General features: G+C 34.4%; 2 protein-coding genes and 1 long non-coding RNA gene across 3 annotated transcripts; all 3 read right to left on the bottom strand.

Moving 5' to 3' along the window:
* Positions 1-12,397: 12,397 nt before the first annotated feature.
* LOC145601116 (uncharacterized) lies at positions 12,398-40,980 on the bottom strand. The gene is made up of 27 exons (XM_081657058.1): positions 40,755-40,980; positions 40,524-40,589; positions 38,214-38,300; positions 37,604-37,660; positions 37,445-37,509; positions 37,152-37,321; positions 35,691-35,752; positions 35,300-35,383; positions 34,887-35,046; positions 33,989-34,104; positions 31,391-31,519; positions 28,952-29,023; positions 28,387-28,482; positions 25,718-25,795; positions 24,740-24,868; positions 24,234-24,404; positions 19,775-19,978; positions 19,573-19,686; positions 19,223-19,470; positions 17,397-17,469; positions 17,070-17,318; positions 15,633-15,863; positions 15,053-15,144; positions 14,095-14,323; positions 13,299-13,655; positions 13,125-13,198; positions 12,398-13,010 (listed from the first exon to the last, which is right to left on the bottom strand). The coding sequence occupies exons 1-27, from the start codon at positions 40,932-40,934 to the stop codon at positions 12,914-12,916; spliced, it is 3,690 nt and encodes a 1,229-aa protein (XP_081513184.1). The 5' UTR covers positions 40,935-40,980; the 3' UTR covers positions 12,398-12,913.
* A 9,603-nt stretch (positions 40,981-50,583) lies between these two features.
* On the bottom strand, positions 50,584-55,398 carry LOC145602383 (uncharacterized). Its single transcript, XM_081658577.1, has 4 exons — positions 54,750-55,398; positions 51,182-51,902; positions 51,007-51,098; positions 50,584-50,901 (listed from the first exon to the last, which is right to left on the bottom strand). Exons 1-4 carry the CDS (start codon positions 55,274-55,276, stop codon positions 50,769-50,771), a joined length of 1,473 nt encoding a protein of 490 aa, XP_081514703.1. The 5' UTR covers positions 55,277-55,398; the 3' UTR covers positions 50,584-50,768.
* A 3,765-nt stretch (positions 55,399-59,163) lies between these two features.
* LOC145602824 (uncharacterized) lies at positions 59,164-61,399 on the bottom strand. The gene is made up of 3 exons (XR_014104623.1): positions 61,128-61,399; positions 60,551-60,607; positions 59,164-59,469 (listed from the first exon to the last, which is right to left on the bottom strand). It is a non-coding gene; the product is annotated as an uncharacterized LOC145602824 (long non-coding RNA).
* Positions 61,400-70,972: the final 9,573 nt, after the last annotated feature.

The raw sequence follows: 70,972 nt of genomic DNA, 5'->3' as shown, positions 1-70,972 counted from the left end.
ATCATACGCTGACACGTGGCTAGGTGACCTGCTACATCAGGTTAGATGACCTGTTGGGTGCAACGAAAATTAATACCCCCTAAAGTTGGGTGCAATAGATAATAAATGAAAGTTGGGATTATTTTCGGCGGACGAGGCAAAGTTCAGATTAATGGGAGCAATTTTTCCTATTAACTTTTGTGAAAAGCTAGGTAGCTGTTGAATTTTCTTCTATTTTTTTAGAATTTTACACCTAACAGCTACTTTACCAAACACTCATACTGAATTATTTATTTTCACAGCTAATAGCTAGTTGACAGCTAACAGCTACACATACAGCTAACAGCCACCATCACAGCTAACAGCTACCTCTATAGCTACATTTTGCCGAACACGCCCATAGTATCAACCGTTACCTTGACAGCTAACCTTTACCCACTACTAATTGACCGCTACTCGCTACCTTAACAGCTACCCGCTACTCGATCGCTAAAAAAGCCACCCGGTACCGCTACTTTTGCGAAACAGGACCTATATTATGTGGGTTTTGGGTATGGGTTTTTATACTTTAGCTCGACTTGATTCAGCTGATTGTATTTGATATCACCTCTACTCCTCCAAGTCAAATTAAGAAACTTTACCGCATTCTAGTACTTATATTATGAAGAAGACATAATTTATTACTCCCTTCGTTATTAAATACTTGCTCCACTTTTTTTTTTCCAGCAGTTTTTAAATACTTGCTATATTTTCTTATTTGGAAAGTTTTAATAAAATTTAATTAGTTTCTCTCACCTAATAGACCCAACATAAATCATATTCTTTCTCATCCAATCATCTCAACTACTTTTGCTTTATACAATTTTTAATCTTCCATCCACCCCACTACCTCCATTACTTTCTCTATTTTTTCTTAAAACTCCATGCATGGAGAAATGGAGCAAGTATTTAAAAACAGAGGTAGTACATGAAACTTGTTAGATTCATTCCAATGTGTTGTATATACATCTTAATTTCAACTTTTCATAATCTCTATCAACACAAGATTAAAGAATACTTTATTAAACAAGTGAATTCAAAATTGTACAAAATGCAAGTGAGATAGGCACAAAAAAGAAAGGATGGAATCATGCATGGAAGTACTGTGTATGGTTCTATTCACCTGATTTTCACTTATCTGAACTTATCTTAACTTACCTGAACTTTTTAAAACTTATTTTAGATATAATTTGTACTTGGATAACCCTTATTAGATGTTATTCTTCCTAAACTAAACTTATCTGAACTTATTATACTTGAAATAAGTGAAAATAAGGTAAATAGAAAAAACCCTTAATTAGTTAACCAAATCAATATATAAAGTTAAGTTTGTAATGTGTCAAAAATAAAATTAATTTAATTATAATATGCTTCTAAATAAATCTATATGCCACATGAAACTCTTTAAACAATTTTTGAGTAATTACTTCGTATAAGATAACATGTCATCTTGTCATATATAATCTGGTAGACTGGTAGTATGTTTGTTAGTTTATAATCTTTTCACCGAATAATTTATAACTTAATGGAGAAAATATGAGGGGAAAAAAAATAAAGGAATACTCAAAATACAAATTATACATAACACGTTAAAAAATAATAAAGGAAAATTCTACGTAGTAATAACTCTGACCTCTAATATTGTGTTTTCCATGTTATGCCCCCTCTTTTTTAAAGTTACGCATGTAAGATCCCGTTTACTTCACCTTATTTTTGCTGAAATGAAATTATTTTTATTGAAATAAATTATATTTGCTGAACTTAAATAATTTTTACTGAACTTAAATTAATTTTACTGAATTAAAATTATTTTTGCTGAACTGAAATTATTTTTTACTGATTTTCTATTATAATTCTTCTTTAAAAAAACCGAATTTTACTTAACTGAACTTATTTTTATTCAACTGAAATTATTTTTACTGAACTAAACTTAATTTTACTGAACTGAACTTATTTTTACTAAACTGAAATTACTTTTACTTAATATAATTTTTTTAAGGTGAAGAGAACAGGACCTAACTCTTATATATAATTAGTAACCATATAGCGACCTTGCTGTTATCCGATCTTGTAGTTAACATATTTCGTTTTGTTTATTCCATCACTATTAGTTGGGCCCGCTCTCCACCTATTAATGTTATTATCTCGATTCACATGTTGGAAAATGTTCCGTTAAAAGACTTGGGGGTCATTAAGACTCTTATGAGTCTAAAATGAGCTCGGATGATGTGACAAAAAAATAGAGTAAATACTTCATTTTGCATATCAAGAAATGTCTCAAATTGCATGTCATTATATTTTGGCCGCAGAAATTATTCAAGTAAGGTCTTAATAACTCCAATGAAAATTTGTTCAGCTTATTTTAGGCTTCGAGGCAAATTTGAATCAGTTCAATTTGGGTATTGGGTTTACTTTGGGTCAGGTATGCATGGCTAGTTGGGTCACTATGAGTATCGTGTGATAATCGGGTTAACTCCACTTATATCTGAATAGATTTCAGGTTTCAATTCAAGTTCGGGTCATTATTTCGGATCCAATTTGGGTCTGCTTGGGTCATTTGGGTCAAATAATCAAATACAAATCAGGATTGCCAGTTCTATGTCCAAATATGGAAGTGACGTGCTTAAGGAAATGGCCAATTTGGAAGAATTATACTCATACAAAGTAGAGGGAGTATTAATTTAAGATTCTAGCATGACTACTCTCAAGAATTTCCTAAGTTAGTTTACCCTAGGAAAAAAAGAAAAAGAAAAGAAGGGAGTAATAGTTAGTTTTGGAATTTTATGGTCTCTAATCTCTAAACTAAACAAGACTCTATTTTGTGGACTTGTAGTGCAACGTGTCAACAATTTGCATGGATGATCGATAATTTCGAAATTTCGAGTAACAGCAAAAAATGTCATTATCTGCAAATTTCTGGTCAATAAAAAAAATAAAGAATGGGCAACAGGCTCAAGCAAACCTAGTGGATGGTAGTTGAGTTTGTACTGTTGATAAGGACCCATGTGTTTCTCTTTAGTTGTTTGAGAGTTGAGTGATTAGTTACTCACTTATATATTCTTAATTACGCATTATTACTTAGATAAGTATGAAATTTGGAACACATTATGGAATTTTAATTCATTTTTTATAGAATGCATGAAATTTGGAACAAATAATGGAATCTCATACCATTCTTTAATTATAAATTTAGAATGCATGAAATTGGAACAAATAATTGAATCTTATATTATTTTTTAATTAGAAAGCAATTTTACGATTTTTTTTTTTTTTTTTTGGTACTACTTTTTGTTGTTCCATGAATTCATGCACATTTCAAAAAAGTAGGTCATTTTTTTGGCCAATCATGAGTTATTGAGTTACTGATTCTTAAAAGTAATGTGGACATGTGGTCATATTCTCTTCACTCAATGCCAATGAAATTGATTTAGCTTTAACAACATATTTTAAAAATTAGTTACTGTTATTGGTTAAAAATTAAAAATTGTATAATTTGGATTGGACAAAAGTGTCAAAAGTTAATGCTACCTAGTTAATTAAGAAATACTCCCTTTATCCAAAATCAAAGTACTCTGTATGATCAAAGAGTAATGCTATATATAGTCTTTAAGGCTAAGGGCCTGTTCAAATTTACTGAATTGAGCTGAACTGAACTAAAATGATTGGAATTGAACTGAACTGAACTGATTGGAGCTGAAGTGAACTGAATTGAGCTGAAATGAATATTTTATGAGAGAGGGAAATTAGGAGTTGAACTGAACTGATTGGAGCTGAACTGATCTGAATTTAAGTAAATGTGAACTGAACTGATTGCGATAAATACATTAATTGATGAGTTAGTAGCTGGTTAGGTTGAATATAATTGGGATGGGTTGGTAATAACTTAGGTGGAATTTGCGTTTCAACGAGTAAAATTGGATTTGCATCATTCTCGAGTTTGGGTTGGGTTCGATCTAGATCAATAATTTGTGAGTCATATTTGAGCAGTTCAACTCTGGGTTGGGTCATGTTAATGCCCATTCCTTATTAATCTAGGTTACATCGGGTGGAGTTGATTGGGTTATATCATTGGGTTTATATATGTCGAATCATAATTGGGTTCAAATATTTAGGTCGGGTTTGCTTTTGACAATTCTTTCCCCTACCAAGTACCAACCATTGTTCAGGGGTGTCAGTTCGGATAATCGGATCGGGTCTGATATGGCCGGGTCAGGTCGGATAAATTTTTAAAGTTGAGTTATACTAAATTATTATGTCCACGTGAGTCCAAATCAAAATCGGATGTTTTTCGGGTCGGTTTCGGATCAGGTCGGGACGGGTGTGCTTTTGACACATCTACCCTTGTTAGCACTCATTTTTCCTCGAACCTATCTTATAGAAGCTTATTGGAAATATTGACCCTTATTTTATTTTTATTTAATTTTTCTAAATAAGTAAAATTAAGTTAAATAAAAGAGGGCCTTAGTTTAATTTTACTTTTCCATTTAAATGTAAAATTATTTTAATTGTGTCAAATCACAATTTAAGTAAAAAGGAAAAAAAAATGTGTGTATCATTTTTTCCTAAAATAAATAAATAAATAAGTGTATCATTTTTTGAGAAAATTATACTTCGTTCTGTGTCTCTTTTTGTTTGCACTGTATGACTCATAAAGCTCTCACAAAAAGTGAGTCCATGACTCCATAGAGAAATAAAAAGGGAATTGAGGGAGTATGTAATTTTATATTTCCCAAGTAGACATAATAATATTTTGCCAAAATTTGAAACGTCAAAGACAAAAGTTTCAACTTTAATATCATGGTCTCCAAGGCTTTAATCCTTTCAATTTCGCTTTTTATAACGGCATCTCTTCACCACATTTCATCATCCATCCATTCACCACATGCATTTGGGACACTTGTATTATTTCTAGCATAAAAATACAACAAAGAAGACACTTCTTTTGTCTTCTATATCTCAACCTTTAGTATGTGCGACCCACCCCTAATGTTTGCAATAAGTCATGTACACTTTTGTTAGCACACGTCTTTTTTCTAGGAAATTACTCACTTCATCCCACTTAATAAGAGTAATTATGTAATATATATACTTCTTAAAATAGAATTAAGTTGAGAGTATTTGACAAATTTTCACACAAAAATTGTGTAAGTACTTATCAGTTTTTAATATTTAGGCCCTGTTCTCTTCACCTTAAAAAAATAATAGTAAGTAAAAATAATTTCAGTTCAGTAAAAATAAGTTCAGTTTAGTAAAAATAAGTTAAGTTCAGTAAAATTCAGTTTTCTTAAAGAAGAATTATAATAGAAAATCAGCAAAAATAATTTCGGTTCAGCAAAAATAATTTCAGTTCAGTAATATTAATTTAAATTCAGTAAAAATAATTTAAGTTCAGCAAAATTAAGGTGAAGAGAACGGGCCTTATTTTTTAACATCTTATACATAATCTTTATTATTTTTTTATTTAATAATTTAGATACGATTTGCCTAGAGTTATACATACATACATATATATATATATATATATATATATATATATATATATATATATATATATATATATATATATATCTATATATACATATATGTACATATACATATACATATATATACATATACATATATATACATATATATATACATATATATATATATATATTTATATATATATATATATATATATATATATATATATATATATATATATATATATATATATATATATTTCAACTGCAATAAAAATCATGCTCCACTCTTATGGTGCAATATTTACAGAATATAGGAAGTATATAATCAGGATTGTCCCAATCTTTTTTGAGGCCCTGTTCAATTGAGATAAAATTCTGCCCTCTCTTCAATTAACGGAAATCTCAAAAATCATTATTGCTAGACATTCAAAAAAAAATTGCTTACTCTTTATTGAAAAATGATTATAAAAAGTTCATTACAAAAAAAAAAAAAAAAAAAAAAATTATAAAAAGTGTTATTAAATAATCAAATGTTCTGAGGAAAACTTGAATATATAGTTGAATGAGAAAAACAAAATTCAATAAGAAAACATTAAAAAAAAAAAAAAAAAGTAGATATTGGGAACTGAAGAATTAATACAAAGCAGTTATAACATTACTATTCCATAACATTTACTAGTTCTATGACTCGTATTTAGAAAAAAAAAAAAAAAACAAACATTCACTAGTTGTATGAACCTCCTTCTTTTTTTTTTCACATTTAATAATTTAGAGACAGTTTGCCTAGAGTTATACATGAATATATGATAAAATATACTCGTATATGATCATCTTTCATACTTCGTAATATCTAAATAAAAAAAACATAAAAGAAAAAAAAGAACAGATGAGTAATAGTAAAAGCATATTAGTATAATTTTTTTTTCTCTTTTTTTTTTATAATCACATAGACGGTACAATTTTGCATGTACTTCGTACTTTTTTCCTTTCTCTCGCTCCTTTTTTCTACTACAATAAAAATCATGCTATGCTCTTATGGTGCAATATTAAAAAAATATAAGAACAAAATATATATAATTTAAATTATACTTTGTATGCAATTACTCTGTACCTTATAATTTATTTCAATTTTCGTACCATTGCCTTATACTTTTAACATCTAGTGAGGGATACCTGACGTGGTTAATGCTTCCTTCCCAATTTCAGGTGATTTTAGGATCGATTCTCATCACTCGTTATTGTGGGCTTGTGACTCTTTAAACACCAAAAATATATAAATAAAATAAATAAATAAATAAAAACTTATACTTGTAACAAATCCTTACCTTTTTAAAAATATGAGAAAACACTTATAAATAGTATGAGGACGACAATTATATTCTTAAAAATGATTGTTTACCTATATGCCTCTATGATATGATGTTAATTGACTCTTTTCAAAAAAAAAAAAAAAAATGATGTTAATTGACTCTAAATTTTTTGTTGTGTGAATTAATGACTTAATTAACCCATATAAATAATAGTGTTTGGATAATTACATAATCTCAAATGTTTATTTACTTTTTTTTTAAAAAAAAAAATGTTTATTTACTTAATTTCTCTCAATAACGTTGGTTAATTTACACAGTTAAATTTTTTTTTCTCTCTCTAGTTTTTAGAGAGAGATAGTTCCCTTTAGGATTTTCTTTTGGGAGGGTTTTTTCTAGCCTCTTTTCCTAGGGTTTCTTTGTTTTTTCTTCAATCCTTCCCTAATTCTCTTCATCTCCTTCATTCTTGAATTTTATTTGCGAATTTCGTAGGGGCTTCCACTGGCTTTTACCGGTGGAAAGCCCCAAAATCTCTTTAATTGCTTTCAATAAAAAGATATCATCCTTAAGATAGTGTTCATGGTAGGGATTTTAATTACTTGTTTATTGAAGAACGAAGATCGAAGTTTTTGCAATTTCTATCGGAGTTTAGAAGATCACAGAAGTATATTCATCCAAAAAATTATGCATCTGCAGATCTTATGCCGAATTAGAGCGAACTCACAGATTGTATTGCTTCGGATGAAGTTTTTTTGTTAAGGCTATTATCATTCGATTGCGCGATGTTATTTTTAGGATTTTATATATTTTTGTTGGAATTTTAAATTTCTCAAAAATTGATTGTAAGTGCCGTTTGGCTATTTCATAAATGAAATCTTTAATATTCCTGTCAAAAAAAAAAAAAAAAAAAAAAAAAAAACGTTAATTGCCTTTATCAAACCCTCATTAGGGTGCAAACATACATATCTCTACCATTTAAAAAGTATGAGAAAACACTTACGAATAGTGTGAGAACAATTTACCTATATGCCGCTATTCATATGATGCTAAATATTCTCTAAGATTTTCCTTGTGTGATTTAATGATTTAATTAACTCTTATGTATAGTATTTGGACACTTATAGTCTCTAAATTGTTCATTTACTTACTTGACTTCATTAATGTTAATTGACTTTTTTAAAACTCTAAAAAAAAAAAAAATAGTGTGCTGATATCTTTATCCTTAAAAAAAGTTGTTTACATATTTTCCTTTATTATGTTGCCAACAACTGAAAGATCTCTCTGGAAATGGCTAACTATGGTGCCGCATTGTGCACGCATTAGCTATAGTTTCATCAAAAATTTTGTTAGTCGGACCCACATCTAACAATTTGTAACCTAATTAAACTTATTTACACTCATTTTATCACATTAAAACATCTTACTATACTAAATTTTGATACTTTAAACCATAAATTAAAGCTAAATTTTTTAAAAATAATTGCTCCCAATTTAAAGTTTGATTTTGCCTTATTTAAAACCCCAATGTAGATTTTGTTTTCGGAGATTTCTTGGAAAATTACAATAAAATATGCAATAGAGAGCTCGAAACAACTTTAAAACAATGTATATTCCAGTAATATTGCCTAGAGAGTGAAAGTAGGGAGAAGTAAGAGATCTTGGTTACTTTGCCTTGAATGTTGTAATGAATGTAATTTGTCCCATCAATAAATGATTGAAGTATTAATAATGTTTCGGAGTGCATGCCCCCATGGTTTTGTGATAGGCCATCGTCGAGCCTACCAAGATAAATGTATCTTGGTCTCACTAACTAATAGCAAGGGTAAGAAAGGGTCGAACCCAAGAGAGGCATTGAATCATTCACAAAAATGCTACCGTTTAAATAAGCAAAATCAAGTCAAATTTGTTTGGTTATAATTAAGTAACTTCTATTGGTTCAATTCAATTAAAGACTAAAAGGAGATTAACAATATTAAGAGGGATTTAAGGCTCAGGTTATACAACTCAACCTCATCACAAAACACAATTAGCATGCAACAATCAAGGTGAATTACCGGATAAAATAGGAGAAGTAATCTAAGACACCCAACTACTCTCTCAAGCTAGAGGGATTACTTGAATCATGAATACAAGCTACTCTCATGGTTACAAATAATAAAACAAAAGCATAATCACAATGACATAAACATTACTTGGCTAGAAATTCCTATTCTCATGGCATTTCAAGTCAATTAAGCATAAGAGAGCTAACTCAAGTTCATCTCTTGATCCTTCATTGAGAAAGTTTGGATTTATAGTCCTAACATTGGCCAAATGCAAGAACCAACAAAGAAACCACTTAAGCTCAGCTAATTAACACCTCGAAATCACCAAATTATCACATGCAACAAGTTATTAGTGACTACATTGAGGGTTTTGCCTAAACCCTAGAAATTAGACTACTCATAATCCATGAAAATTAAAGCATTTAAAGATTTCAACCAATTCATGAACAAATTAAAACTAAGTATTAAACTAATTAACAATCTATGCATACAAGAATTAGCAGGTAATTAACAGCCAAGTAGAGAGAAGATAGAAGAAAATAGTAAGAAATAATTACTAAGAAGCTTCAAAGTGAGTAACAATGGTGAAACTTGTCTTCTATAATGATTTGGATTGAGATTTTCAAGCTAAGAATCTCAATCTAACTAATGATTTGCATTGAAGAGTTTTTTTGGAGTTCTAAGACTGTAAACTAAGAGAAAAGCTATAAAAACTTGGATGTCCGTACAAAAGAACCCTCGAAACTATTTATACTGCCTTAACTACATATTAAGCTTAGCTTCACAAAAGAAAAGTCATAGGATTTATCGGGCGCGGCCGTGGCAAGGCCTGGAGAGGTCGTGCCTTGCTGAGTCAAGTTAAAAAGGGGATGGAACTCAAGTTTTGGGGTGGAGAGGGCTCTCCAAATAGGTGGAGTGGTTGCGCCCCAAATGGAGCGGCCGCGCAACTATGTTGGAGATGCCTCTATGTTCTTCTCCAATTCTGCCAAGGGGAGGAAGGAACTTCAACAGTACAGGAAGGGGGAGAGTGCTCTCCAAATAGGTGGAGAAGGCGTGCCAGGTGGAGCGGACGCACACCTATGTTGGAGAGGTCGAACCTCGCTATTCTCTTGAACCTACAAAAGGAAGGTAGTATCTGCAGCTAGCTAGGGTGTGCAGAAATGGACCTGGACTAGAAAATCGACCGGGATCGGATCGGAATTGGACCGGACCGGACTAGGAGATTTCGGGTTGGTCTTCGGTCCTCACAATTTGGCAATTTTGGGTTTCCGGTTCGGTCCAGGTAAAAACCGAAATATTCCGGATCGGAAAGTGTATTTTTGTATTTTTTGGGTGAATATTTTGAATTTTATATTTAAATTTTAAAAAAATTTAGGTACAAAACTTGTAATTTATAAATTCTAGGTGTAAAATAGGAAAGCACGCAAATAAAAACAAGACGTTAAAAATGTATGTATATAATTATGATACTAAAATGCAAAAAAAAAAAAGATATAACCGGTCCATTCCAGTCCAAAACCGGACTGGATCGGAATAAACAGGTCTGGACCGAAACCTGGACCGGTTGATTACGGTCCGGTCCCGGTCCCCAAAAAAAGTCGATTCTAGGTTCCGATCCCGGTCCGGTTTTGGACCGGTGCACAACCCTATCTGCAGCAACAAGGCGGAGAGGCTTATTCGCTGACATGGAGTGGTCGCGCCATGTGGAGAAGCCGCGCCTCAATCAGGAGAGATCGCACCTTAATCAGGAGACATCGCTCCTCCTAATTTCTTCACTTTGCAAAATTGAGGCATGAACTTCTGGCTGGGCTTGGAGAGGCCTCTCCACTGACCAAAAGAGGTCGCGCTACTACTATCTCCAATTTATCTTCATTTCAATTCCTTTGCCTTGGCTTTGCCCTATCCTAATCTTGCTTCCAACTTCGGTTTAGCATCCATTGGCTTCAATTGGTCGTCTTTAGACCTAAAATCCCAACAAAAACACTAACAACCCGTGAAGCATATGGTATACAAAATTGTATTAAAATAGAGTAAAAGTGAACCAAAATACCAATTTATCAAGTAATCATTGTTCAATAACACCCAAAAATCATAATAAATAACAAGTTATCATTTTATGGCCTCAAAACGTGCGTAGTGATTGGCTGCCCTTGTGAGTGACATGTGTCTCGGGGTGTGATGTTATACGAGGTTGTTTCGTGATTGTGAGCTTTTGAGAATTTCATCATCATGTCCTATTGACATGTGTCATATTTGAATGATCACTTATGACTGAGTTGGTCACCACATGTCAACATGAGACTGGGCCACTTGTTGTCTTTATATTCATCCACATGGTTTGGGTAATTTACCCTAATCAACTTTAAAAATATTAATTCCCTCAACAAATTTACTTTTCACCGCAACTTAAGAAATTGAAAATTTCTCAAAGATATACATGAATCATTTACTATTTCAACTTGGCTAATTTACACATATTACTATAATAGGGTTTTATCAGCAGCAAATCGTAAGGCTTTAAATTTTGGGCTTAATTAATAAACTCGAACATGCATAAGTATGCTACTTCCTCCGTTCCAATAATATTATAGCAGTTACAATATTAGAAATTAGCACAACTATTGCAACATTTTCCAATTTGTACATATTTTCTTTCTATCTCTCTTCTCATTACACGGGCCCCTATTTTATGTCACTTTCCTTATCTTAAAGTTTTTGTCTCCCCCCATTATTGCAATATTTCTAGAACGGACAATAGTTGTTTTAATTTTTTACACCCTTTTTAAATATGTACTACCTCCGATTTTTTTTAATAGTTGATACATTTCTTTTATTACATTTGCCTTTTTTTTTTTTTCGCGGTGAGAAAGAGGGCCCTACCTATTCTTTCATTACGCGACATTTGCTAACACTCAATTTAAATTATTGTTTTGAAGATGGCACTAAGAACATTTACATTTAGACAATCCAAACAGGATCTCATGTGCCTATATTTTATCGTAGCTATAGATCACATTCGTTAGTTAAAGTGTAGCTTAGATATAATGCAAAAGTCAAAGGGTGACAACTAAAAAAAGAGAGGAATTATAAGCTTATAAAATAATTTTTTTTTTCATTCTCTCTCTATTTTATTTATTTATTTGAATGAAAATCAATTCCATGATCCCATGGTTCGGAGGTACCAGGTAAGGACTCCAGCCTCAAGAAGGCGCCTTTGCTCGGACCGAGAAGGAAGCTCTAACCAATTGAGTTGTCCTCCGCTCTCTACTTTTCAATTCTAAATTAAGGCTTTAATTTAAAGGTTAATTATTGAAATCATTATATATAAGCCACTTAGACGGAAAATTAGACAAAACTAAAGTTATTAGTACCAAGATCATATTCTGACTTTTATTCGGAGAATATCCAACAACTGATAGAAACAAAGTAATATTAGGTGTTTAGAGAGAAAAATAAACACAAAAAATTGGTTCCTTGACCCACCTACATGATAGAAAGGGTATACTGTGATTTATGAGAAAGGTAAGGTACAAAAATAAAAATAAAAAAAATCCCAACTACGAAGGGCAAGTGAAGTATCTTCCTTTATTCCTCCTGTTATCACAAACAATATGAGAATAAATCAAACACGATTAATCCATTCATGGTACCATAAAACAAGCAATGAATTTTTTATGTACTTTTTTTTGGGTTGGCTCAACCATCAATTACACTATGGCTACAGCCCGGGCGGCTAGGTACAGAATCATCTAACCTCTACGGTCCCTTGTTGGTAAAATGGCTTGGGAAATTAGTTATGTTACAAAAAATGTCTACAGAATCTAACAGAACTAATTCTATAAATATATTGAAACAAAATCCATGTTTTTGGCAGGTCCCAAGCTTTTATATTTTCCCTTTGAGGTCTTCGGCTACTTAGCCGCAACTGAGTACCTGAGTACTTCTCTGAGTTCATTCTTTCGAAGAACTTGTCTGCTCATCCGTCTTCTTACCCAAGGCAACTCTTCATCAAACCAGGTTGTCATAATTCTTTATACGTATATTGCAGTTGCTTTTCAAGGATAAGGAGAAAGAGTTATCAAAATGTCTTCTTTCGCACAACTGGCTTCCTTACTTCTTTCTTTGCAGTTGAAGTGGATCCCGGCATGGATATTCCAGAGACTAAATCCTTTATTCTGTAGAGTACCAGGAAATAAAAAAAAGTTACTAAAGATGGAATCTCAGGACAATGAGTCTCTAAGGAGTGAAGGGAGAGGAATTTGGGAGGGACACCCAGTGGATAGCACTACCTTGGTATACTCATGAAAAGAAGTATCACCGAAACTCCAACAACAAGAGGGAAAACTGGGGCTGCCGTTAATTCCTGTGAGAAAAAAGTACCAAGTAAATTGTAAAAACAAACATTAGTTCCCAGACATGAAACAGAGCTACAGTCTCAAGAGTCCATTAAGCTTGGCACCAACCTGTATTTGAATATCCTCTTTTATTCTGTATTGGAGAGGGCCAACATGTATATGTCTATGCTTCTCTATGTCGACCTCAATAACGTCTGATATAAATTTGTGGGTGCTTAAAGGGAGAGCAGATCGAAGCTGCAGCAAGTGCTTACCCTTGGGCAAGTCTTTAACCTGGAAGAAGCGTGATAGTGGCAGGGGAAAGGAAGACTTGACTTTTGATGGCTCACCAGCTGACTTGACCTCCACCCAAAGATGAGAATCTAATTCAGCATTTCTTTCACCCTCAACATGGCAACTCAAAATGCTTCTCTCAGGCTCTTCAAAAACTACAAAGTCCAACTCCTTGATGTCCTCAAAGCCAACCTAAGATCAAATCAGTGGAAAGCAAATCGATACATCAATGAATGTAAGAACAAATATACTAAGTATATTAGATAAAGTCCCAAGGAAAGCTTATTAGTATGAAACACGTGCTCTCTTTACGATTTCAGAATGGAAATTCACTTGTGCTATACTATAGGGTCATAGGCAAATAAAATTTCAACAAGAAACCCAAGATAGTATATCTGTTGTTAGGAGGAGGTGAAGTCAACACTAAAGCTGTAAGAGGATCATAAATTTCAAATCCCAGTTTAAACCATAGCAGCATATACTCAAGTCAACAAGAACGAATAGCACTTTGAATAACCATAATCAATAATAAAGTGTTCATTAGTTTTATAACCACACAAGAGAGGTGGGGTAGGTGTTTCATCCATAACTAAGGGCTCGACTTTACAGTTGCAAATGATATAAGACATACCTTCACAGTGATAGATTCTGGAGATGCGCGCTCAATTCCAGCCCCGGGTAAATCATTCTTTTTAGCTACCTTGATTATATAGGTCGTGTCTGGTAGAAGTCCTCGTAATCGATAGAATCCGAATGAATCAGTAGTTGTTTCCTCATAATAGCCTTTTGATTCTGCTCGTGCCTCAATTGAGATACCTTCTCTAGGTTGGCCGGACAACAAAGTAATCACGCCCATAGCACTACAGGAAGCAAACTTTTAGATTCAAGGGAATGTAGGTACTAAAAATAGAAATGAGATAGGATTTTAAGGAATGCAAAACCAAAAAAAGTAAAACGCAAATCGAATTGCCTAGTAGAGGCAACCTCATCATCTTAATAAAGAAAAATTAGGTTATTCTCATAGGTGTTACGAAAAATTGCTAACCAATGTCCTAGTTCAGACCATATTAAAGAAAAACTATCATCGGAAAGAAGCATAGAAAGACCAATATTGAGATTCTTGCACTCGCTATGAAAACCTTCAGACTGCCCTTTTCTGTCCTCCAGAACAAAGGATATGAAATAGGTTATAGCTTCCTTTGTGTCTAGTTGTCTACCCATCACGCAGGCATGCTGATCCGTATGCAGCACATACAAAGAGCTCTGCCACTTCAGAAGGTTTTCACTGGTTATGTAAGATCTTCTAGCGCTCATCATTCTATTTTATTCAGTCTCCAATGATCATCAAATTCTTCCGTTTCAAAATTATCATATTTATGTCCAAGTTTCCATTTTATGATTAGAACCAACAGGTCATTTAGTTTGAGCTTGTGAGACACACACTAGTGTTTTGCTTTCATTAATGTCATTGGTGCTAGAAATATATATTTACATGGACTGAAGGGAAATTTACCATGAATAATAAGCACCCCCTCTATCAAAGTGTTACCTAAACATATGATGCAAATCCACCAAAGATAATGTCAAACCTGTAAGCAACACGAGTGGCTTCAAAAACAACTTCTTTAGACTCTCCTGATCCAAGTTCAATTGGCTGTGCACGTGGAGAGAAAGCATATTCCTGCAAGTGACTTATTTTTTAGTGACAGGGGCAGAAGGTTGCATAAACATAAGCCTCAAAGAGCAATGCATACAAATCAAGAAACCAGCAGCCAATTGTCAAGTTAGGGACAGCCGATGCAATAAATTATCATTCCTATAATGACTACGTCATTGGTTTTCAAGCATAAACCATAATTCAATAGAACCCAATGACCCCATCCCACCCCCTCGAGATGAAGTTACTCAACAAAAACAAGTAAAGGAAATAATCTCAATCTGAGAAGCTCAAGTCCTGACTAGAAAGACTCTCAGACTAAAGCATATTTAAAATATGCCACAAATTAGATAAGAGTAATAACAATAAAAAAAAATATTTTATAAAAAAAGAAAAGAAAAAGATCTTATCAGATCATTTAAGTTTTTAACTGTAACCACTACAAAGACTTACTTATAAGATCAAATGACAGATTATTGCCTGTAATAGGTCAATGAGCTTCGAGGATGTACCTTTAGCAAAGGACGAAGATAGAAACTTCCAGGGAACAAGTTCTCAAAAGCAAAATGGCCACCAACTCCTGTTATGGAGTTGTTCCTGTAGCCATCATCACCACTTAGTGATAATAAAGCTGAAGGAAATGGCTCCTCGGTGACTTCTTTAGAGTATGTATGCACAGATATTTGACCAAGCTTCTGACAGGAAAAGGAATGAGGTCCAACAGCTTTCAGATGATAGCCAGGCTGCAAGGAATAGGAAACTCATCATGATCCACCAAGTAGGCAAAATATAATTACCCAATAATGACTACTCTACTATTTTGACGAGAACAGAGCTGAAATTTTATCAATCACTCAATGGGCTTAAGTCAGCCAATACAATTTCAGAAATGCTATAGAGTCAGGTTTTCGCAGAGTATGTGTGGAGAATGACTACTCTACTAATGAATAAGTAGGCAAAACATAATGTTTTAACTAAGAAGTAAAAAACTGTCATCTTTTAATGTTCATCATGTCTTTGAATTTACAATTAACAAACAGTAGATGGCTAAATAAAACACAATGAAAACATGGGATAGCATCTTCCTCAGAGGCCAGTTGTGGGAGATAGTGCGACTCGTGCAGTGCTTGTTATTTTGTCCAGTGTTAAGATTTAGGTCAAATTAACACTACTCCACTCACCATATTCCATATTCTGTTATCCCAGTGTCAATGTTGGACTTTAGACCTATTGTTTGTTCTGTACCATATAAAGCCATTACTAAAACGCTAAGCATGAGGTTGAATCACGTCGCTGCAGGATATTGTCAAAGTGTCAAGTTTTTTTTATTGTGTTTTTCGTTTTCAATCTAATAAACATTTGGGTTTTGCCAGAGAATAGTCTTATGAGTCATGAGACTACATAAATAAGCACACATTGACCATTCCAATCCATCATTCATATTCTACCCAGGGGCCTGATTGATGACCTTAAGAACCCTTATAACGAATTCCACAATACTCCTACCTCAACAATATAGGATTAAAAGTGGATTAGTTATTCATTTCATTTCTTTATATTTTATTTTATTATAATAAGAGCCTAAGGAGGGTGTCACTCTTTCATTTCTTTATATTTTCTTTTATTATAATAAGAGCCTAAGGAGGGTGTCACTCATACAATCCAGGATACTTCAGGCTATCATGTGTAATATTATCCATGAAAGAAAGAAGATAGGCAATTGTCATCTTAGCAGCACATGCACCAGCATCAAAGCGCAGATGATTCGGACAAAATTAACCCAAAACAAAGAGGATTATCATACTGGAATAGGTGTCACACAGAAACATATATATATATATATAAAGGTAATTACAGATGTTAGTGTTACAGATTCATCAAACACGACATTAACTTAATTACATTGGTTTCAAAATTAAAATAATAAATCACTATAGGAGATAACTAACCTTTGAAGCTTCCAAGGTGTAACTTATATCATCATATAAAGGACCCCCTACAAAGACACCATCAGATCCAGTTGAAGTTTCAAGAGCTAATTCACCCTTCTTAAGTGGAGCATTATGGCTATCTCCAGCAGCTATTATCCTGACACTTACACCAGAAATAGAGGGTGAAACAGATCCTTCAATATAGAGACCCAGTCGACCAGTGAATGAAGGAACTGAGCCTTGGCAACCATCATGTGTAACTGCGATCTGAAAAATACAGGTGGTTATTTGGAAGCCATGAAAGAGAAATCTTTATAGAGTTATACCATACCAATCCCAGCTTACCTGATGTTGTCTAGGGTAGAACAAAATTTTCTTTAAACCATTTGTACTCGAAGATGTGGCTGAAGTCAAGGTTCTGCAGCAGCAAACACAAGTCAATCAGAAACAAAACTGTTTTGAAGGAGCAAAATTATAACAACAGAGGAAGGAAGAATAAAGGCAAATGATGACTGGTCAGAAACCTTTTTCATGAAACTTACAAAAACATAATTAAGGTTAAAACATGTTTTGGAACCAAACAAGTTCAATCCAGATTAGAATTATGTACTTTGTATTTTAATTACACTCACTCTATCCAAATCGTCCACCTTTTTATTTAGGTTTATCCCATATATTATTCTCTTTGGTCATCAATGAACATGTACCCAAACAACATTTTCTACACTAACTTATACGGTAAAATTCCCACACATTTATTGTACATTACAATATTTGTGATAGGTCAGAATGGACAATATCTTTACCGAGAGCTAAACCCTAGCCTTCGTAAAAACCAGTCATTCCATGGTTCCAATCCAAGGACAGGTCATGCTCACTATGATAATGTTCTCTTCACCTTTAAAAGGTAAAATCAATTTCTTTTATTATTATTAAAAATAAATTTCAGTCAGTAAAAAATCTGTTTGAATTATTAAAAATAAGTTGTATTTGGTACAATAAATAACTTCAAAGAACAAATTAAACATTAAATCAGTAAAAAATCAGTTACGATAAGTAAAAATAAGTTTTAATCAGTGAAAATCGGTTTTAATCAGTACAAATAAGTTTTAATCCATAGAATCAGTAAAAAATAGGTGAAGGTGTATGGCTTAATGCTAATGTATATAGTTATACTAATGTTTCAAAACTAAAACTAACACGACAAAGTTTCTAAAGGATATTCAGTGCACAGCTTAGCTTGATGACATGGCGTTCTAATTTCAAATTGGTGATTCAATAGATGGAATCATGGCAAACAAACTGCATCACAGTAAGACCTTTAATTTTTTTTCGTTTTATTTTTTTTATTTTTTTATTTTTTTTTTTGTGGAAAGACAATAGTAGGATTTTACTCCAAATCAAGATCCGCTAAGGCTAGGAGGCCTTGTGGTATGTTTCCAATACAAACAAATTCAGCACAACTACGGGTATCCCATCTTGCCATTAGATGGGCAACCGTATTTCCTGCTGTTTTGTGTTGTAAGGTTTCCAAAAATAATGCTCATCTCCACTCTCTACAAGATATCCTGAAGATGCATACCCAAAAAAAGGTTTTTATCTTACCATGGAGATCAACCCAATTGTGGGCCAAAAATTTGAAAAGACATGTGCACATGTCATACATGAAAGAGATAGAACTAGCTTTCTAAGAAAAAGTTGGTGGTTCTTGGCCAAGAGCTTTCTAAAGTGTCTCTCCATTGATAACCACATAAGATATTGTTGGGATAGAACTAGCCCTCCAATTTTTTCCTTATATTATACTTTTAAAAAAAGTGGAACTATTGGACCAGAAAAGCTCATGAATATTAAATAGACCCTTCATCAGATTCACTTTTACCAGCACTTCCCAAGTACAAAATAATTATCACCTTCTGCCAGAAGAGATTTCTTTAATTTCAATATTCTTATCTTCATGGCTCGTCTAAGGTGCTGACAAAGCAAGACACTTAGTTTAAGTAAGAATTATACATAAGGCCACAAATTAAGACATAACACATAAGCCTAGTTTGAATTTACACACCCACACAAAATAAATTAATTAAAAAATCTTACAAATATATGACATTCCTAACCATAATCAAATGCATGGGAATGTACATGCCACATATACATTGGAATGGGAGATATACCTCGAGTCACTTGGAATAATTGTAATTTTCTGCCCAGGATTTACCCACATAGAATATTCATATAGAGCAACCTCTGTTTCATCACTTTGATCAGGTAAAAGCTTGGCAATTGTTCCATCAGCAAGAACATTGCCATTTTCAAAGACGTCAATAACAACGCTCTCTGGAAGTTCAGCAGATGTCACTGACGTACGATCAACATTGATTTGTCCTTTCACAAGATACTTCTCCCCTTTCAAGTGAACAGGCTGCATATAAAGTTGATTTAAAAAAAACATGGTCACAAATAAAATTTAAGCAGAAAGAAGTTAAAAAATCAATTTAATTAAACAGTAAAATAAGCAACACACCATCAGATTTGCTGTATCAATGCTGATGGAAGAGCTCCCAAAGAAAATGCAAGAGTTGACAAACTCTAATTTATTTAACCCTGGAGACTCCACACACAAGCGCTGCAAGCCTTTCTGTAGGAGAAAATTAGTAAGTCAATGACCAATCAATGAAGGCTTAAGAACTCTACATAAGGGTATGTGGCTGAGTGCTTATAACAACCTTAATTTTCAAAGGCAGAGACTCTCCATCTGGCTGAATCATCCGAGCATCTACATCATGTGAAGAAGTAACATCAACCCAGTAACCTTTATGAGAAAACAAAATCCCTTCAACATCCTCTGTGCCAACATCAACATCGATAGAACTCTGCTCCCAACACCATCTATCTACTTCTATGGCAGTATCAGCAGGAGCATACTTGACCTATTGTATAGATACATCACCAGAAAGAAAGAAATCCAATTAAATATACATTTGGAACACATCTGAGTCAAAATCATCACAATTACAATTGTCCCACACCTTAATTCAAAAGGTTATAAATTTATAATTAAACTGCATTTGTTTGAAGTTTAAGTACCACATAAATTTTAAAAAATGAAAAGATCAATCAATCAATCAAAGCCTTAATCCCATAAGTGGGTCGGCTAACATGAACCAAATTTGATTATTCCGTGTAGTCATCAACATAAACCTTCTTCCTCCATCTCTTACGGTCCAATGCTTCATTCTCATGCAAATCCATAAACCTCATATCCTTCCTAACTCCTTCCAACCAAGTCATTTTTGGTCTCCCTCTCCCTCGTTTAAGCCCTCCATGGTCCCACTCTTCCACCCTTTTGACCGGTGCACCTTCCGGTCTCCGTCTTACATGCACAAACCAACGCAGATGGTTTTCTCTTAGTTTATCTGCAATGCCCGCCACACCTACTTTCTTGCGAATAACCTCATTTCTGATTCTATCTCTTAGAGTGTTCCACACATCCATCTTAGCATGCGCATTTCCGTAACCTCCATCTTTTTAATGTCCTCCTTCTTGGAAGCCCAACATTTTGTACCATAGAGCAACACTGGTCTTATGGCAGTCCTATAGAATATTCCCTTCAACTGTAAAGTAATACTTCGGTCACATAACACTCCCGTGGCTGCTCTCCATTTAAGCCACCCTGACTTAATCCTATGGGCCACATCTTGAAGAATGGTAGACCCAAGATACTAAAACATTCACTCATAGTCAAATCCTTTCCATCCAAACTCACCACTTCATTGTTTGTTCCTCTTTAAGTACCAAAACGACAAACCAAATATTCAGTCTTACTCCGACTTAGCTTAAACCCTCTAGATTCCAACCTTTGCCTCCATTGCTCCAACTTGGCACTAACCTCATCCTTAATTTCATCTACCAATACGACATCATCCGCGAACAACAGACACCATGGAACCTCATCTTGAATTGGTCTAGTTACTTCATCTAGAACCGTTGCAAAAAGAAAATGACCTAATGACTTAATGCAATCCAATTGTAATAGGAAAATCTTTTGTCAACCCTCCACATGTCCTTACATTTGTTGACACATCCCGATACATATCCTTCACCAGGTCCACACACCTTGGTAGAATACCTTTCTTCAACATTGCCCACCAAAGTACCTCTCTTGGCACCTTGTCATATGCCTTCTCTAAATCAATAAACACCATATGAAGATCCTTCTTCTTTACCCTATAAAACTCCATCATTTATCTTATCAAATGGATTGCTTCCATAGTATATCTCCCAGGCTTAAAACCAAATTGGTTATCCGAAATGCTTGTGCATGCCCTCAACCTTTGTTCAATCACTCTTTTCCACAGCTTCATAGTGTGGCTCATAAGCTTGATCCCTCGATAGTTAGAACAATCTTGAGCATCTCCTTTGTTTTTATAGACTGGGACTAAGGTGCTCTTCCTCCAATCTTGCGGAATCCTTGTGGCCCTCCTTATCTTGTTGAAAAGATCTGTTAACCAATCTTACCCAAACACCTCCACACCTCTATTGGTATTCTATTAGGCCAACTGCCTTCTTAGGCTTCATCTTCTTCAGTGCAATCTCCACCTCTACTCTCCTAATCCTCTACACATACTCCATGTTGATTTCTTCATCCCTCACGGAGGTATCTCCTGTCACAACTCCATTACTTCCATTAAACAATTCATTTGGTTCTTATCTATGACACACTTCACCATACCAATATCCTTCCTTGCCTCTTATCTTCTCTTTGCCATTTTATAAATGATCTTTTCTCCCTCCTTGGAGTCAAGTTTTTCATAAACCTCCTGATAAGTCTTTTCTTTTGCTTGACGAACAGCTTCCTTTGCCTTACTCTTAGCCTCCTTATACGCTGCAAAGGTTTCGTCACTCCTACATTTTCCCAATGCTTGATAGAATACCCTTTTTTGCCTAATTACTGCTTTCACTTCTTCATTCCACCACGAAGTATCTCTTTGTATCAAAGCTCTTCCCCTTGATTTCCCCTAAAACCTCTTTGGCCACTCTCATAACCAAGTCATATCTGGGTCCACCTCTCAAACTCAATCCGCCTCCTTAATTTGTAAAAACCTTAGCATTTGCATCCCTTAGGGTCCACCATCTTATCCTTGGCTCCTCTTATCTCTCTTTATTCTTCGCCTTCTCTTTCAAACGAATAGTCATAACCAAAAGTCGGTGTTGGGTGACCACACTCTCTCTTGGGATGACCTTGCAGTTTAAGCAACTTTGTCTATTCGTGCTCCTTGTGAGCAGGAAGTCTATTTGTGTTGTATTCGCTCTACTCCGGAAAGTTATCAAGTGTGAATCCTTCTTCTTAAACAAAGTATTAGCCAATATTAAATCATATAATAGGGATAATCCATAATAGCTTCACCACCTGCGTCCCTCTGCCCATACCCGAAGCCTCCATAGACACTCTCGTAGCCATCTCGACTCACCCCAACGTGCCCATTTAAATCACCACATAGCAACTTTACCCTTATCAACCTATCATTCTTCCGATAGACCTCGATCACCTCTTTCGGCAACCTCTCATCGAGAATAACACCAACACTGTTCCTAGCTCCACCATTTCTTATCCAACGTACCACACCTTATAACCCAAAATCAGGCCTCGAGCTCCTCCACCTTGTCTCTCGAAGGCACATGATATTTACGTGTCTTCTCTTCATCACTTCTACCAATTCTGCTGATTCCCCCATAAGAGACCCCACATTCCAAGAACCAATCCGCAAACAAGCGTCTTTTCTCCAACGCTCTCTTATACCACGCTCCCTCCTGATCTCGACTGCAAGCCCTTGATCATTTGACACCACACTTGGGCAATGTGGTGCGTTGCTTCCGGGCAACGACCTAGCAACCCTTGCATACTTATCACTGCACCCGGGTCTGTGAAGTGCAGCGCGTCGCTCAGTAGGGGACGCCCCAATGGCACGCCCTTGCTCATTTGACACCACACTTGGGCAATGTGGCGCGTCGCTTCCGGGCGACGACCTAGCAACCCTTGCATACTTATCACTACACCCGAGTCTAGGAAGTGCAGCGCGTCGCTGAGTAGGGAACGCCCCCACGAAAATATCAGTTTGGCTCATGACATGGGATGTGACAAAGTTTTACACTTGTCACTGGCGGAGTTTCAAAAAATGAAAAGACATAACATAAAATAGATACGTAGTATAAAAAGCCTTGAACATGAGTTACTTTATGATGAACATTCCATCATAGCGGAAACAAACCATGTCCATACTAAATAATTTCAAAGGGATCAGGACAAAGTAATGCACAATATGTGCATAAAATGGATATACTATGACACATGAGCATAAACACAAAACAATTATGGAGAAAATCACAGCATGATCTCATTTCATCAAAGTAAATCACTAGTTCTAGAATGCTAAATCAGGTATCAGCTGTGTCATGTTGTCCTTGCAGACCATGCTACACAATTACGAAATAACCAAGTAACACAGTTTGGATCTGCATGTTATAATAAAATATGGAAAGAATTGCATCCATGCCAAAATGGAATTTGAGAGCACTTCACACACATGTGTTCCAAGGTTGGAGACAGACACGTTACGAATCTGACATTCTTCAACCTAGATCATAACAACTTAGCACAGATACATGCATGGCTTTTGTACAGTTATTAAAACAGAATTTATATTACCATCAATTCAAGGTTCTTGCTTTCAATTAGATACCTACATTCACCTGAAAATAATAGTTTACTTTGTACGAAGTCACTAATATTGCATATGATAGGAAAAAAACAATTAACTTTAAATTAAAATAGCATTTTGCTATTTCCAAACATGAGAGTGTGGATCTTTGGCATCCCAACAGCCAAACAAAAAGAACCTTTATCACTGTAGAAATATGAGGTATATTCACATTATTCTGAATGAATAATAATTGAAAGCACTGAATAAAATCTAACAAAAAATTAACAGGTACCCTAAAAATAGCAATCGCTTCACCCTCTTAAATAGTTGAAATCGCATAGCATAAATTAAAAGCAAAGTGTAAAACAAAAACAACATGACAATATGTTCTGCATTAGCAAGGAGTGAATTTAATTTATGATGAGTTTTAGTAATGATGGTTTCTAGACCTCATAGGATGACAGACTAAATGCAAGTAATATACCTCAATCCTGTACTTTCCAGGGAAGACATCCGAAAAAGTAAATTTGTTATGCTCATCAGTCAATCTGATGGTCCTCCCTTTGTTACTTTTACCCAGTCTCACAAGTGTGATGGAAATAGATGAGCCACATCTCTCCTTACACACGACCTCTCCGTGAATTTTCACTTGTGCCTGAAAGTTTGTTAATTTTGAAATCAGATAATGCTGATAAAACATTCTATTGCTTAATAAGAACAGATTTACTCAATGAAGCAGGAACTCAAAGCAGAGGTTATTTAAAAGCATCAATTAAAAACAAAGTGGACAAACTTCCAATAAAATTTCATACTTGCCCCTAGCACTCCAGCCAGCATCAAAATTGTACTTATATGTATTATGAGGAGATGGTTAGAGCATAAAATAAGCTCAAATAATTAAGCTAAAAGCGTAAGTATATATTCAAGGAAACAAACCAAAAGAAATCATACACATGTCATACGACTAGAAATTTATGGAGAATGACCTACCTGAGAGAATTCAATATTCAGAAGTGGACTTCTAACACTGACATCAGTATAAGGAGGCAAAAACACAAGTTCCGGAGCATTCTCCGGTGTAGATGCCATGGCAGACAGACGATAGTCACCTGGTGGAACCTACATAATGTAAAAGTGAGATATGATTGTTTAAAACAAGTCAGTCAGATATAATAGGTCAAATCAGAGAAAATCAATTTGACTTTAGCCAGAAGATCAATTAGGAGTTTAGGACTGCAAATATGCAACGATGAATGGTTCATAACCAGACAGCAACAATAAGGAAAACAAAAGGTTAAAAGCTACATATTACAGATAATTGACATAGTTAAGTTACCATCAACATCATTAGATAAGCCAATCAGCCACATCTTAGCATCAGAAACAAAGCAAAGAATTTTTATTAGCCCAATATCCTAGGCAGTGGCCAATTTATTTCACACCCAGTTACAAGAAACTTTTTTGTTATGGGATTTTACCAAATAATTATAAAAAAAAAATAATAATAAAATAAAACAACTGAGAATTTTTTTTCAAAAAATACTGAAATCTTCACAATTATCATGAAACTCCAGGTTCCATCTGCAATTGGATCAAATTCACAGATAATAATTTTCTTTCATATTTAAACAAGAAGAATGACTAATTTCCAGCAAAACTATAAAAACAAGAATATTCAGACCACTGATTTCATTACTGTCAGTCTAATTTCAACCTGCAGGGCAAAAATCAACTCTAAATGCCAAGTAGAGTTATAGCTTCCATTTTCTGTTACTGGAATGTAATGAAAGAACCTGATGCCACACATAAAAGAGTGAAAACAAGCAACTATGCAGGTTCATGCAATAATCAGGTTGCTGACAATCCATGTTTGCATATCCATAAGGACTTCTCAACATGTTATACTAATTATCAGGAAAGATATGCTTAAAATATAGGTAAAAGGAAGTTAAATCATTTCAAGCATACCTGAAAACAGAAATTTCCATTTTGATCTGCCTGTCTCACTTGAGGTTTAACATTCTCTGGTCCATGGGTTAAAGCCACCTACAATTTAATAAATACAATAAGTAGAATCAGCAATTTGAATAATTGTAATAATAGACATTAGTAGGATATCAATACATGCTCAATCAGAAAGGATGATACAATTTCCTAACAAAACAATAAAAGAACCAGGTGTGCCCACATTAAAATATGAAGAAAAAAAACTTAAAAGTTAAAACCCTCTGAATATCTCTCTATTCCTGAATATTTCAAAGCCAAGGATTTGTCCAGTAAGGGAAAAACTAGTTAAAGGGCCAATAGGGGAAAAACATCCTCAACCAAATAAGTTAAAGGGCCAATAGGGAAAAAACACGAAAATATGTTATCACATTATCACACAACTATTACCCATGTCATGAGGTCATGACAGGATATGACACTATTATGCAGCAAATGCTCTGAACAACTTGTCATACAACAAGTGGAACAAGAAATGCTTTTCTATTTTTTATTTTTTTGAAAGTGAAGAAGAAATGCTTTGAAAAGGTAACAGGAGCACAAACAAAAGAGCTGATGTTGAAAATGGTTCAAAATGCAGGTTTGGCCAATATTGTGGAAAAAGTTGCGGTTATGGTAGACAAGGTTAGGATCACGATTGTCGTGGTTCTAAATACTTCTAATTAAGCCTTAGAGTTTGAATACAATAAGTGTGTAATACTTGTACTATTGTACTTTTTAAGAAAAATTAAATTTTATTGAGAGAGAAAAAAAAAAAAAAAAACTTAGTCCTTGAACAAATAAAATATTGTGGAAGTAAACTCTCTGAATACCATGCATTAAATGATCTCATACACCTGAATAATGTGTTCTTGAAAGGCGAAAAAAAAAAAAAAGTTCAATGGTCAAACTTGAAAGTGACACTAATGGTCTAACTGCTTTTGCTATTTCCATTGTAACAATTTATTGGATGTGGAGAGACCTGATTCTGTGAAAGAAAGAAATCCCCACCAGGTGTACAGACCAGAAAACCTCACATCTGGAATACTCTTTAAATCACAACCTTATTCTCTCACAAGATAACTCATCTATCTCTCTTCTACCCAAAAAAGCACTGGCCTACATCTCCACCCTTATTTTACAAGATGAAGCCATGGAAGAAAAAACTAGAGCAGGCGCTTCATTCCTCTCAAAACCATACAAATCTGGATTCGATCAATTCAGGTGATCTAACGCCTTGGTTCGGGCAATTCAGAGTTGAATCAGGTGAATTAGCCAAAAATGCATCCCTTATTAAAGGCCGTTACAAACCGGGAAATTTTGTATTGGCAAACTTGAATCCCATTACAAACCAGTGTTGACAGCTTTCAAGGAGATGCAGATTTACACAATTTCACTCTAGCTAGTAGAAACCAGTTGATAGAGTACTTCTAAAAAGCCACAAAATTGAACACAATATTTAAGGAGAGGAGAAAGAAATTGTTGTTGGTTCACATGGGTTACTTTATCACCCTTTGAGAGCACATAAAAGATTGTCCTCGTATACACTGTATAAGGGTAATTCAATTAATGTGACTACTAAAAGCTTACCAAATAAAGTATAGGTCATGTAACATGCCTTTTCTAGTTTAGGAATGTCAGTCAAGTAATTAAAGATGGAGGAAGTATTATTTAAAAAGGAAAGAGTTGCCTTTAGGAAATAAAGAAATCTTTGGCCATTTAGAGCACCAGTAATCCTTTGGAATTGGGTGCTCTAATATACCTTCAGATGTGATGCGGTGATGCCCAACAGGTTTAGCCCAAATCTCCTCCCTCATATAACTTAAGTGTCCGTACATACGGTACGATTATTTGCTCATTTAATCCTGACTATGCTCTCCGGTCTCCATAACAAGGAGCATAAAGGCTACAAAGTTCCAGTTTCAGTTAGCTACAGACATAATAGTCTAGGATGTTAAAGATTTACAGTCACATATATGCCTCCTTGAATTCGTTTACTTTTCTCGTTTGATTAGCAATATAGAGTAAGTTTAAAGGACAAGCTCAATTGGCAAGTCGATGAAATGGATGGTTTTGAGACAGCAATTAGAATCAGTGATGGTAGGAGCTAGCTACAACAGTTTTCCATGAAAATTGCACACATGGGTGTCTTCAGGATAAAAAACACTCAGGTATTCACGTAATCAATCAAATCAGGAAAACAATGAGGACACCAGAAGAAAAGAGGTACGAGGTTTTAAATCAAGCTTGAGGAACGCTAGCAGAAAAGTGAAGAGAGTGAATTTCCAGCAAAAAATCAGATACGATGAGATGTAAAAAGGTTCCAAAATACACTCGCCTAGCCATGTTTTAATTTGAAGAATCACATCCAGAAACTCAATATGCAACCAAAATTTCAACAGCGCTCAAGTAAAGCTTGTAAAGCTCTCTCTCAACACAAAAGAAAAAGAACAGTGAAGATGATATGTTTTTCTCATGCTTCATTCAGACATCCCCAAAAACTTATCATGGTTAGGAACCAAAGAAGAAGTAAATAACCAATTAACCATGATATGAAGAAGATACATATGACAGCTTCCACTTACCAAGTGATATAATAATAAGTCATCTGGCTTCTAACAATATGCACACATAAGAGAAAAATCTGAACCTACCTTAGCCTTGTATCCAGCATCAGCCATCCGCACGTAACCACAAACATCATAAGAAACTGCTCTGATATCAGGGATAGAAGCCATATTGGGTAGAACCTAGCATTAACATAAGTAATCATGAAACCTGTTAATCATTACCCCGTAATCAAGTATTACAAAAATAAAATTGCGTTTCACCCAGATAAGTAAAGAAGGAAAAATAAATAAAGGTGTTCCGCTCAAAACAAGCTAAAAAAAATTAACAGCCGTTTAGTAGGTGGTAATTGGCAATGGATCTGTGCTTGATTTATGTAAGAAAAAGTAACATACAATGTCCATGGCAATGAAATTCCGACCCAAACATGTGATTGTCTTCATATTTTTTTATTAGCACTTAATAGTTAATACCAACAATTAAGTGATAATGAATGGTAATAAAGATTTATGATGAAAAAGTGATATGAGGTGGTGAACAAGCATCACCATGGATAAGGACATGGGACTTTCTTTACAAAATTATATATAAATCTATTACCATTACTGCCATTTATGAACTCCTACCAAAAGGGTTGTAAGAGTTTCTTACCAAGAAATCCCTTAAGATTTCAAACTTGTAATGCTTCTTGTGGGCTTCAATTGCATAATGATTTGAAGTAACCTGAAATAATTATCATAAAGATCTTAGAAATTATATCAAACACATGACCATTCTTTGCAGCATCAAAGAATATAAAGCAGCAAAGAGAGAGCAATAGCTTAAGGTTCAAATATGACTTAAAGTGGAGTCTAAACATCTAAAATCCCTATCCATTACTCCCTCCGTGCCCTAATACAAAGCCTCATTTCCCTTTTGGGTAAACCAAAATACAATGTCTCTTTCTATTTAAAGGTTGTATTTTTGACATTATTACCCTCTTCTTTATGAGTTGTCATTTTTTTTCCTTTACTTTTTTGTACTTTTAACATCAATTTCCACCGCTTTCTCTCTCTATCTCTTCAATTATTCTCAACTACTTTTTCTTTCTCTCTATCTCTGCCTAACCCCACATGCACATATGTACTTTAATCATTAGTTTTAAGAAATTTACAACTTTCTTTCCCGCGCAAAAACCAAAAGAGGCTTTGTATTAAGGGACGGAAGGAGTATTATTTATCGCACTTTCTTTCTTCCCCTTGAACATCTTTTATTTTGAGGTATCAAAGATGTTCTGCTAAATCATTATAGAAACTTGCATGAATGTTAACAGACATCCAACTTGGGAAATTATAATAGACAGCGGGAATAATACTTGTTAGTATATATGATAACCGTTAGAACTATGGCAAGAAAATGTGATAAAGCATGGTTTGAAAGAGGAGAGGGGGTATTATCTCTAATTCTCTATTATATAAGTTAAGATGGGGTTGTGGTGTCCACCTAAAAAGACCACAACACCCCTCTTCCTTCAAAATTGGAATTAAGATAATAAAAATCAATCAATCAGCGAAGATTAAAAAAAAAATAAAAAAAAAACAAAAATAAAAAACAAACAAATTAATCAATTAGCAAATAAAAAGGAAAGATTAATCAACTAGCAAATAAAAAGGAAAGATTAATTAATCAGCAAAAAAATATATAATAAATAATTACTTGAATTAAGTCCAAAAATAAATATATAACTTTATTTATTTCATGTCTTTACCATCAATCAATATTTTATATCAATCAAGTATTTTTTACAATCAAAATCATTTTCCATAAATAATCAACTTAATATATGATTATATATTAGTAATTCTGATATTGTTTTACAAGACCCACATTAGTATTTGATTTTCATATGCCAATGATGAAATACTGTCAATCCAATTCATACCATCTACATTGTTAGTCGGGGCACTAAGCCCAACTATCTACCATCATCCTTTCATCTACATTTTTTACTTTTACCACCAAAAAAATCAAAAAATTGTTTTTTACGGCCAAAACTTTTAAAAGTTTTATTTTACCGCTTGCCGTCAAAAATCTGATGGAATTTTTTAAATTCTTTGATTTTCGTGCCAAACACGTGGTCTTTAGGGGTTTTGAAGGGCATTTTGGCCCTTTGGATCCAATTTGAGGTCGGAATTGTCAAAAAATAATCAAAAATGCCTCGTTTTGCATGTTTAAAAATACCTCGATTTGCGTAAAACACGCAAAATGAGGTATTTCCTATCATTTTTTTTATCAATTTTGACCTCAAATTGGACTCGTGGGGCCAAAATTCCCCCTAAACTTATGAAGAACATGTTTTGCGCACGAAAAGCAAAAAAAATTATTTAAACCGTTAGACTTAACGGTTTTTTTAACGGTAGGTGGTAAAAAAAAAAATTTTGAATTTTATTTGGTGGTAAAATAAACTTTTAAAAGTTAAGGTGGTAAAAAAACAATTTCTTGATTTTTTTTTGGTGGTAAAAGTAAAAAAATCCTTATATTTATTTTCATAAAATATTTTATCTTGAACACTTTTTACCTTATATATGTGTGACAAAATCTTAATAAATAGTTAAAATAAATATTTAAAACAAAAAAAAAATGTCATGCGTGCATACAGTGCTAGTTTTACTTATAAAACAAATATCCAAGAAAACAAAAATAATTAGCAACATCAGAAAATACAAAGCTGGTAGCTACTAGAGAGCACTTAAGATGCAACAAAGCTCATTATTGTTAAGGCAGAAGATTGAACCTTGGAAAACAAGTAAAGGCCAAGTTCATGTTCAGCCAAATGAATGAGAAAATTATAGTGCAAGAGATATAGATGAAACACATTAAATTTCAGCAAATTTTTTGATGAACATGTTAGTGCAGACTCATGTCTATTCCAATTAAATCTCAACAACCACTAGACTATAACAATTTAATAATAGAATGTTGAACAATATATCATACAAGCTCTGAAGAAAAAAAATCCCCGCAGCTGGACATTTCAAGCATACTACTCAAAAAAGGGAAAATTAACCTCCATATGAGAGGTATAATTATCATGTTACTTGCATGAGATACCTGATCAAGAGTAAAATATCCATTTTCATCAGTGAAGGATCTTTCTTGACCATCTACAAAAACTTTAGCACCATCCACTCCAGCACCATTTCCATCCACTACTCTGCCGCCTATTGAAAATCCAGTCACCTAAAGAAATAAAAACCACACATTAGTTTAGAATCCTGTACAGCTAAACCAAAAGGTGAAAAGATAAAAATCATAAATCAAGGATTACAAAATTGAAGAATATTCATCACACAACAAAGCAGATGACGTTTAGCCTCGAGAGATATTCATAGTTTTAGTAATTGACATAAAGTGACAATATCCCAATTTCCTCTTGCTAATCTAATGTATTTCTCGGTAACACGTTATTATGGAGACCTAAGTTCTCAAATCTGTCTTACAAACATGTGCACGCCCTCTATCAACAAGAATACAAAAGCACAAAAAGGATACTGGTGGTCTACAAGGCCATGAGATCTAGGTACATGTAAGATCACTTCACAAAATGAAAATAGTGATACAACATTCTTGTTGTGATGAAATTAATCAAAGGGAAATTCTACACGGTGGCCTCAAGGATTCCATTTTTCTACATGGAAGACGAACTTTTTTCCAACTCTCTTAAGTGGCACCAAGGTTTTGAAAAATTAAGCATAGTGCCCATTATTTGATTTTTTGGCTAACTTTTTTAGTTTTTGGTTAACCATAAGTTAAAAAATAATAATAATAAAAAAAAAAATAAAAAAAGAAAACCACCAGCCACCCATGGTAGTCGGCACGTGTCGTACCTACTGCACTCAATGCCGGCTCGCCTTAACCCCCACCCTCGGTGCCGACGCACCTAGAAACCCCCTCCCTCGTTGTCAGCGCTACCCCGACCACCCTCATTTCACCTTCCCTAACCAATCCCATAACCCCAACCAATCAAAAACCCCTAAAAGAAGCCGGAAAAGTCCAGCTGCCCCTCCCCCTCCACACGAAACCCTAGCATCGACCTTATTGAGGTGTGGGGGAGGGGCGGCCAGACTTTTCCAGCGAATTTTTGGGGTTTTTGGAGGGTGGAGGTTCGCACTTTAGGTTACCAGATTGGCATGGTTAGGGTCGGGTTACGGTGGTTGGGGAAGGAGAAGGCAGGGAGGTCGAGGTGGCGCCGAGGGAAGGGATCTGGGAGCGCCGGTGACAGGCGATAGTAGGGTTCGGCTGGTGGCTAGGTGGTGGCTGAGTGGTGGTTTTAATTTTTTTGCTTATAGTTAACCAAGAAATAAAAAAGTTAGCCATTAAGGGCCTGTTCACATTTACTAAACTGAGCTGAATTGATTGGAGCTGAACTGAACTGATTGGAACTGAATTGAACTGAACTGAATTGAGCTGAAATGAATATTTTATGTGAGAGGGAAATTAAGAGCTGAACTGAACTGACTGAACTGATTGGAACTGAACTGAATTGAACTGAAATTAAGTAAATGTGAACAGGCCCTAAACCTAAAAAAGGCCACTATGCTTAATTTTTCAAAAATTGGGTGCCACTTAAAAGAGTTGGAAAAAAGTTCGTCTTCCACGTAGAAAAATTAAAACCTTGAGGCCACCATGTAGAATTTTTCTAAATCAAACATCAAAAACTCAAACTCCCCTTCAAGCTCAGTTCACATAGATGCCCTCACATTCACCTTCAACACAAGAACCAGCGAGGTAGCTAAGCTGCCAATGCAGCTGCCAGCAATAAGCCATTACCAGTTGCATAACCTAATCATAGGTAGCCTACACCTGAACCAGGAAACATTAAACATGGTGATGACACCAGATTTTCAACATTCACTAGCATTTTAAGGGTCCATGAAATGTTTTTATGTCTTCAATCCAATCAGTTTCAAGCTGTTCCACAATAATACTCAATCCACGATAGGTTAATTCAACCCTAGTTAGGATGTTGGTTGTCTAATAAAATCTTTTTGAAATATGAATGTGTATAGAGAAGAGAAAATTAAACAAGGCATGAGATTGTTGTGGGCTGCCGGGCTGGCAAGGGTTGGAGTACCCAAAGTCCTTGTTCTTCCAACACAAAATAAACTGATTTTGTAAGCAATACATTCAGAACTAGACCCTAATATTCACTAATCCCCTCTGCAAATTTCTTTCTACATCATTGAAACTTCAGCACGTCAGCACACGGAAAAAGCTTGAAACTCATAAAAGAACAAATTTTAGAACACACTTCTTAAATTCATAAATCAAATACACATCAAAGCAAAATAATAAAAACACTGCATAATCTCCAATTATAGACCCAAGAAAAATCAGGTAATCATAGAATAACTCAAAAATGCAAAACTTTTATGGAAGCAAACATGTTCAGAAAAGAGGGAAAGAGTTTGCAGGTTTAGGATTTTAGGACACATATTTTGGATTATATAGATTGAGACAAATTGCAATATTGCCATTCACGTCCAGGAGGCCAGACCCCTTGAAAAATCCAAATTTGTTTCTGAGCTAATAGTACATCTGTAAACACACGCATATACCAGTAAACACTCTCACACATCCATGCATATGTGTGTGTGTATAGAACTGTAAACAACTAAAGATACACACATGCCATCAAAGTCATAGTACCTGGAACTTCTGCTGTAAAGTAACATGGGAATGCTCAACAGCTATAGCCACAGTGGGTGGTGATATGTCAAAAACTGTGTTTTCCCCCTTGTAATAAGGAACAAGCTCATAATCCCCTGCAAAAAACAAGAGCAAAATGACCATTGACAAGAATCAAAATCAAGGATAATACTCGTAGCAGTCTCCGGAAGATTAGGTATAAGAGGCAGTCTGGTCAAATAATTGAGATCAATAATAGACTATATTGTTCCTACTACTGAAGGACATACTTTGCAATAAACTCACTGTTTCACTCTGTCTCTGGCCTTTGACCATGACAATATGAGTGTCTGACAAAGAATAATATTAACTGTAGATGTACACAAGTATACTAGGAGTAGTAGTTCCATGTCAACCATAACTTGCACTTTCCAAATTTACCTTCTTACTAATGCAATGGTTATATTGTTTAACCTTTAGTGAGGCCATATATGGAATCATCTACTAAGTATAAAAGTGAAATGGAGCAAACTAATTGTGAGATCCTAAGACGGGAAAGGGGGGCAACTAAATGGAAAGAGTGATACTATTTTTTTTGTAATAATTTTTTAGGAAACGAATAATTATATATCACTGAGCTTCACTAGAATCCAAAAACCTAGCAATTAGAAACGTGAAATTCAAAAAAGGAAAGAGGTAAACATCAACAATAAAGCTAGAATAGGCATGCTTCACTCTAATCTCTTATAAACCTATACATTAGAAATAATAAGTCGGTATTTCAATCCCACAATTAAAGATGATAAAGATGCATTTTCAGAGCTTAAACAAATCACTGGAGGATTACAAGCAAAGTTGACGTGCTGCACCTATTAAAGAACAAAGCCATATAAAAGACAACATGAAACACGAAGTTTACCACATGGTATAGACTTAAATGTGAACTTTCCATCTGCATCAGATACAGCATGACAGAGGGCTTTCCTATCCCCAGGACCATGACCAGCACCCTGGGGACATTCAACTTCCAGAACATCATCTGAATATAAATAAGTGTGGACTCCCAAGATTGGATTTCCCTAGAAGCAGACATAAGCATGCAATTATAAGATTGCAGAAGTTGATTAGACAAGAAACAAAGAAATTACAGAAATATTCAGAAAAGACATTCATAATAACTAAAAAAGCAATTATTACAACTGCTATGATACCACTTATACCTCAAGGTAGTAACATAGTTTTGAAGACAAGAGTCCAAACATCAATTAAAAAAGCAAAAGATTAACTTCTAATTTAGGAACATCTAGAAGTGCCAGAGAATAAATTATCTACCTGAGCTACGACATGTCCACGGATTTCATATCCGGCAACCGAAAAAATATCGCCAATGACACTGTTTTCAAATCCCACCTCAACCTGCATACGACAAGGACTTCAGTAAGTTTATTTCTGATCTCTTCTATCTGTAGGCTACTGGAAGCTATGTTACTCGGACTCTTTATTTTACCTCAAATACCCGTGTCGGACCCTCGACCCTCGGACATGGGTATGACACATGGACACTTCATTTTAGTTGAAAATCATAGAATTTTTTTCACAAAATAGCCGAATCGAACACTTGGACACGTACCCGTGTTGGACATGGATACCCGAGTCCGAGTAACATAGACTGGAAGTAAGGAATGGAAAACTGAACCAAATAATTAAGGAGGGAGCTTAATACCTCAGTAGAACCTCTAACTTCCACATTCAAATCAGGATGGGAAGCTCGTAATCTGTAACTCCCTGCTCCAGAGACACACATAATTTGAAATTGTGACTTAGTCAACATTGTCATTGTAGACAAAGAAAGTTTGTTCATTTAAATTTGTGTTTGAAGTCGTAGAGCAAGATGTCTTATAGTCAAGATGCTAAGAATAAGATCTAAAACATTCATCTCCAGCCACAAAAGAAGAGAGCTTTATGTTACTTAAATAAATGGAATAAATATAATTTTCATTTTTAAATGACCAGAAGATTCAATTCTGTGACTTTAAATCCTTCGACTTATAGCAATGACATAATAATAGAGGTTTCTAGAATATATGAAAAACTAAGAACCAACTTTAGTATAATTGAATTGGTCAAAATACAAAAAGGGATTTTTTTTTTTTTTTTTTTTTTGGTAGAGGAAATAGCAAAATGGATTTGGAAATAGCTTCAGAAAAAATGTCAGATTAAAATGAAGAGATTAATATGTAGAATAAAATAAATAAATAGAGAATAATCATAAAAAATAAAGAATAAATAAATAAATAAAAACTCTGTTCCACGTAAGTTTTGCATGGAAAAACCAAAATTATTGAAAAAACAAAAAGATGCACCTCCTTAATTGCAGATCTAAAATACACTCCCTCTGCTCTTTCTTAATGGTCATTGCAAGTTATCCACACATATTAAGAGCATGTTAGTCATCTTGTTGCTATTCAAACAGGGAGATTGTATTGCATTGGCATATTAAAATGAAAAGTAATAGAGCATTGTTGTGTAAAGAAAGAAAGAAAATAATGAATAAGTTACTTAAGTAAACAAATACCGGCGAATGGAGAGAATAGAGTCAGTAATCTTAAAGCTAAAAATAGTGTCAAGGATTTTCATGATAGTTAGTTGCAGATGAGTTATTGACATAGTGATTTCTACTAAACTACAATTTAGGAATAAAAGATTGGAGCACCACAACCACTACAATCAGTCTTTTATAAAACTCCCAAATCATCATCCACAAGAGATGTTATAATTCCTTCACGACAAACACATCTGCCAGTTGAATAGTTCACTCGAGTTGTTCATCTCATTAAGAGTTGCCAAACTTTTATGCAAAAAACTTCATTCACATAATAACATATCTCATTCATAAACTTCAATCTTTGCTAACTATAACTATTTAAAGAATAACTAAAACAAGTGCTTCTCCGACAAAAGGCCATTTAGTCGGCAATTACAATGTATATGATTCTCTTTAAATCCCCATAAGAATCAACACCCATAATGCAACATATTGCTAGAGCATCAGTAATATAGCATTACACAAGGTGAAACAATGTTCAGTTAGCAAGCCAATATTATAGCTTGAAAAGTGGATATTAAACATAGATAGCAATTGCAGAGAGAAAAAACACTACACATAGCTAGGAAAAGTACACACCTGGAATTACATTCTTGAAAGAGTAATCTCCCGTCGTTGATGTTGATACAGAGGAAATGAGATCATCTGTTGAAGATAGAAGCTCCACAACAACATTTGATGGACCTCCTTTTTTTAACCGGCAACTCTGACCACCAACAGCCCCTAGAACTCTTCCAGATAGGGAAAACCTAAGACAGGCCAAGAGAATCACTAAGAATTTCCAGCTAAACTCTTAGATAAGCTCATACATGCAAAAGAGAAGTACTAAAATAAACAGATGAAGACAACAATGTAACCAAAAAGGGACCAACCCTGTGAACCGAAAGTTGATATCTTCATTTGCATTGCATCCCCTATGGTCAATTGTTACAGGAACCTACAATTTGAAAGATGATTGTTAAAGAATCAACAAACAACAGAGAAACTGCTTCAACCAAAATTCACTTTAAATTAGATCAAAATTAGATAACCTTTTCTGGCTCCCATGCCCATCCTTTTGGCCCTCGGACCTTAATTATGAAGGATCCCTGCATGAAATGCGTACTATAAGAAGCAGAAAATATTAACTTACTTAGTGCTTTGATTTGGTCTTTTAGTCAGGTAGAAAGTCCTAGAAATATTAGACACTATGCCTCTGTTCTTTCACTTTATAAATACTTATTTCAAGAGATTATATTCCAATGAGGGCTACCCTAGTCCAATTTGCAACAACAAAATATTTAAACAAGTTTTGATGAGGTTTAGTGAGTTCAGATATATTAAGACAAATGCAATAAAGTTAATTTCAAGTGAAAATAACAAACCCTAAATCAGAATTATAGAAGGAAATTCCAACAAACATCCATATAGCTAACTTTCTCTTCTAAGAAACTTAGATGACAAGTTCAAACTTCAGATTAAATAACTAAATTAGCTGCCAACAATCTGCAAATCCTTAGATGTACCTTCAGCAATTACCAAAAGAGTACAAAATTTACCAAAAGAGTACAAAATTTACCAAATATGAACCAAATGTTTTTATTTTTCACCCCCTGACCCTCCGTTTTTCTTGTTACTATCACAAAATTGTTTTAAATTCACCTTATCATAAACAGGGATAAAATAGTAGCCATTAGGTGCACACTGAGTACTGTCCTTCACCAACCCATCCAGAGTTTGTAGCTCAACCTGAGAAGGCAAAACACATGAAGAATTTCCTATCAGGTCAATAATACACCATCAAAAGCTAAAAGATCACAACAAGAAGTCAAGTAAGCATTCATATAAGTATGAAACCTATAAAAATAGGTACCAAAAGGTAAATCTAGTAAAATCATAAAATTGAGAACATGAAAAGTATCATATTTCAAGATAAAGTCATTACTAATAGAAGCAAAAGCCCTGATCTATTTATGAACATTTGGGAACAAAAACACCAAATGTAGAAGCAAGAGTTCAAAACTACTCCCTCCGTATTTTATTACTTGCTCCCTCCGTATTTTATATCCATCATTCAAAATTCAGTACGTAGTTTGGAAAATCTTTGGAATTCCAATTCCATAATTATAAATTTAACTGTTTACTTCTGAAATAACAATAAATTGAACATCAGAAGCAAAATAAGAAACTAAAGATAGATCAATGATTTGATATTTGGGTAATAGTATTAATAAATCTCAAATTAAAGTTTTGGATCTTCATATGCGCTGACGCTGAATAAAGCTACCACCGACGAGGATGAATGTTTCGTTCCATATTAGATGCCTCCGTCCACGTGTTGAGTAGAGAAAAGATACCTACCTTTGGCATCTATAGCTACCTCTAGCGAAACAAGGAGCAATGGGTCCAGGTTGCATCTATGGTTGCCTCCACTAACTAAAGGAACGAGCCTTTTGTTCCAGCGACTGAAGATGGATGGCAGATTATTTTGGTGGAAATGGTGCATGAAGGAAAGAGAGAAGGGGTTTAGTAGAGGATATTGAAGGAGACAGTATACAATTTTGAAGACTAAGTCCGGAGAAAGAATCACGAATACGGGCCTTAATAGAAAGAGAACATAAGCAGCGAGAATTAATTTGATGGGATGATTGGCAGTTACACATTACATGGCGAAAAATCTATATATTATTAGAACTCAATAGCAAGGCATGCTATCCGCCACATGCACCATTACTGGGCAAATGATATGGCGTCATGTCATATAATTACTAATCATATTTGTTTCCTCACAAAAAAATAACAATTGTTTACATTAATACTTGAACTCGTGACCTTGTGATGGTTAGACCTTTAAGTTTTACCACCACTTTAACTTCACATATTATGTCAATTAAGTCATATTACAAAGAGTTAATCATGTTCATAAATATAATATATTTAATGTCCAACTCATGCATGTATGTTTATAACAACAATCTATAACAAGTTAAAAATAATAATACGACATTAAAATAATCTTTATCATTTGCTCATACATATAGTCATACAAACTAAGCTAAGCTATAGCTATTTAATAAATGCATCCCAAAAATGTATTGTAATTTCTAAGGTAATTTTTCCACATACTACATTGACTTTTATGAAATTATTTATTATTAGTAAAGAACTAAAATCCATTTTTCAACAAATTAAGTAAGCTAATATAAAATTCTGATTCCTAATGTTTGCAAAAAACAAAATGAGACGCCCGCGCAAGGACCTCAATTCTCATTAGGAGATCGAAACAAGGACCTATGGAAGTCGGGGCTACCCCGCTATATCGCAGTATATCTCATGGAAGGTTAAGTCTCTCAATCTTATGCAAAGACTTGAAGAAGTTTCTTTCAGTTTACTCTTCATTTCCCATTCTCTACCATAGAATTCGGCCTTCGGGGTCAACCCGGCGGCTTCTATGAGGAACGCAGCGAAAAGGAGGCTCGAAATTTACTTTTTTCTAAATATATCATCTCAAAACAAATGTAACCAATCTAAATTAATATTCACCTAATAGATGTTAATTTTCAAACTGCATACAATGACCCGGGGCAAATTTCAAATCCTTACTACTGAGCTATTTCAAAACTTATACCAAATTCTACATTAGAAATTCTAATCTTGGGTATCCAAACACTTGGGTTAGTCTAACATTAGCATTTCAAATGAAATCATAGTTCTCAAACACACCATGTATGTATTGCACATTTGCATATAATGCAATACATGGGACATGATTCAAGCTCTAATAAAAATCGTCAGCGCTACACATAAACATACTGTCGAATATCGGAATATCGCCTACTTAGCAATTTGTTTCGACTAAACATAAAAACAGATGGGATTTAAAGACTCAATCACAAACACCTCAATCCAGGTAAAACCCACACAATATATGCCAAAAACAAGTCAACAGAAAGAGCAGTCACAAATCAATACCGTGATATGTGAATAATCCAATTTCGCATTACTCGATTTCCTCGACTTAACCAAACTCGAACTCGCCTACAACAACAAAACTAAAATCAGTACTAAAAAACTCGAATTTTAGTGAAAACATCATCTAAAAAAATCGAAGTCAACTAACTGATCCAATTCGATTAACAGACCAAAAAATAATTACAATACATAGTTTAGCAACTAAGATTGAATAAATTCGCAATAGATTACCTCTATAAATCCGCCACATCCATGGATTGAATCAGCAAACACTGAAGTGGTATGAGCAAGTAGTAATAATGTGATCGAGAATGTAGTTGAGATTGAGAGGAGAGAGAAGAAGGGTTTCATTGCGGAAGATCTGCTAGGGTTTATGAGATGAGCTTCGATCCCGTTCCTTCTAACTCTCATCGCAATCTTGATGAGCAGCAGATCGGTCAGCTTATGCAGTGCAATGTGCAACCTCTTCCAAGAGCTTTTCTTCTTTTTCTCTCTTTATTTATTTTTCAACTTATGCTAGGTTTATTGGGAAATGATTTTGGCACACCCTTAAGTGATTTTGACACATCTCTATATAAGAACACAGTTTTCCATGCTCTTCTCACATAGGGGTCTGCCAAAATCAATAAAGGGTGTGCCAAAATCAATTTTCTTATTTTGTTTATCTAATACTAGGTTAGAACCCATGCGATGCATGGTTTATATAAAACCTATTTTTAATTTGTACATTTTAAAATAAATCACTATTGTACATGAATATAAAAAAGAATTACGTACATTTTGTAATTTTAAAATTTTTTATTTTCATCAAAATAATGATATAGTGATTAATGTTATCTAATTCATACTTCAATGTAGGAGGTCATATATTAGTGTACTATTCAAAATTGTTTAAATTTTCAAGGATAAACTGATAGGTATTAGTTGTAATGTAGAAGATTTAAATTTAAAAAAGTAAAATATGATAGCAAAAAAAAAATGACATCATCATTGCATTTAGGCGGGAAATTTTTTATGATAGAGGCCCACGTGTACAATAAAGACGTCAACAACTGTTTTAGTAATAGTTAATAGACTCGTATAAGAAAGTCTTTGGCAAAAGTGTGTATTGTGTAATTGGATCAGGCACCAATAAAATAATATTATACTCAAAACTAAAGCAAAAAGTAATTTAATAATTTCTAAATTGTTATGCAGGCAAAACGAGAACGAGGTATTTTTTTGGGAAGAGTTACCGCCATAAATGTGTGGATGTCATGTGTTTGGCAAATTTGATAGAAAAGGAAGAAAGTGAAAGTCCTAGAAATAATTCAATAATTGCAACTTAGGTTTCCAAATTAGGATTTGGTTTTGGTATAATCTATACTATGTAGTATGTATTAAAAGGTGTTTCAAATCAAGTCGACTTGCCATGTGGCACTTTCCAAAGCGTTTCGAATCAAGATTACATGTCATGTGGCACTTTCATGACTTTCTTTATTAACTATTATTCCATGTTATTATACACAAATTAAAAAAATTTAGAAACATGATTTTTATAAGAGCACACACAATGGTGAAGAAAAAAAAAATTTCCTCACCACTCTCTCTCTACCTTTCCCTCTCCTCCACATCAGATTTTTTATGAGGGAATTTTTTTTATCCCACTAATGAATAAATCAAAAATTTTCTCACCAATCTCTCTCTTACTTTTCCCCCTACCCCACCACATTTCTCTCTCTTATTTTATTTTTAACTTTTAGTAAAGTAATTTTTTTGTACATGAAAATGTCAATAACTAAATTGTGGTTATTTTTATTATTATGTAATTAAGTGATAATTATACAATAACGAGTTAGTTATTTATTTCTAATGACAAGATTTAATTTTTTTACTTTTAATAGGTGTTTTACAATTTTTTCAAATATTTTAACACCGAATAATTTGCAAATAAATTATGAAATGAACACATAATGAAATTAAAATTACACACATAATGTTAAACCAATACAACGGTACATCAGAGAAGAACATTGGTACAATCACAGAAATGCTAAAAGATTTCAAGGATTATTGTTGCCAAACTTTTGCCAAATGTGCTCTATCAAATCATTTGTAAGAGACTGATGAGTTCGTCTATCACGTAGAGCGTCCCTTTTCTCTAAGTAGTTGTTAATGTTGATCGGACGTCCGGTCTGGAACTGGAAGGGTTCATCATCATTGACAGTGGCACTTGTACTAGCTTGGTGTCTACGACATGGATTTTTAGAAGCTACATCTTTTTCGTAGTATCTTCTTATTACAAATGCGTTTTTATATGTATCTCGCTGATCCTCGACTATCATATTATGAATTATTATACAAGTCTTCATAATGTCAGCTAATATATCTTCATCGTAAGCGAGTGCTGGTTGTCGTATAATCGCAAACCTTGCTTGCAAAATTCCAAATGCACGTTCAACATCCTTTCGCGCACCAGCTTGCCGATCAGCAAAAAGTTTTTGCTTAGGAGTTTGAGGATGGGTAAATCCTTGGACGAAAGTATCCCAATTAGGATAAATACCATCAGTTATGTAGTACGCCAAGTTGTACTCATGGCCATTCACGGTAAACTTAACAGGAGGTGCCCGGCCTTGCAAAACATCATTAAAAACAGGGGAACGATATAGAACATTAAAATCATTACACGAACTTGGAATACCGAAAAAGGAATGCCAAATCCATAGATCTTCATCTGCAACTGCTTCCAAAATGAGGGTTGCGTTTTTGTTTCGTCCGCAGTATTGACCTTTCCATGCATTAGGGCAATTTTTCCACTCCCAATGCATGCAATCAATACTCCCAATCATGCCTGCAAATCCACGGTGTTCATTTCTATACAAGATCTTTCGTAGGTTTTCATCAGTCGGGCTTCGTAAATACTCAGCTTCATATTGTTTTATAACACCCTCACAGAACTTTGCAAGACATTTCCGTGCAGTTGTTTCACCCATTCTTAGGTACTCATCAACTGCATCTGGAGCAACCCCATACGCCAACATTCTCATTGTTGCAGTGCACTTTTGGAGTCCAGATAACCCTAATCGCCCCGCAGCATCTCGTCTTCTGACGAAAAATTGATCATTTTCCATCACCGTATTCACAATCTTGCAAAACAGAGGTCTCTTCATTCTAAACCTGCGCCGAAACTTATTTCCATTGTAAATTGGAGGGTCTGCGAAGTAGTCATTGACTAATTGGTTATGTCCTTCTTCTCGTTTCCTATCCATACGAACAACAACATTATCTTCTTCAGTATCAAGTTGTGTTTGAGGTGGTGGAGGTGGTGACAATATAGTTGGTAAGTGATTAACGACAAAGTCGTCAATAAGTGAGTTTAAATCTTCATTTTGGTCATTTGAAGAAGAACTTGAGCTTGTTGAGCTATTTCCAAACAACATTCTTTCTATTTTAATTAATTTTTGTGGAGGTTAGGGTTATGCATGATAATAACTGAAGCATATAGTCTTTATATAGAACCAAAATAAGCAACAAACACATTCAAGGTTATACAATCATGTGCTAGATATATGACTCGACAATGCCTTTACAGTAATCACTGTGATTGACAATTCAATAGCACTTAATTGTCATATATGAATGGACAACCCCATGCCATGACAGTCAATTAATTGTCATTTAGTGACTTGACAATTCAATGACACGTATTGACTGTGATAAGGTGACTATGATATTTCACTGATACAAGAAACTAGTACGTTGGGCCAATGTATACATTAAATAAATACTTCACATTAAATAATTTGAAAATTAAAACTTGACTAAACACTTGACATTACATAACCCTTAAATTAAAGACCTAATTTGAAAATGACAACAAACAATTAAAACACAAAGACTAAATGTAGAGTTATCACACTTAATTACTCATCAAAAAGTTCATCTAGTTGTTTTTGTTTAATCATCTCTTCCTTTGGGGTGAGCGATGTCTTAGACAAGAACATTTGTAACATGTCAAATTTATGCTTCAGCTTATCATACCGCATCTTCTCTTCTTGTAGCTGAATGTGTTTCTCCTCTAACTCTAATTGTCGTTGTTTCCTCATTTCCTTTTGCTTTTCAAACTCAAATTTTTGTTGTTTAACAGTTAACTCTGAACCTCGTTGATCGGTGTGAGCCTTGATCTGTTCCCTCATACTAATAACAGTTTCTTCTGTTGCGATCCCTTTGCCCTTTCTTTTTGCCTTTGCTTTCTTTACACCATCAGGGCGTGTTATACCTGCAGATTTGTAGCTACTACTTTCATCTCCTCTGCTTCTCTTACCACAATCACTGCTATTTTGAAGCTCAGTTTCCGCTTTATGCTCAGCATCAACTTTCTTTCGTTCTTCCTTATCCATAGCCCACCTTGTGAACTTTCTCCACTTTGGATATTTGTTCACCATTTCCCAAGCATTGAAACTTGAAGTTCCTAGGCCCTTTTTTGCATGACCTTCGAAAAAATTCATGAGCGTTTTTGATGATATCTTCATCGTTATATCCACTTTTGGATAATCCAGAAGCTTCATCTAATGCACTAGCCCAAGTGAGTAGGTCTCCAGCCATCCGTTTCCAATGACTCTCCAACATGTTCATATTTCTCTCCGGTAACTCAAATGGTCGAGCCCTTTGGGCCGCAGCATACGACTCATGAATACTTCTCCAAAGATCGGTAAATTTAATATCTTTACCAATAATCGAATCCGTGCAATGCTGAAAGTAGGCCGCAATTAAAGCTTCATCTTCTCTTATAGACCAATCACGATTGTTAGTTGCAATTGGAAGTGGCTGATTTGGCCTTACATGGAGTTGATGCGACAATATGGGTTCCGGAGGGGATTGAGGTGTATCCGGAACAATGTCCTCTTCATCTTCACTCACTTGACTGTTGCTTCCTTGATAAACTTGTGGAGATTGCTCATAATTTTGAGAGGAAGGAGGTGGTTGTTGTGTAGGAAAAATAGATATATTTCCTCCAAATCTCTCAAGAAGTTGAGAAATTTGTGGATGATTGACAAGAGAAGGATCAAAATCATTTAAATATTGTGAAAAATTGGTATTATTAGGATCCATTTTAGCAAACAAAACCACTAAACACTTGCTAATTTTAGATGGATTTAGAGAGAAAAATATGATTTTTTGAGGTGAATTAAAATATATCAAAATGGGTGTCATTTTATAGAGCAAAATAGTTGGTTTAATTATTTTATTTTTCTGTTAACTGAAAATTTAAAAAATAGCCGTTACAAACAAATAACGGTAAGAAATTCTGCCCAAAAAATGTGATTGGTTGATTTAAAGACCTTGCCACATGTCACTACTTGGGTGGCTATATTTAAAGCTTTTTTTTTTAAAAAAACAAAACAAAAAGGAATAAAGTTGACACTTGTCTAACTTTTTCCTTGTGGGGCCCGCATGAAGTTTTCCACAAACTTCCTCATGCTGAGATTATTTTCTCAGAAGTTTGTGATGTTTTTGGTGAATTTTCACCATTGGGATACATTTTTGGATTAAAAAAACTTTGAAGCAAGAATATAATCACCAATGGGACAACTCTAAGGGTCACCATTGAACTATGTCTTCATATGTGCAGTGTCTTTAATATCCAAAAAAAACTTACTACTTCGTATTGTAACACATGTCTTAATATGTATCTTTAATATCAGTCACAATAACTATAATACATCTAATATCTCGAGGCATCGCCCAGGCCCAAAAACTAGTTACTACCTCCGTTAATTGCTTGTTATATGCAACTTTGGAATATTTTATATCTCATAAATAATACCTCCAAAGTTGCAGATAATAATAATTAACGGAGGTAATATTTCAATTATTGCTAGTGTGAAGGGTTGATTATTTGATACAAATCACTCGGTTTATAACAATTTTGGTGTTTTTTGTACATAGCATTTGATAAAGCATTTTTGAAGTTTGCTTAACTTGCACAATTACTAGGTTTACTTTTGAATCCCTTGGTGTGTTGTTTGTGTTTTGTTTGCATATAGGGCCTAAAGTCGTGAAACAAAATATGAGTGTGTATAGGTACCAGACTTGTTGAGTGCTAGATCTTATCATGTTCATTAATTATACAAACTAAAAAAAATGGTGTGAGCTGAACTTTATTACTTTCTAAATTGATATGGTATTTAATATACACTCAATGCTCTTATAATTTCTGATTTGATGAGAATTCTTTTGTCTTTTTCATGTAAAGTTGAACCCCCTACAATAAAATTGTTTAATAGCCTTACTTGAACTTTTATAGGAAGCATGAATGAATTAGCATTTTTGATGAGTTATTAATAGTACATAAATGCCTTAATAATTAAATGGAAACTTAAGTGATAATGTTCTTATATTTCATTCATGTACATGTGATGTTAGGATAATGGGGATGGTAGTCTTGCGAATTTGGACCTTAATCATGTTGTGATTTTGGACTCTGATAAGGAGGGTAGTCCCTTGTTACACTCAAAATTAAAATTTCTTAACTAATGTTGACTTTGACATTTGACCAAGACAAGCTGACTTTATAAAAGAATTATTCTTTGAGAATGACATGGCCCAAAGATAAAAAAAAAAAAAAAAAAGGTAGATAAATATCAAGATATGATACTAGACCGGTTCAAGCAGTTAAGAGCATTTAAGTTCAATAGGAACTGGCGCCAAGAATTGTAACAATCTAGCGGTTATTGGAGTTAGTGGGATGAAATGTTCTATATTTGCCTATAAATAGAAGGAAACATAAGGAAACATCCAAGGAAGATACATAAGCAAATTAATCAACAAAAGCATTTCATTTTCTTTAAGCTTTCTGCTTAGTTTAGCTTTCTTAGTTTTCCCTTGGGGTAGTAGCCAAGCGATAGGTTAGGCTTTTAGAACGTATAAAAGATCAAATGTTCTTTCAATTATAGCCTTGACTTGTACAGTACAATTGTAGCCTTGACTTCATCTCTCGACGGAAAACATTTGCATTTTGTGTCATATGTTCATTTGTTCGTTTCTTTAGCAATCTAAATTGTTTAACTTCTTTGAGAATAACTTCTTTACTATTTTTTTGGGTTACGTTAGCGAGGTTATCAATCTTTTAAAACCAGTAACAATAGGGGTGGTAGTAGTTCGACCACTACAATCTTGTTTTTTTTTTAGTTTGATGTTTTCCTGCTTTTTCTAGTTTTTTTTTTATTAAGCAAGGGTTTCGGTATTTTTTATACTCTTAGATTATCCCTCCTTCTTAATGCCTTGTGCTTATAAATTTAAATGATGATTATGATGAAAATTGCTACCTTTGCTACTAATAATTTGTTGGAACAAAATTTGGAGGAACGAATAAGAGGGACCAGATATTTCTTCTAGGCACGTATCATAGCCGCTTTCCTAATAGTTTATTATCGACCCTCTACGAAACAACGGGGCTAACACGATATAACTATTGGGATACAAAGAAGAGACAATTGATTTTGGTTGTTTATCAAAATCAATCTACAAGAAGTTTGTGAATAAGTGTTTGTAAAACCAATTAAGAGAAATTACTATAGATAAATTCTCTCAAAAGAAGCAAGTTAAATGATAATCTCTTTTCTCATCCTTTTTCCCTACATATATGTCATACAAACCCCTATTTATAGAGTTTATATGAATAGTAGTTAACATCCAACGGATATGTCCGTTCACAAAGCAATACGCTCAAAACTGGCAAAAACCGTCAGTTTTGAACTCCGCCCGGTCAGACCGGGCAATTAAGCCCTACCGGGCGCGAGCACCACTTTTGTAAAACATGTAAAAACTGACAAACCCCCTTCGCCCTGACAGACCGGGCAAAGGAGCCCTACCGGGTGTGAGCAACATCTCAATGAAATTGAGAATAATTGACAATTTTTACTCGTGCTCGCCCTACATGGCAAGATTGCCCTGGCAGCCAGGGTGAAGCACAAATATGTCAATTTTGCCTTGTTTTGTCACTTTTATACATCTTGCTTTGTTATACCTCTAAGTATAATCATTATACTAATCCTCCTCAACACCTAGCATAATATAAACTTCATATATGAACTCATAAGCACATTTATCTATAAATGTTCCAACATAATTGCCACCGGAATATCTATAATCAAGCCAAGGTCTTGTAGCAGGAGAGTAATTTATGCTTTAAGGAAGATGACTTTATTGATGCTGGGACAAAGTATGATAGAGGGCTAAAATTTCTATGTTTTGGTTACTAAGAAATGGATATGATAATGTTATACTATGGAATATTACTATTACTCTAAAATTAAATTTTACAGCTTGTGCTCTAAAGGTCTGTGATTTTGTTCAAACTAAGGAGCAATCATGCTTGATAGTAGCAATGTCAAAGCTCTTTATAGAAGAGCCTTAGTTGAAATCAGGATGTACCAACTAGAAGAGGTCGTTGAGGATCTTGGCAAGGCAGTTAGGGTTGTGCCTAAAAACAAGGACATTCTTCGTGAGATGGAGAAAGTAAAAGGCCTAATTTTCAAGTCTAGCAAGCTCAATGGCAGATCGAGGAATACGAAGGAGTCCATTTTGACTCAATCCAAGTACAATAAAAAGGGGAATATCAATTAGTCGTCAGCTAGCCTAGTGTGTAAATGACCATCTTGCACTTACGAGCATAGTGGTGTTACAAGCTCGCATGTCACTGATGTTGCTAGTGATATGGTAGTTGAAAGCACTATTCCCACTGAAAATGCTTATGCTTGTTTGGAAACTAAGGATGAAGGATCAAGCAACACTCTTGTCAATCAGCAATTAAGACATGCTAAGGACAAGGGATAGGGGAAAACCCATGTTTTCTCCAATAGAATGCATAAAAGTCAGTCCCTAAAGATCTCTGATTTGTCTTTCTCGAAACTCTCGCAAGGGAAGACTTTGAGTTTTTCCAACAGTACGTTGTACTGTATCATGGCGGATGACTGTACGAATGAAGAACATGACTATACAAGTTAGGTATTTTTGAAATTTACAAGACAAAGGGCCCCAAAGGTCCAAAAACCTTGTCCATGCCTACTAGGAAGACGAGTCTAGTTGGGAGGAGATGCGACAAAAAGACCCGAAAGTAAAAGGTCAAGATATCTCCTGATTCTGAAGCGATCAACGAATCATATTGGTGGGGCCTAGCACTACTGCTATCGAGAAGAAAGACGAGCCTATTTCTCCATGTCTAGCTGACAATTGCGATGAAGGTTCAAGTATAGAGGAGGGGAGTGAAGTTCCTACGAGAGGCTCTCTTACCACTGACGTTGCTAAAGTGGAATCCGTAGGCTCTAATGAAGATGACCTTATGGCTCTTAAACCCAACCAAGAGCAATCTTATCCTACACCATTTACTAGAGGTGCTCAAACTTAGCCCGGTCCATAGGCTCGACCCGACTCGATTTTGGGCGGGTTTTGCCCGAAAATTTATTTTTCTAGGCGGGTTTGGGAATGCGTTTTTACACATATTTAGTTAATTTTTTAAACCCGACCCGAAAATGGCCTAAAAAGCCCACACGGCCTATTTTGGGCGGGTTTAGGCACAAAAATTCCGACCCGAAGCTTGCTCGGACCCAGCCCAACTTGAGAAGTGGGCTTGTTTTTTTTATGGCTTTGGCCTAGCCCGCTCAATGATCACCTTACCATTTACTTACGTGTTCTTTGCCAAGTCAAGGAAGCATAGTCATCTTCCGTATTTATATCGTTCAACAAGTTATGAAAGTTGTATCCCCTCTCCCCGATATAGTTCTTGTGTCAGTTTAGTAAGAGAGCTAAACTCTCTTGTTTATCTTGTAATCTCAAGTCTATTGGGAGTTAGCCTCCTTTTCTGCCCGTTGTCAAAAAAAAAAAAAAAAAAAAATCAGATATAATCTATCCAAAACCAAATTGAACATGACTCAACTAAAATCTAATCCAAATGACTTAATTGCAACCTCTAAGCAACTTGTTCTATTCTAGGATTGCACATCAAGTGAACAGTTATATCAATCAGGAAGATTAAACCATAATTCGGGCCTAATTGGGGCAATAGACCTTATTAGACCAACAGTACATTACTTTATACAGATAAAACTTGCGAGGAACCCAAAAATGGCTTATTGTTGTGAGAGTAAAAAACATAGATAAATTTTACAGGTCAGAATTTTACAGGTTAGAATTTTACAGGTTAGAATTTTACAGGTTAGAATTTTCTTATCCTAAAATAGTCACTGTATCAGAAACTATTCCTAATCAAAAGATATCACGCGCTCTTTGCTTTGTTTTCTTAATCTTCATGTTACTTGCTGTTATAAGCTTGTAATCAGAAGATGGCATTTCACTGAATTTACCAAAGCGTCGCTCATAGAAATTCCAAATTTCCCACCTGATAACAGCAGCACACGAAAGAAACAATTCCAATCAGTGTCTTTGAACACCCGCTTGGGAATAAGAAAACTATAATCCCTCGATTGGGAAAAAGAATGAGTACCAGTATGCCAAGAATTGATATGGCTCGTATCTTCTATACATCTCTTCAACAACTTTTTGAATGTTCTGGACAGTGGTGGTTTTCCCATGAACCTGCAGTAAGGAAAAAGTTGAGATTAATAGATACCTGTAAATCAACAGCAGGAGTAGGTGAGTAGAAGCTAAAGGAGCTGTGCCTGTTTCAGATGCCTAATAGTTTCAGAATCACTTGGTACAACATTATAAAACCCTAAGCACATCAGCACATTCGCACGTGTGAATGGACCATAACCCTCAATCTCTTTCAGCTTCTCATCCACTTTACTGTAGTTGGTCAAGCTAGCCTCCTCGCAGAGCTCTTCAAGTTGGTCAAGTTGGATCCTTCCCTCAATAACACCCTGTGCAAGTTTTGATACACGACCAGCTCTGTACCCGAGACCACAACGCTGTGCTAGATACTTCTCATCTAAGCAAGCTAATTCTATTGGGCTAGGAAAGTTTCCTATGGACATCACTATTTCTTCAGAAGCAACTCCAGAACTTTCAATAAGACCAAGACCAAGACCAAGAGTAGATGACTCAGAAATTTCATCTCTAGTTGATGAGCCAAGAGTTGTTGCCACATTTCCCTCAACCTGAATCCCATTTGCTGTATGGGCAGCATTTACCTTTGCAGTTACAGAATCATTGGAATCATACACAGCACCTGCATTTTCCTTGCTTACAATATCATTCATTTTGCGCTTTCTCACTGACTCTTTTACTGCTGGTGTTCCTGGAGCAAAGCTTTCAGGCCTGTTTGTAGCAATTTCTGATTTTGTATCACCAAGAGAATTCACAGATACTGTGGATGAACAACGCTGCAGTTCCAGCTGAAGATCGCAAAGAGCTTTAGCCATGCTTAGGGTTCTAGGCCACCTACAAGGAGTAGGGAAGCTTAATGTAAAATGTAAATAACTCTCAATAAAAACAAGATATACAACTAGACATCTGTCACACTGATATTTGATTTCAAGAGAACAGAAATACAGAATGTAGATAATTCTATGATAAGGTGTCGATCACATTCTGTATCAGCATGGAGTATTTATTGGGAAATCTCAATATGCTACTGTACTTCATTTCATGGTAGTAGCATAACTGAGATGCAGTTTTCAGTAGCTCTACAAAACACAGGGGCTATGTGATAACAGCTCAATAGAAGAAACAGTCGATGCCTAGCAAAAATGGAGTATCAATTAAAAAAAAAAAATAATAATAATAAATAAATAAAAAAACTGAATCATTTATAGGAAATAAGTGGTCATAGACTCATAGATGGGCTGGTCAGTTCTGCTAGATCATATTAAAAAACGAGTTAGCCACTAAGAGCAAAAAGTCAGTTCACTCAGTTGTAAATTGAATGATAATACTCACTTTATCCCATTTGATAGTCCACTTTAGTTGAATGCATTTTCATATAGTCGATCATCTTTCACAAAATACACTATGCTATAACTTTGCCTGAATTCCAAACAAATGTATGAAATTCCCTTGCCATTTTTGTAATAGTTAATAAAAATACTCCATAATTTACCAAATATGGAATCACAAAACAGTGAGTCAACCTATCTAAAACACCTTAAAATGGAAAGTAAATAAAATTTTGAGCCACAGACGGAGTAACTCTACAGACATTTAGCAAGAAAATGGACCATATATCTCCGATTATTGGCCCAACTCCTATTTGAACTTGCAATTAATAATGATTTGGTTCACTGCCTAGGGAATAAACCTTAAAAATGATAATCACTCACATCTGCATACATTGAAATTTGGACAAACCTGTTAACCTTGCTCATAATTAGAAGCATCTAAGCACGATTAGATGGGTGCAATGAATCGGAATACTACAAGTCTACAACTAGGGGTGTTAACGACCTAAGCCTACTCGGCTCAAGAGTCAAGATTCGATTCGATCAAAGCTCGGTATAAGCTCGACTCGAGTAGCTCGGGTCCGGCTCGAGATCTTAACGAGCCAAGCTTGCGCTATCCTTGGTTCGACTCAAAAGCTCATGAGCAAGCTCAAGTTTTTTTTTTCTTTGTAAAATATTATTTTTTGTAATAAATTAACTATTAGCATAAACTTTTCTTCATTTTTAAGGCTTAGGGACAAAAATTAATCAACAAAACTTTAGTGTTCTCGACTTTTGTGTTCTCGCTAAGTGTTGGAGCTTTCGTTGATGATTTTTATAAAAGAACCAAAAAAAAAAGAAGAGAAAAAAAGTAGTCCCGCATTGAAAAATAGAAGCAAGTAATATAATATAAGAGTTATAAAAGACTTTTTGATTGTCTTAGAAACAATGACTATGGGCACCATATGGGCCTTGGTTGATTCGACTAAATACTAAAGTCTAGTTCTAATATGATTAAAAAAAAAATAATAAATAATAAATAAATAATAATAATAATAATAATAATAATAATAATAAATTAAAATTTTACTTTATCTAAATTTTGTTTGGCTTGACAAGCCTTGATCGAACTTTAAACCGAACCGAATAGATCCAAGCCAAGTCGAGCTTATAGTAGTCTCAAGCTCGAAGCTCGTCGAGCCATTCCTTGTTCTTATTCTTAAACGAGTTCCCGAGCCGGGCTCCGGCTCCGCGCACCTGCTGACACCTTTCGAAGCACGTCTCGCAGCTAAGGGAGAAGGGGACCTGTCTTGCTTTCTCAAGCCAATCCTACGTCCGGGGCTCGTTCCGGGGAACTACTACGGACGAAAAGAAGGGGAGACAGCCTGAAAAAACAAGCTCGACGAAAAATCAAGCTCGAGCTGAGCCTACCTGAGCCAGCTTATTAACACCCCTATTTACAACCTTCCCATGTGGCCACCTGATTGGTTGCCCTCATTTCCACTACTAGTAATTTAGGACACTTAGAAAACTTATTCTTTGAATAAGAACTTGCTACTTTTGGCAAACAACACTACAGCCAACAACTCAGCGCACTAGAGAATATTACAGGCTATAATTCTCTTTTCAATCTTAAACTCATATGTTGCCAATCATCTATTACATAATTTTAACTATCTAAAACTTCACCATGGATGGCATGAAGTAGTGACACATCTATCTCCAAAGCATTACCAATAATATAATACCTTTCCTATACAAAATGGGTGGCTTATTAGTGTAATATCTTGGTATAATCTACACAAAATAGCTAACTTTTAGGGTGGCTAGAGGACCAGAGGTTGAAAAGATGGCAGTATTGATACAAGGTTGGATGGTGTGTTTAAAGTTTCTAAGCAATCATTAATAAGTCACTTCAATCATAATTATTCATCACAAATCAGCATGAACTATTTTTTACAAAAATCTATCACTGAAGACTTGATGACTATAATAAGCATAGAGCCGTAATGCTATTCAAATAATTGATCACTTGAACAAGATGACAAACTACAAGGTTCTAGGCACACTAAGCATCAGATGGAAAAATTCGATTATAAACAAGAAACCAGAGGAGATAGTCACACATATTCATTGTTTTTAATCGATATAATCAAATCCATGACCGAAGAAAAAGGGGAGAACCATGCTACACAAGTAACATTGATAATGTTAACAAGAAGAAATGACAAGAAAGGGAGGCACAAAAAAAAAAAAAAAAAAAAAAAAGAGGATTGCCTTAACCATATCTTCAAACAAAATAAAAATTACAAAATAAAAATAAAAATTTGAATGTAAAATATAAAAATTAAGAGAGGAGAAAGAAACATACTGACAATTGCAAAAGAGGATTGCCTTAACCATATCTTCAAACAAAGTGGGTGACCTAAAAACCCTACCAAAACCCATCATTTTAGCTTCACAATGCAATTCATGGAATTCCCTAACTTTTCTCTCTTCTTTCTCCGACAATCTCAGCATTCTCCGCACTTGACACACAACAGCTTCCTTCTCTTTTGGAGAGAGACACGGCACGCCGTAGACTCGGACGAGGACTGTGTCACGGCACTGCCCGGAGGATATGCGGACGAGGACGGAGGCAGCGACGGCGGAGGAGGAGGAGAGAGAAAGATGGAGGGGTCGGAAGAGGGATTTAGTAAGTGGGTCCCAATGGTTGGGTGCCATGAGGAAGAGGCCATGGCTGCAAACTGCGGTTTCAAGGTTGAAGGTTGAGGAGGATTCTTGTAATGGTATGTGTATGTCGTAGTAGATTGATGGGGTTTTGGGGGTGGAATTTGTAGGATTGTTATTGTTGATGTTGTGTTCTTGGTGGTTGGGGTTTTTAAGAGGTTTGGACATTTTTGTTGAGTTTTTTTGGTTTCGAATGCATAATAGATTAATAGATTACATTAATAAAGTCCAAGATTATCATGGATTCTTTCCAAAAAAAAAAAAAAAAAAAAAAAAAATTAAGGGAAAATAATTTAAGGGCATAAATGTCCGCACACTTTTCTAAATAGTTCGAAGTAGTTAAATAAATAAACAAAAGACAATCAAACATTAATGAAGGCAAAAAAAAAAAAAGTGGTAAACATAGGGGTGGTAATTCGGGTCAGTAGGTCGGATTCGGGTCAGTTTTCGGGTTATGCTTAGAAATAATAAAAAATAGTGTAAAACTTAATATTATTACGAAATATGAAGTTTTGGTCAAATCAGGTCGAATTCGGGTTATTCGGGTTCAGATCAGGTCAGTTACGGGTTTCTCTCAGTAATTTCAAGTCGGGTTAGGGATTGCTAGCCCTAGGTAGACCTGATCAAGTATTGCCCGGCCTGTCGTGTAATCCCCCGTATTTTTAAATATTTTATAAATGAAAATTTATTTTATTTATAATATTTATTTGTTATTTTTCATGATTTAATTTCAAAAGTTTTAAATTATTAATCTGGGTCGAAAATTATTTGAATAAATTATTTTATGCACCTTTATTCTACAATTTATGTCCAATCACACAACCCTAACCCATTTGTTTACTTAATCGACCCATTATTTTTATGAGGCTCAATCTTTCTTTTTACCCTACAATAATTCTCTCCTATAAATACCCCATGAATCTCCAAAAATTTCCCACACAAAAAGGTTAGTCTTATTTTCATCCTCCTTTAATTCATTATTTTGCTTAATGTTAATTTAATTGTTTTGGGTTTTGATTTTAGTATAAAGATTATATTTTTAGTATCAAATTATATTTTAATGGTATAAAGATTATAAATTTCAGATTATATTTATGTTATAAATTTTATATTTTATGAATTATAAACCTAGGGTTTCAATTTATTGAAAATCATGATTTTAGGGTTTTTATGAACAATTGATTTAGGCCTTTTATAGTAATGATGTTTTGAAATTTTGGTGATTATAACTACCGATTAGTTTAACTTAATTCCATATTATTTTGAACACATAGATTCGTGTTTTAATTTTTAGATTTTCGTTCGTTAATATTAATCCCGTTTTAATCCCGATCAGATTCTAAACTCATCCGATTTTGATAAAAAAAAAGTAGTGTTTTTTATGTGGAAACAACGTTTTAAGAGAGACTCACTACCTATGGTATTGAGCACCACCCTCTCTTGGCCAAATTCAGCCTCTAAATATGATTTTCGGGCAGTTTTTGATTTTAACGAAGTTTTTTTATACTTAAAATATTATCCTTGAGTTTGATTAATAAAATTAATTATGTTTAAAGTTAATTAAGCATAAATATATGTTTTTATTGAAGTTTTAAGTGTTGTAAATAGTTTCTAAGTACTACTTTTGATATTTTATAAAGAGGGTTTAATCACCCATTAAAAAGGGAGATTTTTTGGGGTTTTTATATAATTTTCAGATTTTTATTAGACTTTGAACTTGCTGTAATTTCATGTATAAGAGTGTATTTTAAGGTTTTTATGAAGAAAAATTTAAAGAACTATATATAAGCCTTTAATTTTAACTAAAGGGATGGAAGGTTTTAAATTGGTGTTTGATTTGGATTTTGAATGTTTTAAAGTAAGTTAGTATTGCTGTAAATTTGATTGATTGGGTATTGATTGAGATGTTATTATTTGGCTTAGGAGAGGAGTTTATTGAAGGTGATTTCTAGTTAGTAAAGTGGCATACCAATTTGTTTACTCAAGGTACGTACAAGTTACGAAACCTTTCTTTTAGGTGCATGTTTAAGGACGACGGATCGAGAACTTAGTATCATGTATAGGCATGATTGAGTTAAATTGTTTGGTTATACATTGTGAATTTCGTATGACGTGCACTATTTTATATTGCAAGTATTATTTGTGCTCTAATTATGCAAGGTGCGCTTAGAGGCAAAGATATATGATTGGTGTAATGATTAATTTATTACTCATTCATGATTATGCAAGCAGGATGAGTAAAGGAAGAATTTAAGTCTTCTAAGACGAACTTGAGGTTTTGGGGTGCCTTATGCACTCAAGGTGTTTATACACCGAGGTAGTAAAGGAATAAATAATAAATGTTGCTTGCCACTAATAAATCAAGAATTGAAATTGAAAAGTTGTTTTACTTGATTGAATTGATATTGGATTGATTGTATTGCTATGCATATGAGTCAACACCAAGTCTAAACCTGTAAATCACGTAAAGTGCAAGATGGATGAGCAATAAAACTCTGGATTGGTGCACTTCTGGAGTAATGACAATCAGGGGTTGGGGTACATGGGGTATTAGCCGTGTACTTTTCTCGAGGTCGTTTGATCTACGAGTCTCTTATTTCAAATATTCTTCAAAACTAGGAGTTAGGTGAGATCTCATACTAACTACGGTCACGGAGTCGCACCCGTGATCGTTGGATGTTTATTGATGTTTCCGAAAGGAGGCATGGGGTTTTTCTTTTATTGATGTTCCAAATGGAGCATGGGTTGGACAACCTTGTCTATTGCGTAATCCAATGAATAAAAATAATGATTTACCTATTATTAATTAATGGAGTCTTAGTAATATAAATAGTTGAGTCGTTTGTTGAGTCTATAATTTAATGATGCATGATGATTGATTATTAGTAGCATGTTATGGATTTCTTAATTTATTTTGTAGCTTGTATATATGTACTCAGCTTTGCTGATTGCGTGCTTTGTGTGTCTTTCTTTGGTCATGGCCTTCGCCTTTCAATGACCCTGTGACGATCCAATTTTTACACTTGTAATATTGGGGAGCAGAATTACCACAGGTTCTTACACATGCAGCATTCATCAGGGTTGTGGGATCTTGAGTAGAGAGTTGGTTGTTTGCATTTTATTTCTTTTGCAAGTTTGAATTTATTTTAATTCGATTTTATTCAACACTATTTCTTTTGGGTTTGAATTTATTTGAACACTGAATTTAATCACTTACTACTTTTATTGGGTTTTGAATAAGGGCCTTAATGGTTCCAAGTTGTATGACTTAATTTGGTTTCATTCGTTGGTTTTGAAACTTATTTATAACTGATTTAGTTTTTCCGCTGCTATTTTATGATAAAGCCTTAACGTTTGAACACGTGGCGGTAGCACGCTTGTAATTCTCTTGAATATTGTTCAGGGTCCTCACAGGTTTAAAGAGAGAATTATTGGGGTGTTACATGTCGGCCCGACCCGGAATTTACCCGGGTTTGGGCAAAAATTTTAGGCCCGAAATACGGGTTTGGGCAAGGAGATAGAGGCCCGAAAAAATCTGGACGGGTCTGGTCATCAGCGCTAGCCCGCGGGCTGGTCTGACCTGGCCTGAAAATGCCTCGTGTCCTTTACCTACCCCTGACTACAGTTGTACACTTGTAGTCTTGTACATCATGCTTTGATGTTAAAAAAAACACAACAAAAAGGTTCTTGTCAAAAAAAAAAAGTCAGTAAGTCTAACAAAGTAAAAGTGCAAAACCCTGCCTTTATCATCTCCTTTCCTTCTCACTTCCCAAGTTCCCAGCTGTCACTCACTCACTCTCCCTCTTCTTACTCTTTTTTTTTATATATTTTTTATTTTTTATTTTCCTTTCCTCCTATGCAAAATTTTTGAAGGAAAAAACGTAAAAAATTTATCAAATTAAATAATTATAGCTATTGTGAATCTTTGTAACACCCTAGAAATTCCTTCCTTTAAAAAAAATACCTATTTTACTCTTTAAAATACGATTTAGGAATATCTAAGACATTACCGCCACCGTGAGAACGGCTAAGGCAATTATCAAAGACACACAGCGGAAGACTTAAATCAAAATCATTCAAAACGAGTCAACTTAAAAGTCAACCAAACGAAAGTAAAGTTAAAACCAAAGTCAAACGAAGTCAAATAAAATCAACCTACAGCTTGGAACCATTGAAGACCCTTATCAAAACCAATTAAATTACGAAAAACTTTGCGTTAGTCTCATAAGCATAACATAATATAATATTTGAAAGCAATAAACCACATCTCAACTAATAGAAACTAGCATGATTCGCTCTTCACTCATGCCCCGTCATGAATATGCTTCAACACCTGAAAAGATTATCTCCACTTGTCCCCACTACTCTCCATTAAAAATGGGTCATCATAGGGCCAAGATAAAGACATGACCAAACACACAACACACACAATCAGCAAAGCTGAGTACATAAGCGTAAATAAACACACTAACATGCTTTTACCTATCAACACACACTTACCTCAATGCACCTGTTTACAAGCACACAACAATCAACGAGACACTTTAACTAGTCACTAAATAATTCATTTAGCGTTGATTACGCATAGAACGGGTTTCCTCCTAAACCTCCCTCAATAAATTGAGGTTAACTGACACGAGAGCTAACCGTGCCAGCAACACCTATGCCACACATTGGTGGCGGAATTCCAGCGCATAATAATAATAAAAAGGAATATACAGCGTCCTGTACTCCATTAGAAGTTATGGTTAAATATAAAACCCCATAACTCCCCACATTGTTCATACTCAAGGTATATACGTTCCAAGAGTTTTGGTGCGTAATCTCTTTCACTTTACGTTAGTTACATATTATTAGACTTGGTGATGACCCTTAAAGCATAACAATTCAATCATCAATAATAATTCAATCAATCAAACATACCAATTTAATTCTTGAATATTTAGTGACCACATAATATTTAATGTTGAACCCTTTTTAATTCTACCTCAGTGTCAAAGACACCTTAAACGCATAAAGCGCCAAAAATCCTATCCCTCGGTGTTAAAAACACCTTAAGTGCACAAAGGCACCAACATACAATTTATTCCTTGTGTACATAGACACTTATGTAGCTCCTTCCTCATGCTTAAAGCATCAATAAAAATTATATGAACCCTAATAAAATTCCTTTTCAATATTCCAATCCAAATTAAACAATTAGTTTAATTAAACATGCTCTTTATCATGCCATAAATAAATATGTGGTTCATAAATAATATTCCAAACTATTATTTTCCATTCAATAATCCATCACAAATAAATCATGCTTCATAATCCAATCACCAATAACATCCAAATCATAATTTTCATTCCAAACCTAGCATGATATTACTTGTAATCAATCAAACACATTTAGCATGCTACTACATCAACATAATTATGCTAAGTACGCGAACGTACCTCAATAAAGCCCTTAAAGTGGCCGAAAACACTACAACAATTCCCGAATCAAGTCTCCTACATAAAGGGACAATAATACTAAATTAATTACCCTTGTATACACAATTTCCAGCAACTTAAATTCTCTTAAAACTACTTTAAATAAACTGAAAATTATAATAAACCTTTAATTAAACACCTCTTTAATAGGTAATTAAACCCTTTTCATAAAACCACAATTCCACTACTCTAATTAAAATTCCAGCAATATAACTTCATCAAAACTCCCTTTGAAACTTTGTTCAAACATACTATTATGCCCAATAAATCAATAAAATCATTAGGTAAACAAAAGCCCCAAATCAAATTATATAAGAACCCTAAAAATCAACACTTTAATAATTAAAAACCCTAACTTTTAATACTTTATAAAATCTGAAAATTTAACACTTTATAATCTAAAATTTATGCTCTTTATTTGTCAAAACACAATCATACCATATACTAATATAATCTATAAATCAAAATTCAAAACCCAAAGTATATAAATTGTATAAAATAAAACAAGATAAAAGAGGAGAGAGAAGGGAGGAAGAACCGCGTGGGTTAGCCGCGGTGGCTGGGCGGTGGGAACGCCGGTGGCCGGAGGTGGCCGGCATCAGTGGCGGCGGTGGGGTCCGGTGAGGCAGCAACGTTGAGTTGCTAAGCGTGAGTTCTCACGCATGAAAACTCCCAGGGAAAGAAAAGCAAGGAAAAAAAATAAGAAAAGAAAGAAAGAAGAAAAAAAAATAAAAGAAAAGGAAAAGAAAGGAAAAATAAAGAAAAAGAAAAGGGGAAATTGTTTACCTTGACCATTTGACTTTTTGTGTGGGAAATTTTGGGGATTGAAGAAGTATTTTATAGAGTAGGGTAGATTTGAGATATTTGGGCCTCATAAAAGATAATAGGAGGGAGAAATAATTGGCCCAAATAAATAAAAGAATGATTGGGCTTGTTGTAAATATAATTTGTAATTTGGTAAAGTGAGTATAAATCAAATTTAAAACTCAATTTATTTAAATTCCACAATTAAAAATAAGTTGACCCAAGATATATATATTTTATAAACGAATAATTGATATAATACGTAAAAATATGGGGTATTACAATCTCTATCAGGTAAATATCGAATTTACAAAATTGCATGTTTTTTTTTTTAAAATTAGAGTAGAAGATGAAATGAAGAGGGAAATATTAGTGTACGTGATAGTCGATCATCGGTTTGGAGTGATATGGATCGGAGATTGGAGAAACTTCTGACAAGAATGAAGTTATGAAACCAAAGCCAAATACTAATGTTAAATTGTTAATATACTTTAAATTACTAATGTTGACTTGAAATTAATAAAAAAATTTAAATCTAGACTTTAAATAAGCTGGCCCGAATGGCCCGGTCAGCCCGATTGGGACGAGTTTGGGCAGCAGCGTTGTAGCCCGATGTCTGGCCCGAACCGACCCGGCCCGATAATTTGGACAGAAAAAACAGCATCAGCTCGGCCCGACATTTGATCAGGTCTAGCCCTAGGTAAACATTCATATGTGAAAGCAAAATAAAACTTGTACATATTAATGAGGTTAAATAGTTAAATGTACATTTTCGAGGGTATAAAAGTTGACAATTCAGGAAAACAAGTCGGGTTTGGGTTGGGTTAGTGTGGGTCGGATCAACTCGGGTCAGGTCAATTCGGGTTAATGTTGTAACACATGCTAGTCGGGTACGGGTTGGGTCATGCTTGAGTCGGGTCATGTAGGGTCATACTTCCTCCGTTTTCTTTTAGATGCAACACACCCTTTAACGCGGTAATTAAGAACGGTGGGGTTTACATGATATAATAAACTTTAAAATAGGATGAGTGGTTGTTAGGAGTGTAATTTGGTGGGCCATGTGCTTTAAATAAGGAATATAGCATAGTTTTTCCCTAAAGTAACTTTCCTTTTATAGTGTGTTGCAAGTATTGTGACATTTCCTTTTTAGGGAAGTGTTGCAAGTAAAAGAAAACGGAGGAAGTACATCTTATTGGGTTTAGGTTAGGTTTGGGTCGGGTCAATAACAGTTTGGGTTACATTCGGGTTGGGTGAATTATACGTCAGGTTTAATTTGGGTTTTAACGGGTTAAAACGAGTTTGGGTCATTCTCGGGTTCGAATCGGGTTTGGTTCAAGTCAATAATTTGCATGTTATAATCAGGTCGGATCATGTTGGGTTCGGGTCTCAAATATTGGGTTATGTGTTTCAGGATTTTTTGGAATCCCTTGGGACACTGGTCGCGCTCTTCTGACAAGTAGATCGGCCACCTGCAAAATGAACGAATATTCCTTTACCGGAATATTTGCCTCCGACGATCAAAGTAGTGACCGGAAACGGAAAAGCTAGAGAGATAAAGTAAAGAGAGAAGTTGGAGCTATTTAGTGCTCTTTTTATGTTATGTCGCAATCTACCCCTCCCATCATAAATGATTGGGGTATTTGTAGGGGTGGGAAATCGTGCCCTGTAGGGTTTGTACCCTAGATTTCTCTGCCCTGATTGGCTGAGCAATCAGCTGACGGCACATGTCAGATAGGAGCACCGTTTTCCGGCATTTTGCAGCATCTTCGGGATTTGGGCCTCTGATGTATGGAAAGCCCTTTTTCTCGCATTTCAGGTGATCTCCTTGAGCTTGACAAGTGTCCTCTTCCCATAGGGACACGTGTCACCTTTTAATTGGACCACGTGTCACTACAGGATTAGACCACGTGTAAGGGGTATTTTTACCCTAAACAATATGGGTCTCAAGTTGATAACAAGTAGGGTCATATCGGGTTCGGGTACATTTTTTGGGTTGGTTTGTTAACAGTTCATGTATTAACGTTCACTTTTTTTTTTGACAAAATGTATTGACGTTCACGTGTAATCATTATCATTAATTTCTTCATTTATTGTAAGAGAAATAATTTCAGATAAGTTCATATTCGGGCTAATAAATACTACATTGTTATCACTTATTTTAGGATAGATAAATTCATATAAGATGTCATTAATTTCATATAATATAATTTTATATTCTTATTTGCGCGGTGAATATCATACTCATAGTAGAAATAATTTAGAAAGGAGTACGTAGCTATATAACGTAACTATATATTAGAAAGGGGTTTAAATTGAATTTAAAGTGATTTTGAAATCGGGTCAAGTCTATAACAAGTTAGGTTGAGTTCGAAATGGGTTAGGAGCAAGTCGGGTTGAATTTGGGTAGGGTTAATAACACGTCGAGTTGATTTTGGGTCGGGTTAACAAATCGAGTTGAATTTAGGTCGAGTTAGTAACAGGTTTAGTTAAATTCAAGTTGGGTTAGTAACAGGTCGGGTTAAATTCGGGTTTCGACGAGTGAAGACAAGTTTGGGTCAAGGTCGGTTAAGATCGGGTTCGGTTCGGGTCAATTATTTACGAATTATATTCAAGTCAGGTCATCTCAAGGTCGATTCATATTCGGGTTGGGGTCTTAAGTACTCGGGTTAACTCGGGTTTGGGGTTGGTTTTAGGTTGGGTCATATTGGGTTTGGGTCACCATTTTCCTGGTTCAAACATGTCGGTTAATAATCGGGTTCGATAAATTTTTCGGGTCGGGTTAGCTTTTGATAGCTTTAGATTATATGGATAATTGGATACAACATACAAGTGGCAAAATTGTAATTACATCAACAATTTTCGTCAAATGTGGAATTAGTACTTACTAATAGTACTTATTTCAATTTATTACTCCCTCCGTTTCACCGTGTTAGTACGAATTAATCATGTAAAATAAGAAATAAGAAGAATATTTGGAATCTAACATTTAAGTACAAATCTGCTTTAATTAGTTTTGTCTTACTCCCTCCGTCCCCAAACATAATTCTTATTTTCATTTTTTGTGGTTCTAAATATAGTTCTCATTTCCTTTTTTACCATTTAGGGTTTGTTTGTTTTAACAAAACAACAACTTTTTGAAAAAGTAATTCACCCTGGAAAAAAAATTTCAAGGGAAAACACAATAGTAAAAATAATTTTTATTCCTTTGTTTGTTTCCTTCCAAAAAATAAGAGTGGATGGGAGAAGATGGATGAGAGGAGAGGTCGGTAACGGATGTAAGAGCAATGCCGACAATGATAATTTTTTCCTCATGAGGAAAATCGGAGGAAATCTGATCATTATGGACATCACAACAATGAGGAAATTGTTAAAGATTTTACTGATATAAAGTTTTTGATCAGTTAAAGGAGAAGTAAAGGAGAAATGAAAGAAAATGGGTGAAAATTGTAGTATTTAATATACTACTACATAAATTCTCATTATATAGCCCAACATTTACAATAAAATACACACATGATTGTCCTTTTATTGTACTTGTGCATATAATTGATGTCCTAAGAAATTATACATGTGAACTTCATTTATTGTTTTCTTCAACACTCCTAACTTGAATGTTCATATGAAATGAGGTTTCTTCATTAAAAACCTTGCTAGGTAAAACCTTGTGGGATAAAAACCATAGCTAGGGAAAAAGATCGAGTACAATGATATGATATTATATTATATGCTTTGGTATACTACCTCGTTAAAAACCTTGTCAGGAAAAACCCAATGGGATAAAAACCAAATCGAAGGGAAAAAGAGTGCAGTGCATATAATATCCCCCCCCCTTAATTTCAGCATAGTTAACGAAGATGTCACATTCCAATTTTGTGAACTAATTGCTCAAATTTCTTCGAATGAAGTGATTTAGTGAACAACTTGGCAAGGTTGTCACAAGACTGAATTTGTTGGATATCTATTTCCTCATCCTTTTGCAAATCATGTACGAAGAATAGTTTTGGGGATATATGTTTTGTTCTATCTCCCTTAATATATCCTTCGTTTACTTGAGAGATGCATGATGTATTGACTTCAAATATAATAATGGTTGGATTTTCAGTTATTACGTTCATTCCACACTCTTCTTGGATATTACTAATCATCGACCTTGTCCATACACATTCTCATCCTGCTTCATAGAGAGCTATCAACTCTGCATGATTTGAGGATGTTGCGGTCAATGTCTGCTTTAATTTGTTGATTTCCATGATATTGCAGTGTCGCTATAAGTGAACAGATTTCCAATTTATGAGTTGGAATTTTGTGGATCTAATAAGTATACATCGTCTACATACCCAACGAAAGCAACATCTCATTTTGGTTAATAATATAAAACAAGATCTTGTGTCCCTCGTAGGTACCGGAATAAGTGTCGGACTCCCTTCCAATGTCTGTATGTTGGTGCATTGTTGTACCTAGCTAACAAGTTCATAAATTCACAGAGAATGTTATGTTGGGTCTAATGTTGTTACCTAAGTACATTAAGGCTCCAATTGCACTTAAGTATAGTACTTATGGACCAATATTCTTCATTTTCCTCTCGGGGTCTGAGTGGAGCAATTTTCATATTCAAAGAACGAACAACCATTTGGAAGTTGATTGGTGTTGCTTTGTCTATGAAGAATCTTTTCAAAACTTTTTTTGTATAGTTTCATTGATAGACAAAACTACTATGACTCAATTAAATGCTTGATTTGCAATCTAAGGCAATATTTAGTTTTTCCAAGGTCTTTCATCTCAAATTCATTCATCAAGTATTTTGCATTTTTCTCAAGTTCATTTGGGGTTCCGATGATATTCAGATCATCAACATAAATTGCAATAATGTATAGCGAATCCTAATTGTGATCGCTTAATGAAAACACAGGGACTAATTTGGTTGTTCTTGAACCCTTCTCTCATAAGGTATTCACTAAGACGGTTATACCACATCCTTCTAGATTATTGTAATCCATTAAGTGACCTTTTTAGTTTTATGGAAAGATATTGTCTAGGCTTCTGGTTTTCTGGTAGTTTTAGTCCTTCGGGGACTTTCATGCAAATTTTTATATCGAGTGACCCATATAAATACGCAGTCACTACATTCATTAATCGCATTTGCAGTGCTTTTGTGATTGTCAAACTTTCCAGAAATCTTAATGTAGCTGCATCAACTACTGGAGAATATGTTTCTTCATAATCATCCTTGGAATTTAAGAAAATCCTTGGGCTACAAGTCTTGCCTTGTATCTAACTATCTCATTTTTCTCATCACGCTTTCTCACAAATACCCTTTTGTATCCGACAAGGTTTACACCTGCTAGTGTAAGAGTTATATTTTTCCAAAAACTTCTCGTTTTTCAAGTGACATTAACTCAGCCAACATTGCCTCCTTCCACTTTGTCCAATCACTCTTGTGTCGACATTCTTCTACTGTTCTTGGTTAAACATCATTTTCATCGGACACAATGTCGATTGTAATGGAATTTGCAAATATTTCATTTATAACAACATCTTTTCTATTCTAATGAATTTTGTTGGAGACATAATTCATTGAAATTTCATTGTTATCGATGTCTTTGTCATTGTTCATTCCCCTTAGGTTGTCTTCTGATCTTATTCATCCCCTTTTGGATTATCATCATTTTCTTTACTTTATTCCACATTTGGTCTTTCGTAACCTTCTGATATTCCACCCAATCTTTTCAATTACCTTTGTTTAGAATCTTTTGAACCAAGTGGTCTCCCACGCTTTCTGCGTGCTTGAGATTCAATTCTATAGCCTTATTACCAATTGGAATTTCAATACGTGTAGGGGCATTTTTTAGTGGTATATACTTTCTCCGTTTCTTTTTACTTGCAACACAGCCTTGTGGCACGTGTATTGAGGTCGGGTTTATATAATGTAAACGGATAAATTATTCATTATAATTTTTACAAATGATACTTAACCCTATTCTAATCTTTGTGTAAAAATTATATTGATAAAATCGCTCGTTTACCCTCCCTAATCATCTCCTAAAACTGCATGCATAAAAGGTGTGTTGCAAGTAAAAGAAAACGGAGGAAGTATGATTTTGTCACCCTCTTTGTGTTTACAAATGCATCAGGCAATTGACTTGCAACACTTTGTAATAAATAAACAATTTTATCGACTTCTTATTTAAACACATTTGTTCGTTGGCCTAACATCAATTGTTGTGTTGCATTCCAAATATGTTCTATTTCTTTCTTCCATGGGTCCAATTTCTCTCCCCCTAAGGCTGGGAATACTATTTCATTAAAGTAACAGTTAGCAAATCTAGTCGTAAATAAATCACCGGTCAATGGTTCAAGATATTTGATTATAGAGGGGGATTCAAACTGGACATAAATTCCCAGCCTTCTTTGTGACCCATTTTGTTCGTTGGGGTGGAGCAATGGGAATATATACAACATAACCAAAGATTTTTTGATGTGAGATGCTTGGTTCTCGACCACAAACAAGTTGTAGTGGTGAGAATTTATGATTAGTCGTAGGTCTCAATCTAATTAGTGCTGCTGCATGTATTATAGCATGTCCCCAAGCAGATGATCACAATTTTAACCTCATTAATAATGGTCTTGCAATCAATTTTAATTTCTTAATTAGTGATTCAGATAGACTATTTTGTGTATGAACATAAGCAACTGAGTGTTCAACAACAATTTCAATTGACATACAATAATCATTAAATGTTTGGGATGTAAATTCCCCAGCGTTGTCGAGCCTTATTTTCTTTATTGTATGATCTGGAAATTGTGCTCTTAATTTGATAATTTGGGCAAGTAATTTTGCAAAGGCAACATTTTTACTTGAAAGTAGATTAACATGTGACCATCATGTATAAGCATCAATTAAAGCTATGAACTATTAAAATGGTTCACATGCCGAATTAAATGGCCCACAATTATCTTCCTTAATTCTTTCCAAGAAATCTAGTGATTTAGTAGCAATTTGTTCATAAAGGGCCTTATTAATTTTCCAACTGAACATGTAAAGCATGTTAATTCATCTGATCGAGGTATTTTGACATTTCTTATTGAATGTCCAACTAAATTTGCTATAATTCTTTGCATCATCCCAGTTCCTGGATGCCCTAAACGATCATGCCATAAAATAATCAAATGTTTGTCATCTAATTTCTTATTAGATATCATATTGATTTCCACCGGCTGTATGTTTATACGATATAACCCCGAAGATTATGCTGGCAATTTCTCATAAACATGTTTCTTGCCATATTTTTCTGCCATGAGGCACAAATACTCTTTTTGATCTGTTGTCATCGTTTTTAAATGATAGCCATTTTGGCGTACGTCTTTAAAGCTTATGAGATTTCTTCGAGATTTACTTGAGTATAAAGCATTATTTATTATCAATTTTGTTTCATTTGGAAGCATTATAAAAGCCTTTCCAGATCCTTAAATTAATTTAGCTGACCTAGAAATAGTGTTTACATTTGCTTGAAATAACTTTAGTTGTGAAAAATATTTTCAATCCTTCAAGCTAGTATGTGTTGTTCCACTGTCCAAAATAAATATTTGGAACCAACTTCAGGCAGATCCATATCTTCATAAAATAAATATGAGATTAGTTTAAGATAATATATATATATATATATATATATATATATATATATATATATATATATATATATATATATATATATATATATATATATATATATATATATATATATATATATATATATATATATATATATATATATATTACATTAGTAGATGGAAAATCTAAGCACTGTTATTTTCTCCAAAGATGAAATCATTTCCAATTTTAGCGTTGTCCATGAAATAATCAGACACATCAAGACTAAGACAAGGAACATTTTCTTCATTAACATAACTTTCTTCTACATTTTTCCCTTTGCCTTTTACAGAAGCCTGGTAAAGATCTACCAAATGTTTGGCCGTACGACAAGTACGCCCCCAATGTCCTGATGTCATGCCACATTTGTAAGATGTGTCTTTTATTTTCATTTGAAGGAGTTTGTTTGTGTCTTCCAAATACCTGTCCCTTTTGTTTTTCAGAATTTTTGAAATTACTGTTTCTTTAAAAATTATTTCTATCACGTCCACGATCTCATCCGCGATAATTTCCACAGCCTCTTCCACGACCAATGTAATTTCCACGTCCACCTCTTTATGTTGCATTTGCCTCGGGTGGATAAGAATTTGTGGTATTTGCCTCATGAGTGGCCAAAAACCCAGTTGGTCTAAGATTATTATTTTTCAATAAAAGATTATTATTTTGTTCAGCAACAAGCAACACACTCATTAATTCATTAAACTTTTTGAAACCTCTTTCACGATATTGTTCTTGCAACACAGTATGTTGCTTGCATGCAAGGTAGTGAGTGTTTTTTCAATCATTTGTTCATATGATCACAATATCTTAATATAGATACTATCTCATGTATGACAGAATTGTAATCAATTACAGATTTGAAATCCTGGAACTGTAAATTTGTCCACTCAAATAATGCCTTAGGAAGGAGCACGCTTTTGTGGTGTCCAAATCTTTCATTAAAGTTATCCCATAATTCTTATGGATTTTCAACCATCATGTACTCGATTTTAAGGCCTTCATGTAAATGATGCCTTAACAACACTAAGGCTTTTGCCTTTTCTTGTTCAGTTACGTACATGTTTTACAATCGTCATAGCAAAAGTGGTAGTATTAGCTGTTTGACTAGAGGGACTTTTATTATCTTTAATAGTGTGCTCCAACCCTTAAGTTTTCAGATTCATCATTTCATCAATTTTCCATTCCAGAAACTTCTTTCTATATAAATCTTTAATAGTGTGTTCCAACCCTAAAGTTGAACTGTCTTTCATAAGATCTCCCATTTTAACTACAACAATTTACGTGATAATTTATTTATAATAATAAATCATATGTAAAACACCTATGTTTAATTCTTCCATATTTATAGTTAGGTTAATGAAACAAGTGGTATTTAAAATAATTTAACAATAATAAACCATAAATCATATATATACACCCACTGTCCCATAATATATTTCATGTTTTCCTATTTTGCAGAACCAATGTTGTTCTTGTTTCTATTTTTGGATAGTATGTAAAGACCATAACACCCTCATTTTTTTACTTTATTCATTGTACTTTCTACATTACCCTTGAATTTTGCACATGTCTTGTACTTTTTTTCATTTTATTCTCTCTAACTTTTAATTTGTCTATAACTGTATTTTCGCTTTTATTAATGTACTTTATTTACTTTCTCCTCCTTTTTCTAAAATACCGTGACAAAACACAAACAAAAATATATTATGGGACGGAGGGAATAGTTCTTTTCTCTCCCTAAATTTATTATTGCGAGTAAAATATATAATTAGGCAAATTTATATTGTGTTAGTCACAAAAACAGCAAAACGACAACAATAACAACAGTAACAATAATTATAATATTCAATATTATACAATTATGATTAATAACAACAAAACAATATAATAAAACAAAAAAAACTTTTAATCTACCGAAACGACAAAATAAA

Source organism: Chenopodium album, chromosome 21 (assembly GCF_948465745.1).
Source record: "Chenopodium album chromosome 21, dcCheAlbu1.1, whole genome shotgun sequence".
NCBI classification, from domain to species: domain Eukaryota; kingdom Viridiplantae; phylum Streptophyta; class Magnoliopsida; order Caryophyllales; family Amaranthaceae; genus Chenopodium; species Chenopodium album.
Note: the sequence above shows the minus strand (reverse complement) of the source record. Positions and strands in the feature narration are given on the sequence as shown.

Bases quoted from the DNA above. Each gene is read 5' to 3' on its own strand.
- LOC145601116 (XM_081657058.1), bottom strand. From the start codon at position 40,934: ATGAGAGTTAGAAGGAACGGGATCGAAGCTCATCTCATAAACCCTAGC. The intron at 19,471-19,572 runs GTGTGTTGCTTA...CTTTATATGCAG, and splicing joins TTGATACAGCAAATCTGATG to CCTGTTCACTTGAAAGGGGA. The intron at 15,864-17,069 runs GTTAGTTATCTC...TATTCCTTGCAG, and splicing joins ACACCTTGGAAGCTTCAAAG to CCTGGCTATCATCTGAAAGC.
- LOC145602383 (XM_081658577.1), bottom strand. From the start codon at position 55,276: ATGTCCAAACCTCTTAAAAACCCCAACCACCAAGAACACAACATCAAC. The intron at 51,903-54,749 runs GTATGTTTCTTT...TACTCCTTGTAG, and splicing joins ATCCTCTTTTGCAATTGTCA to GTGGCCTAGAACCCTAAGCA. The intron at 51,099-51,181 runs GCACAGCTCCTT...TCCTTACTGCAG, and splicing joins CTATTAGGCATCTGAAACAG to GTTCATGGGAAAACCACCAC.